Consider the following 72,089-nt stretch of genomic DNA (forward strand, 5'->3'; position numbering starts at 1 on the left):
TTGAATCAAATCCAATAAGTTCCTTAGGGAACAATTTGTTGGGTGGGATTCAAAATTCCACTCACCCCGCCAAAGAGAGGATGCATTTTAAGATTTTTGATCTGAGCTAAAAGAGCCCAACCTCTTGCTAGAGACGTTAAAGACTAGCGTGTTTCGTAAGGTTCACAACCATATTCCTCCCTCATTTCTGGTTTTTTACGTTTCTTGTGTCGTTTAGATATGAGTTGAATTGAAAATTCTAGTTTTTGGAAAATTTCCTGCATTTTGTGCACTTCCAGTGAGGTTTCGATCGACCGAACTCAAGTTCAATTGATCGAAATTCCACTTCGATCGATCGAACCCACTGAATTAATGACTCTTCCCATTCTAATTCGATCGATTGAAATCCATGTCAACCGATCGAAGTCCATTCCAATCAATCAAAATTCATTCTGGATCGATCGAAGTTAAGTATTCAATCGATCAAAGTCCTTCGAAAATGCTTCTTTTCAAATTCCGGAAAATGCTTTAGCCGTTCAACTTCACCCTAACCTTAATCTATATTATATTTTCTTTTTCTTTTTTTCTCTCTCCTCCCCTATTTTTCTTTTCTTTTTCTTTTTTCTTTCTCTCTCTTCCTCCCTCTCATTCTCTTCGTTCTCCCTTTTGGCCACCCCACCTCTCTCTCGTCTATCTCACTCACAAACCCTTTCAACTCTCCTTCCATCTCAATCTCCCTCACCCGAGTAAAACCACACCACCTCTCTTCTTCCATTACTGGCGGCGAACAAAAGCGACCGAAGCTTCACGCCGCCGTTTCCTCCATTGAAGCCGACAAGATTTTTGGCCCAAAGGCCAAATCCCATCTTCCACTCTTTAAATTCTCATTCGGATTCCATCAAAAACATCGTCTTTAGCCGATTTAGGCCAAGGAGACCTTGGATTCAAGTCCCGGCAACCTTTGAACTTTCAGGCAAAGTTCCAGTCGTCTTCTCCGGCCACGGTTGGCCGAAAGATTTCCAGAAAATTCCATTCTTCCTTGTTTTTGATCTTCTCTCTCTCGGGTATGAGTAAAGTCATTTTATTTTTTTTTTCATTTTTATTTCATTTTTGTTTACTTTATTTTTTTTTTGTTTGTTATTTTGTTTTCATTTTCATTTTATATTGTTGCATTTTATTTGTCATTTGTATATTTGCTTATCTTAAATAATAAAAATAATAATAAAAAAAAAAACAAGGAATTAGCAAAAAAATTGAAAACAAAGAAAAATTTAAAAACGCAAAACTTGTTTTAAAAGAAATTTTTAGAGCACTTACCTTTGGATTATGAATATTAATTTTGGTTGCAAGGTGATGGGATTGAATTGATAAATGGAGAATGCAATGTGGTTTGTTGGAGTAGTTTAGAAGGAAAATGGGCAAATTTTAATTGGGTTTGTGAATTGTTGTGGGCGGTGTCCCTATTTGATTGTTGAATACATTTGATTTAAATGCCATATATTCTTGATTGAAGATTGTGAATTATAAATGCATGATCTTTGTTGTGTTTTGAAATTTTGGGATGTCCGTTTTTAAAGGGGAAACCATGTCGGATTTTCAAAAAATTGGATTTATACTTTGAGTATTCCAAAAGGGATTTGTTTTTGATGAACTTTGAAAAGAGTTTTAAAGTTAAGTTATTGACTTTGGATTGAAAAGAAAGAAATTTCAAAATTGTTTTGAAAATCCAAGTTGTTTTGACATGCTTGTTTTAACTTTGGAAATTTATTGTTTGATCAAATTTTGTTTGTTGAGTTGAATTGCAAATTTGAATGTCAAAGTGAAATTCTTGTTTTGAGATTTCAATGAAAGGAAAATTTCTTTGGACTTTGAAATATTTTTGAACTTCAATGGCATTGAAAAGTTTGAATTGTTGTGATCATAATCCAACTTGTTTCATTTGTTTGTCTTGAATATGAAAGGCATGGATGTATTCTAAGTTGTCTAAATTGAGTGCAAGCATGACTTGACTTGAATTCGTACTTTCGAACTTGAAATTGCAAAGTCTTGTCTTAAATTTCTCAAGTGTTTCAAATGGACTTCTTTGAAAAGTTTTGATTGATTCAAGTGCTTTTTTTTGGTAAAACGAATCTTAAAGTGTTGAAATGATTTGTGATCACACTTGTTGGGTTCAAATGATTAAAAAGAAATTTTGAACTTTGTTTGAAAAATGAGAAGTCGAGTTGCATGATTCCTTCTTTTGTTATTCATTCATTGCATGATTCTTGCCATAAAGTTTTTCTACAATGTAATTGAATGTCTTAACCCCAAATTTTTCAAAAATCCAATTTTGCCCCAAAAGTGTAGAGTAATCCCAAAGTTGACAAAAATGCCCTTGTTTGAGTTGAAGCTTGTTCCATTTGATTCTTGTCCATCCATTTGCATCTTCTAAGTGCCTTTGAACTTGTTTGTGATGTAATTATTGATTCTTGCCATGCTAGGGCACAAGTTTTATATCTTTTACCCTTCCTTATCACGATTTTGATCTTCTCTTGCAAATTCAGTTGAATTACCATTCCAACCCAACTATTTGAAGTTAAATGATTCCATTGCTGCTTAATGACTTTGAAACTTGTCAAATGTGATCTTTTTAAATAATTGTGTGCACTTTGGAATATTTGCAACTTGTTGCTTGTATATACACCATTTTGCACATATTTATGTCGCATTGACAGTTTTTTTAAAGTTTCTGTGCATCCTTTGATCACATCTTTTTGGAATTGATTTCAGATTAAGTTTGGGGGTTTGTTATGGATTCTTGGAGTTTAAAATGCATGATTTAGATGATGTTTCTGTTCTTTGGCCTTAGTATTAGTTCTTGAGCTTCGCTTGAGATTTTGAAATGCAATTTAAACCAAGTTTGGGAATATGTTTGCTTGATCTTGATATTTGACTATTGAATGCCATTTATTTGACTTTATACACTTGTGATCCATTCTTGATGACCGAGGTTCTTTGTGGTCCAAATTTTGATTCCACTATGGTAAGCTTCTTATATTTTCAGTTTTTGACCATTCTCTGCTTCATTTAAGCTATGAGGGGGTCACGAGCCATGAGTGATCATATGATATTGATTTGGTTACATAACAGTACAGGATATTTCTTTATCTGGAGTTGTTGTTGATATACGTGCCTCATTCTGATATATGCCATCTAGTTGCATACCATGTTCATGATTCTTTCTTAAACTTGCCTGTCATAATATGCTTTGGATTGTAGTGTTTTGTAACTGTGCACTTTACTTAGTCTTTATTACATAACATGCCTGCTTCTTGAGTCCTAGGTAGACATTTGCCATGATGATATTTGCTCTATGTTATCCTGTTTGCTCCATTTAATCTTAACGGGTGCACCTGTAAACATTCTTGCTTAGGAATTGATACAATGTCATCCTAGGGTCTACTTGTCATGTCATTGCAGCATCTACTGGAGTTTTAGGTTTGTGAATGCACGTTGCATCATTTATGCACATCACAGCCTATGCTTGCCTTGTTAATCATATTTTTGCTCAAAATGTTCCACATGTGACTTTTCTGCCCTCTATGCCATCATTGCATATCTGATCTGTTCTGTTTAGTTGAGGTATGTAGAATGATGATCTTGAAGCTTTCTTAATCACTTCTTGCACAAACATGATCCTTCTTGTCTATTCTTTGTTTCTATCTGACTCAGGCATGCTTTGTGTTTTCTTATCAGTTGTTTACCTTATCCTATACCTGTGCATTAACTTATTCTTCTTGCTTTTGTAGATGCAACGTAGACGAAAGACTCTTGCTAGGAAAAGAGTACACAAAGTGCCACTGCTTCCTCCATCTCCAGTTGTAGAGTCTTCTTCATCATCTTTATCTTCTACATCAGTCTATTCTGAGACATCTTCTATGGATGTTATTATTCGAAAGGTTCCTGATGAGTCTTTCTCCCGTAAGAAGTAGAAGACTGAGTACAGATTTGACTGTGATCTTTTCTCCGAGTTGGACTAGACCAAGTGGTCCTATGATGAGCTATTATGACACCGGCAGACATAGTTGTCTATCCCCGATTGGTTGAACTATTCTACCAACACCTCCGGATGGATAAGGATGACAGACTTCTTCTACATACCACCATTGACGATCAGGAGATTGATATTTCTCTCCCGGCCGTAGCTGCTGCTAGTTGATGCCCCCACACATCCCTATTGTTGCTAATTCTCAAGATCCATTATACCCTACTGCTCCACCTTTTCCACCTGAGACGACCATGGTAGCTACAATATCTCCACATGTTGCATTTGAGGGCCACAGCTTTGCAAACCTGGTTGAGATTGACCCCCGGTATTGGTTCTTTTTTTAATGTTGTACCTCAATGCATTTCCATCAGGCCATGGTACTCAGAGGCGATAGGGGATTTTTCAGGTTCTTTACTATTTGAACCAGGGCTACTGGATTTCTATACCTGCACTTATTTGGGAGCTTATCCACAAGTTCTTGAAGAATTTGCATCATACACAGAATCTAGAGCTGCAACTTGGCCTTTACCTTTTGGCTATCTGATTACACAGCTGCTCCTGGATCAGGGTTACCAATTTAACTCGGATGAGATTCCTGAGACTGATGCAGAGAGAGAGATGAGAGCTTATGATCTGCCCAGGTGGACAAAGACTTACAATTCCTGTCTCAACAATAGAAAGAACAGAGATATAAAGAGACAGCTCAAGAGAGACAAAGCAGTAGTAGACGACGCTGCAGATGATACAGCTGATAGATCTCCCCCTAGGCAGAGGCGTCACATTACCATTTCAGACTCTACTTCACAACTGGATGTACCTACTGCATTTTAGCAGGCTGACCCTTCACATGCCCCTTTCGCCGACCCGATAGCACAGACTGACACTCGATCCCGCCATACCAGTACCGATTCTAGCTACAGATCTGAGGTTGCTCAGCTGCACACAGACTTCATTTCCTTTAGAGCTATTATGACCGGATGACATGAGGCGACATGATGACCTGGTAAGGCAACATAACGACTTGGTGGGGAAACACAATGATTTAGTCAGGCAATCTGATGAGCTGAGAGCTGAGGCAGCTGAGGTGAAGCGTGAGCTTGGAGCTTTGAGGACAAACCTTACCACTTCTCTCATTTGCCACAGCAACCAGATGTCCGATATGTTGCAGCATATTACTGACATGATGACTCCAGATTCCACTACCTGATTCTACCCTTCTCTATTCTACTTATTATCTGTCATTGATACTTACATTGTTATGGCTGACATATTTTTACACCATCTTGACACTTGCACCGGTTTTGGATGTTTTTGATATTTTGGATATTATTTCTTGCACTGCAATTGCTACACTTTGCTTTTGGATATTTAGTTTTGGATTTATTTCTTATCTATAGATTTTTGGGATTTTATTATCAGTCTTGGATATTCTGTACTTTACACTACTGTATGCCATGATTTTTGCCCAGTTCTTAGTTTTACCTCTTATTTATATCATTGATTCATATGCTTTGACAGTTGTTAGTGTGACCATTTTCAAAAAGGTTTTCAGAATCTAAGTTTGGGGGTGCGCCTTCCAATGCTAAGCTTATGTTGCCGGGTCCCTTTTGTTTCACCCATTTGGTATACTCTTTCCATTATCTGTTGATTCTTTGCACATTGAGGACAATGCACAGATTAAGTTTAGAGGTGTGTTAGCATATTTTACATGTCGCACTTACTTTCTATGCATGTGGTATAATTGGAGAGTCTTGGGCTATGATTTTGATCTTTTGAGGACCATAATACTTAGAATTTAAAAATTGCTTGACTTGAGAGTCCAATACTCTTGTATGCTTTGTGGATGCCATTTAGGAATAAATTTTTCGAAAGATTGATATCTTGCTTGCATTTGTGGTCTACATTATCCCGATCTTATGATTGTTTTGAGATTCACTCTAGGATTCTACACTAACACAGGCGCACACTAGCATTCATTTGTGGGGCACATGCTTTGTTGACTATTAATTTGGTTATATCCCAATTGAGCTAGTAGTGCATTGAAAACTTTTATTCTTGATAAAGGTTTCATTAAGTAGCTAGGATTCTAGCCTCATTAAGCACTGAATTTCTCACGCCGAAAGGTGGAGGGCCCAAACTCTAGGTTAATAATTGAAAAAAAATAAATAAATAAGGACTTCTCCCAAAAGGTAAGAAGTGGGAAATGATTAGATGAAGGTTGTTTTGATTTATAACCTAGTTGATTTGAGCTTGTAAGTCCTTAAGGGTGTTTAAACACCTAATGCCCTAAAGCCGTCCGGTTTGGGAGTCATAAACCTAACGCTCGACCTCATGGATCACTAGAAAGTTTAATAAATCAACACATTGCACTATGCTTCCATCTTTGATCCTTAGAATTAAAAAAAAAAAAAAAAAAAAAAAAAATCGAGTGGAAAAAATAAGTGCACCTAGATGAATAAAACTTTAATAAAAGGTCCACTCTTTGTCTTAATGATCGGTACTAGATTTATATGATATTTGAGGCCAGATGTGATTATTTCTTTGGTTGGCTTAGATAGCAACATATTTAATGCCGGTTCACTTAAAAAGGATTCTAGAGTTGTTTTAATTTGCATGATCATTATATTAATGTGTAAAGGACCATATTTGTTTGCTTGATATTGAGTTTTTGGGAGATTGCTTGGAAAGGGTTGGAAGATTGCATACTTGAGGTAGTTTTCTCCCAACGCCTGTTTTGTATATTGGTGCCTCTTTTGTGAGAAAGAGCTCAATATTTATGGCTATTATTTCTGGAAACCCTCACGAGACTTCACTCGTCCACTGAGGGTAACCTAGGGGTTCAAAAGGCATGTTGCATATGCTAAATGCAATCGTGTTCCCTACGATAGTGGCGTTATCCTTTTATTGCTTTCTAGTTCATAGTTGTATAGTTGTTTATTCCTTTATTTTCCTTGTAGTTCATTACTAGGGACTAGCAATATCTAAGTTTGAGGGTCTGATAAGTGCTTAAATGTAATGCATTTTAGCACCTAAGTTAGGGCATTTTAGTCCATTCATCTATCTTACTTTTATATCTTAGATACTTATTTGTGTTTTTTCCTATTTCAGGTCAATAAAGTTCAAAAAGGCTAACAAGAGCTATTTAGCTCAATTTTGGAGCTAAAGAACAAAGTTGGAAAGAAGCCAAGAAAATGCACCAGAGGAACTTCAATCAATCGAAGGGAATCCCGATCGATCGAAGATGTTTACAATCGATCGAAATAAGGCGGTGTAATACTCCTAGTTTCAAAAGGATATAATTGGAAATTAATTATTTTATTTTATTGTATTTTAGTTGTTTACGTGGCTTCATGTTAATTGTTTATTTGTTTATTTGCCAGTTTATTTTAATTAATTGATTTCTTGTTTTATTTATATGTTTGAATTGTTGTTTTGTTTAATTGTTTCTTTCGTTGTATTTTAATTCCTTTAATTGAATTTCTTGTTTTAATTGTTTTATATGGTTTATTAGTTCATTAAAATGGAATGAATTGGATTAAATTAGTATTTTTAATTGTAATGTTAAATTAGGGTTTTAGTTTTTATAGATCACGTTGTTGGCCGACTAGTGTTTAGTTGGGTTTCATCTCTAATTATAATTAGACTTAGGTTTTATATTTGCCTATATATATACTGTTATAAGTCTGCAAAGGGTTTTTAGAACCCTATTTGCGTACAGAGACATAGAGAGAAACAAAGAGGGAATTGTGAGAAAAACTGAGAGAACAGGGCTAGGGTTTTGGCAAAGGTCCAAGACCCGACCAAGGAGGAAGAAAGGGAGGTTATGTGTAAGTTGGAACAGTTCAGCAGAGGGCTTCGACAGCAATTAGAGTCACCGAAAAATATGGGAAAACGACGTTAAGGTTTCAAAACTGAAATTAGAGGCAAGTTCTTTTCTTTCTCTCTCCCATTAGCATATGTTCTGTGTATGCTTAGGTAGTCTCTAGGGTTTTAATCAACGTTAAAACTGATCTTATAAGTATGGTTGTAGTGAATTTAAATGCTTTGAATTAAAAGGTTTAATGGTTTATACATGTTCTCGTTTTAATCATGATTTAGCTGATTTTTAAACTAGTTTTAATTCATGTCGATGATGTATGAAATCTGCATATAATTAATTCTGGGACATAAATTGAACCTTAGATAGTTAAATAAAACAATACGGAGGCTCTAAACTTCGCCGAAGGCGAAGAAGATGAGAAGTTTTGGATAAGGCTCCCAAGTGTATGGAGAAGGCTCCTAAGTGAATGGAGAAGGCTCCCATGTTTTGATGCGTTCTGGGTTTATTCGGGTGCACTGTTTGGACGGTTTAAGTGTTTTGAATTGTTCTGGAAATAAAATGGGGGTATTTAACATTTAATTCAAGTGTTATTAAAAGCTCTCATTGCATAGTTTATACAGTTATGTGAATAGAATGATCGGTATGAAATTAAGTAACTATGCAGGCTATTTATGGATGGAACAGATTTAATCGCCTAATTTTAATTTAGCAATTTAATGGGTTATGGCATGATGTTAAATCTTGTTTTAGGTGCACAGTAGGGTCATCTATTTATCAAACTTGACCTATGCATATTCTGAAATTTTAATTGCCGAAAGATTTAAACTTGTTTCTGCGATTACATGGTTTAAGGCTAGGATTTTAATTTCGGATTATTATACACTAGTATGCAATTAACTAGGTCATGGTTTTGAATTTTAGTTGCTAATCTACTATTTATAATTCTGCAGTTTATTGGTTTTGGACTTAAATTGCTGAACTAATACTTAGGTTTTATAATTTACATGGAAGTTAACCTGGATTTTAATTGAGGAATTATTTACTTATATTCTGTCAATTATCTGGATTTGTGTGTTGGATTACAATTGTTGAATTATTTTATTAAATTCTTTCAATTGTCTGGATGTTGTGGATTGTATGCACCGGTATGGGATGGTGGCATACTAGGGATGGTTTAGCTCAAAACGCTAGAACCTACTCTATTGGAATAAGGAAATGGATTGTAAAATATTGAATCCTAATTATATTTAAGTCAGATCGACTAAGTAAGTTGAGTGACTATCTGGATTAATTGTTGTTTGTGGTTAAGTCAGATCGACTGAGTAAATTGAATGACTAACTGGATTTATTATTATTTGTGGTCAAGTCAGATCGACTGAGTAAGTTGAATGACTACCTGGATTTATTGTTATTCGCGGTTAAGTCATATTTACTGAGTAAGTTGAGTGGCTAACCGGATTATAAGTCATATGTCAGATCAACAAAGAATTGAATGACATACTTTGGTTTTGGACAGACTTTAAATATATGATTATGGTACCGCGATATGAGCTTGAGTCTCAGGATCGTTGGTTAGGGAGCGTATATGCGTTGGGATGTGTAACTGGTTATGATGGTTGAGGTATACCATGTTAGGTCTAAGTACTTATGTCCACCTATGGGTGCGTTTTTGCATGTTGCCTTCTATTCAGGTTGAGACCCCTATTGTAGTCCAGTGAGAGTCATGTAGTGTGGATATATATATATATATATATACACATATATATATTTACGGACTATATAGATATGGTTGAGATATCTAGGATGTATCTGCATATCGGGTCTCTATTTGGATTGTAGTTATAATAGAATTTGTTCGTGGGCCTGACCCACTATTATTTTTTCAGGTATCGAACGGTTCCAGTTTTAGAGTTTATTCATGCTGAGCAGAGACGGTTCCATAAGCACTACAATGAGTGGCTAAATCCTTCCCTTGGGGTTAGAGATAGCCCCTAAGCCTGCTTCCTAAACCTAGCTTTTGTGTATTTTGGGGATTTTAGTTGTAATAGATGTTTTAATCATGAATAAATATAGATCTTGCAATTTTTACTTGATTTGTATGGATTAATGCTTTCAATTGATCATTTAGTTCTATCCATATGTCTATGTATGCTAGAATTAATGTTCATGTTTTTGTCTCTAGATTAAATGAAATTGATGCATGTCTAAGTGTGTTGATGTTGTTAATCTAGTGATGGTCAAGGCATAGTGCTTAATTGAACACTCTTGTGATTTATTTGATGATTAATACTTGTTTCTTGATGGATTGTGCCACAACTTTAGTTTAATTAGTTTAAGTTTCATGTCTCTACCTTAGTTGTAGTGTAATTGCTTTAATTTCTTAAGTATGTGGACAACCCATTCTTGTTGTTTGATATTCCATACTTATGAATGCAAAGAGTACATGTCTCTAGATATTTGTGTGTGCACTAATTGTGATTTAATTAAATGGTTAATGGTCTCATTTGATAGTTTGTACTACTCACTAGATTGATTAGACAATCTATGCTTATTTACCATCCATGCTTAGTTTTCAATTAGTGGCACACACACACAAATTACAACTTAAATTTCCCCATTAATTTACAATTGCTAGTATTTGGTGAAATGAAGCTTAGTGGTGAACTCTAAGCCTTAAGACCTCTTTCTTATATTTTTCCCTAATTTCTAGATTGTTTCTTACTTGCATCATTTTAATTGAAGCTTAGTTTAATTAACCAATCAAACCATCTTTTGATCATTCGACCTACTAATCCAATATTGATTTCTAAGCAAAAATACACTAATTTCCCTTAGGACGATCCTTACTTACTCTAGCTACATTAATAGTTAGTAGTAGTAGTGACATTCTATAAATTCAAACTTGGCCACACTACACACTTTCTTGCAACTAGGTATTGACCACACCAGCGCCATAGTGGATTGGAAAGTCTCAAGAGGGGTCTTGAGCTGAGGAGTAGGAGTTTCCGAATCTCGCTAAAATCGTCGTGTGAATATTTGCAAATCTTTCTTCCCTTATCTCCTTTACATTAATGCTATTAATTGTTTATGCCTATATATTGATTATTGCATAATTGTTGGAAGGTTTTAGTAAAATTTGCAAAATTAAAAATTGACTATTGTTTGCTATAGACTCTATTCACCCCCCTCTAGAGTCAATACTAAGGCAACATGACCTATTTAGGTTTCTAGCTTAGCAATGGATTAAGAATGGGAATGCAACAATTGGGTATTAGCTTCTAAGCTTCTAAAAGCCGACAAAAATTTTTCTTCAAAAACAGAACTCCTAGAAGGACCTTGAGAAAAAGATTGAGGGTTAGAACTTTGAGGACAAAAGTATTGATTCACATTTTGAGATGGATAAAATGGACGATACCCTTAAGAATTTTGACTTTGCAAATGAGGGGGAACATACTTAGCTTGGAAACGACTTTGATTTTGAGGAGGGTTCGCACTAAAAAGTTCGGGTGATTTCTCCAACCCGGATTGTATTGATTTGAAAATGGATTATTCCCTTGATTTATGAAAGCGGCATTAAATTGTTCATATTGCTCACGTTAAACATGTCCATGGGGACAATTGGAAGTATTGTGAAGCACACTAGAACATGCCATGCATGTCTTATTGGAATGATGATGGGGAGAGGAAGATGTTTGATTGGCCGAGTTGTGATTCATTAAAAATTGATCAAACCTTTGAGTCAAGGTTTTAACTTCGGCAACAATGTCATTGGAACTCTTAACTTGATACAAGTTAGAGTTCTTCTTCCCTCCTAAATTAGAATTTCGACTATTGCAAAAGGATTGCGATCTATGTATAGAATTCTCACTCATACTTCCAAATAATTGCCATATGTCATCCTCATGCTCGTCTAAGTATGAACCTCCCATTGAAGCATCTACCGTTCCCTTATGGGTTTCCGATAGGCTTTTATAGAAGTATTACACTAATTGCCATTTTGGAATGTCATGGTGTAGACACTTCCTACGCAAATCATTCAATCTCTCCCAAGCTTCATATAGAAACTCCCCATCCCCTTGTGAGAATTCACAAATTAAGGTTCGCATGGCATTAGTTCTAGAGGCGGGGTAATACTTGTTTAGAAACTCTTGTTACATCTCCACCCAAGATGTTATGGTAAGAGGCCTCAAATTGGCGAACCAATACTTGGCTTTATCTTTAAGAATGAATGGGAAGAGTTTTAATCTTAGAAACTACTCCGGTATGTCCGTGTATTTCACGGTAGAGCACACTTCAAGAAACTCATCCAAGTGTTTGTAGGGTTCCTAATTGCTTAACCAATAGAAATTCAAACACATTTGGATGGTTTGAGGTTTGATCTCATAATAGTGCGCTTAGAAATTAGGTAGTCGGATGTATGTGGTTGCATTATATTCATTCAACACATAATGGTCTTTAGGAACCATGGGAGCATTTGGGGCTTGTTGCACTACTTGAGCTCCAAGATTAACTTGACCTATGGGAGGTGGTGGCACAAAGAGTGGCTTTGGCATTCCAAGTGGAACTTAGACAATTGGTGATTGAGGAACAAGTGGTTGTCTAGGCATTCTTAAAAGAACGTGCATATTATCATGTTGTTGCACATTGGGTTGCTTAATGTTAGGGTGGTAGATTCCTTATTGGTTTACATGACTGAGATCCTCAACATGATCCTCCATTGATGTAATGGGGTAATCAAGAGTTGGAAAGATTGAACTAGAACTACCTCTACCCCTTGGATTACGTATAATGGATTCAAGATTAAGATTCAATGGAAGAATAGGACGATTAAGGGACCATCTACTATGCATGCACAAATCAAGTCAACACACCAACAAATATCACAAATATTAACACTTCTCCTCCATAACTACAATCAATTAACAATCAACCTCCATATACATTGTTCCCGTGCTCCCATGCTTTCAACATTTAAAATAAGTGGCCTCAACAAGGACCGAAATACAATTAAGTAAAAAAGTTCAAGATACGCTCACAAAAGTCCCAAGCAATAGTAGCAATTTAAAGATTCAATGCTTGCTGGTGGGTCATCGCGTGCACCAACGTTTAAGAATGCATTAAGAATGTAAGTGTGCAATGTGGCCAAGTTTTAAATTTATAAAAGCAACTACTACCTCTAACTAAAAATATAGCTAGGGTGAGTAGGAATCGTCCCAAGGGATTGTGGGCATGTTTGCAATGGAAACAATGTATAGGGTCAGTAGGTCAAGTGATCAAAAGATGATTTGTTTGGTTGATTAAATTAAACTACAATGCAATTTGAAATTAAAGCAAGTAAAATGTAACAATTTACAAAGTAGGGAAAAAGATATAAAGGAGAGGACTTGGGGTACTAGAGCTCACCAATAAGCTTGACTTTACTAGACACTAGTAATTGTATATCAATGGGGAAATTGAATTGTAACTTGTGTGTGTATGTGACATTAATTAAAACTAGGCATAGATGGCAAATAAGTATAGATTGTCTAGCCAATTCAAATGGAAAACACAACCTATCAAATGAGACTAAAATCCATTCATTGAAACCACGATTTATGCACACACACTACAACATATTAGGCTTTTACCAACGCCCTTTAGAAGAATGCTGGTATAGGTGAACTAATACCAGTGCTCTTCTTAGGAGCGCTGGTATAGATATAATCATACCAGCGCTTTACCAAAAAGCGCTGGTAAAGGGGTAATCATACCAGCGCTCTTTTTAGGAGCACTGGTATAGGTGTAATCATACCAGTGCTTTGGTATAGGGGTAATCGTACCAGCGTTTTTCTCTAAAGCGGTAGTATAGGGGGTAGTAGTTATACCAACGCTTTAAAAAAAAGCATTGGTAATAGCCCTTCCATTCCCTACCTTTTTTCCCCTTCCCTCCAATTTTTTATCTTTTCCCTCCACTTTTTTCCCTTCCCACCACTTTTTCCCTCTGCTATAGAATATTTGGGGCCTTTTACTACGTCGTGTTTTTTGGGGCCATTAACACTGTGTTCACTTTCCCATTTCATTTTGCAAGCCCTAACGCTCTCTCCCCTTCCATCGCCGGTCTCGCCCGATCTTGTAATCCATTTTGTTTTCCATCACAGCTCTCTCTCCTTCCATCACCGGTCATTACAGCTCTCTCCCCTTCCATCAGTCAGTGTTCCAAAACCCGAATTTTAATCAGAGACCAACGCTCTAAAACTGGTGGCTTGGTTTAGAGAGACAAAGTCATTGCTACTGCACACATAGAGAGAGAAAGAGTCATTGTTGGGGGTTTCCAAAACCTTGTCTACACTTTTTTAGGTTAGTAACTGTTTGCCATCTGATTTTGATTACCTGTGTAGATCATTGTACCTAAGATTGTTGTTATTCTGGTGATAATATTGAGTAAATTTAGGGTTTTATGTGGATTTGTTATTTAAAGTGTTTTAGTTTTCAGATTGCATTGGTAAATTTTACGCTAGATTTAAGGGTTACATGTGTTTAGCGCACTTTCAATGGCGTAATTATCTCTCTATACACACACAGATCAGGTTTTTCCTTTTACTTTTCCCCTTATTTGTTACGAATTTCGTTTGAATCTGTTTGGCAAAAATTTAATCTATTTGCTTGAAATCTGTTGAACTTGTAAGGGGATATTAAATTTAATCTATTTTCATATATTATTTTGTGTCTGGCGTATAAATTCTTTTGGCAGTTGAAATTATTGTTTTAGTTTAAACTTTTAATTATTCTTATTTTTATTTTTGCGGTTTTAATTCATAATTGCTGTTTTACAGGAGTGGTTCAGTTTTTTGAATATCTTGCAACGGAGCATCTTCCTCGCTTTGCCTATTCTCTGTCTTTAATCTCTCAGCTTTCTTCAAGCAGACTCTTCCTTCGCATCTTCAAGAGCACAAGTCAGGTATGAAAGTCATTTTTCTGCATCTTGCCTTGGAAACTTTTGGTCATGAAGGCCCCTGCAACATCAATAAATGGAATTTTGGTATCCTACGACAACCGTTGAACATCAAATGTGTTCCCAAACTCCATAATGTCAGGCCTTAGAGTTGTCTAAATTGTTGTCTGATAAAATAGTGTTTGACTATATATAATATGCAAAACATTTTTTATAAAAAAATATTTTAAAAAACTATCTTCTTTTTTCTTTTGTGTTACAAACAAATCTAAAAGAAAATGTCACATTAAAATAACTTTTTGTGTAGAGCAATTTCAAACAAATAAATAGTCATTTGTACGCTGGTTTTAAAAAAAAAAAATTTGTATGTGAATTTCCTGTATCAACTTTTTTGTATGCTAGTTAAAAAAAAAAATATTCAGACCAACAGTTGGCTAACGCTCCTTCTGTTCATGAGTATTTGCTCCACTCATGAATCATGGCAAGGTTGTTGTACGACTGCAATTTACACCCTAACCTAGACTTGTGCTAATGAAAACTTAGAAACATAAATTAATCTTTCAACAGGATCATTGCCAATGTTAGAAGTAATATGGTAACAAACTGTTATGTCTCTTTCAAATTTACCTCTTGAGTTACATTTTATATAATCGACTTCTATTTTGTAGAAGTCTGTTTCAGATTGGTTTGCAATGGAGGCATTGTTATGCTTTCATGACGCCTAAAATACATCACTAATGTCTTGTAATGGCTTTTTGTTGTGGCAGGTATGATCGAGCGAGGGGAGTTGAAAAAGAAAATAAGGACGCAAAGCTTGAATACCTGGAAGAAGCATTCACAACATCCAATTGGATAGTTCAGATTTACAAAGTCAAACCACTAAATAATAGGTGGTGATTAACATAACCCCTCCTCCCTTTTATGTAGGACAGAAGGAACATGGTTGATGAATTTTGAGAGCTTCTTTAGTCTAAGAACTATTTAGAGATATACACATTTTGCCATTGAGTTTGTGTTTTTAACATTCGAGGCTTATATTTATTTGCTGGAATCTTTTATGTTGAAAATTTTATATTGCCTCCTTGCCTAATATTTATCAAGTCTTTTGATCAAGTAAATGCCCAGATCCTTGACTGCTTGGGACGATGTAAATGACTGGCTTAGTAGATCATAAAGTCAAGATTGGGCACTGGACCATTTCCTCTATGAAGGAGAGCTTCTTAAGATGAAACTAGATAACTATTCTCATAAACAAATGAATCTGTGTTAGGTCTTCATGATTTTCCTTGTTATGTATTGGGTGTCTCAATTTTAGTTTTCATTTACTTATTTTTCTGCTTAAGTTTTTATTTTTCTTTTTTGTTCTTGATGCTTTTGCTCTATTTTTTTTTTTTTTTTTAAATCTGATTTATATAACATATATGCAATTTCAGGGGCTGGATTTCAATTCAAAACAAGTATTTGTTTGGGAAAGTAAACATTCAGATCAAGTTTGTAGAGGGTGACTCTGCAGGGACTGTCACTGCTTTCTATGTGAGTTTCAATTTTCAACTAATATTTTTCTTGAATAATATTATATTTATACACACAAATACACGAACTAGGTTTAATGCAATTATAGTTTTGGTACATTATGTCATTCAATACATTTATTTAAGTGTTTAGTTGCAGAAAATAGAAAACTTGACATCGTTTAAATTCAAGAACTGGGGTAGTCTTAGCTAGTTGTTCCTTTCAGCTCGTGAATTGGATCAAATTCCATTTATTTTTCACATTTAATGCCTACCCACCTAGTATTTTGTCCATGAACCATTCATTTCCTCCAAAAAAAAAAAAAAAAAAAAAAAAAGATGGTGGCCAGTTTTGCTTTACTCTTTTATTTCATTGGGTCAAATCTATTTCTTATAAAATTAGAAGATTATCACTCTCTAATTTGCTTTATGTTGATTGGTAATTAACTGTGACATTGATGATGATGATGACCAATTTCGCTTTACTCTTTTTTGAGCTGTTGATGTTGATATTTTGTTTTTGGTTTTGATGTGTGCAGATGTCATCAGACGGCTCAAATCACAACGAGTTCGATTTTGGCTCCCTATTTTGTTTGTGGCTTCAATATTTTCGTTCAAGAATATTGCAATATCTCAATTAGTTGATAGAGCAATTTATAGTAGTGATAAAATAATTATGATGATTTCAGCAACTTTTTATTAAATGGCGTTTTTGATCTCTCTCTCTCTCTCCTCTTGTTTGAATTGGATTCTTTGTAGGGCTCTGCAAATCATCTAATGCCAAGGACTGACTCTTGATTACTTCAGGACAACTTCATTTACATCCCCATCTACCTGGACTTTAATGTGTTTTAAGGACATAATGTGTTTTAAGTACTATTTCTTTGATTCGTTGCATGTATTTTGTTTGTATTTTGTTCACAAATATTAGAAAAAAGAAAGTTTGAAGTTTGATGAGTTCTTTTGAAGAAACTTGTGGTTGTGTTCTTTAATTCATTGCATGTATTTTGTTTGTATTTTGGTTTCCACAGAACAAGGGTTATGACCATAAAAGAGATCCATGTGCAGTTTTCAATGTGTTGGATTCAATGCTGAAGGGTAGCTTGGAGCGATTGAAAACAATGAGGTTAGCTTTTGTCTATGTTGTTTTGGCTGGTTTGGATGGTAGATTAGTGCAGCTTTCTTGTAATTATTTATTGGAGTTGCCGAGTTGTTATGGAACCAACCAGATAGCTGTAACAATCCTTCTTGTTTTGAAAGTGAAGTTGAAAAAATGTTACTTAACTACTTTACATCTTCCCTGCTTATTATTTTAGTACTTCCTTTTTTAGTTTTTAGTTTCAAATTGCTGCTGAGTCTAAAAGCTCCAATTAATTCTTGTAATTTCTCAAATTGGTGAAAGTAGAAACTCTGTTTACAAGTAGTTGTGGAATCATAGCCATAGACTTCAATGACCTTTGAGAAATAGTGTTATCTCAAAATAACCTCAAATTCCTTATGAAGTAAGCTGTAAAAGTGCAAAACAAAAAATAACATTTATATGCTTTTTGTGGCATTATCTCATCCTCTATCTCCATATATATTTTCTCTTGATGACCGTTGTAAACATTTGCCAGACAAAGAGAGAACTGAAATCAAGGAGCAACTTGATCCGAGGGCCAGGTTTGTGCTGTGCTGCTTAAGTTTGATTATTTCATAAAATAATACGAGTTTTCAAGATGAGGTTGCTTTTGCCATTTGGGTGTGTCAATCAATTATTTAATATCCTGAAGATTTTTCTTTCTTAGTATCCTTGAGGTATGATTATTAGTTTTTTCTATTTTTATTTTTATGATTATCAAGATGGACTTACTTTTCCCATGGATAAAAAAATCCTTAAATTGTCTTTAGATTTCTTACCATTCTCGTCTAAAAATTAAAGCTGGTGTACTCCAATATTCCAATAGTTCATACATCAGAAGAAATATCCCGAATTTCTTGGGAAAAGTTCATATATTTAATTTCATAAAGTTCTCATTTTCTCAACAAAATTCAAAAGGATCGTGATTTTCCTTACACAGGTATTTTTATTTGCAAGATGATATTACTTCAAAATTAATTTTCACCCATTTTTTCTACCTTTAAAATGTTTTTTAATGCCAAAATCTGTCTGGTGGATATTTTTTACTTCATATTCTTCTCACTACATTCCTGAATCGTGCCCAACCACCATACTTTCATTCTATTAATATAAAATAATATACTAACCAGTAAGTACTAGATTATTCTTTAAGAATATCTAATCCTAATCCAATCTATACATACAACAACCATAAATGATATTTTAATCATCTAACAAATAACAATCTAATTACGCTTTGGCAAATCAACCATGCCATTATAAATACTTTCATTTATATATTGGCAACTCAACCATGCCTCCTTAAGTATTTTTATTTATACATTGGCAATTCAACCATGCCTCCACAGGTATATTTATTCATACATTTAATTAGCAACTCATCCATACTTTCCATATATGTATTTTATTCATACAAATATTCAGGTAATATATTTAATCCTTTGGCAAATCATCCATGCCTACACTTTAATCATGAATTAACTTTAAACTTAACAATACGCTAAATCACACATAGTCATCTCATGCATATTATACGCATATCATTAATTTAATAACCAGTCCATCTAGATATATTAAGTAAGAATAATAACACTAATGATCTGAATTGACATATATATACACATATATTATATAATATATATGTGTATAATCCTTCTTTAATAATCCTTAATTATTTAAAATCACATATACATATATATCAATAATTATATATATATATATATGTACCACTATCAATACAACTCATAAATTAAATAAACCATATATACACATATATAAATAAATAAATAAATATATATATATATATATATATATATATTATAAAACCAATTATTAATTTACTATATTACACAAATTAATGCTACTAAATATGTCAGAGATAGTTTCCCCTAAATACTCCATATCGGTTTAAATAGTTTTCCGACACTGTCTCACTAAAATGTAAATATCTTCTAGTAAGATGGGAATCTGATAATGAAATTGGTACTATTGGAAAGACGACGAAAAATTCTTGAATTTGAGCTCAAGAATGACCCAATTTCGATTTAAGATGACTAAGTTATGACCGTTTTAATTTTATGTTACAAACAGGAAAAATAATTAGCTGAGCTCAAACACTACTGTGAGCGCACCCACACTAGATTAGCTCACTTGAATGCACCCACACCAGATTAGCTCACTTGAGCTCACATGTATGCACCCACACCAAATTAATCTTCTGTTGACCAAACCTAATCCATGATCCAGATTCACATACACACTCTTTTGTGTACACCGCAATGCACATAATCATTCCACTTATGTCTAAACTATTCCAATGGCCCAGATTAGTGGTTTAACCTCTTACCATGCACCGTCCTACACCAGATTACTACCCTATTGTTGCGCCCACTTTACCGACGTCGCCTCCAGTGTTGTGTGTGTATATATATATATATATATATATAATATAAACTATCTATATAATTTTTCCAAATTAAGATAGAAAATAATTCTAGAATAATTCCAAAAAATATATAAAATACATTCTAAATTTAATCTAAAAATTCCAGAAAATTACAGAAAATTCCCATAAATTCTAGAAACACTAATTAACCCTCTTGGGTCTAGATTCAGCCTATCGATTAATGTAAACAAAATATGCAACATATATATAAAACAATAAAAATCTAAAATTCTAAAAATAAAATATAATAATTCATATTTTAAAGATTCCGTACTAACCATCATTTAATCAATAAATTTAATCTTAAATTTTGATACTTAAGGAGAAATCCTTATGAGTTCTAAGAGGAAATTTAGAGAAGAACTCGCCTGAAGGTTTCAAAACGAAACCGAAGGTTCAAGCCTTGATTGCATCTTCCAAATCCGATGTCCTCTTTCTCTAATCCGGCCTCCTCTTTATCAACCTTCTCCTTCTCTCCCTCTCTCTTATTTTTCTAACGTGTAAAACTTTTAACCCTAAAGTCTTATGCGTATATTTATACACATTAGAATCCAAATCCTATTCCAACTAGGACTTTCAAATAAAATAATAATTCTTAAATAATATATATCTATAAACATATATTATATTACAGATATATATATATACCTTTCATAATTAACCCATGGGTTAATTAAATCATATAGACCTATATATATCCATAAATAAATAAATAAATAAATATATATATATATATATATATATATATATATATCTTTCCATAACAATTATTAATTAATTATATTTATATATAATTATATATATTTATAATTAATACAAAAATAATCATTTAAATAATTAAATAACCATGGGCCTTTATTAATTAACCCAATAAGGCTTCATTCAAGCCCAAGACCATATCTTTTGGTTCAACTTTCCTTAAGCCCAAATCCAATTCATTTAAATAAACCAAATAATTAAATAAACACTTAAATTAAAAAACTAATTACACTAAACACATACACAAAACAATAAATTACAACCAAATCATATTATACCAATAAAATCAACACGTCAATAATTCAATCAATAATTAAGCACACACACAACAATTATCATATCAATAATTCATGAAATATAAATAAAATAAAATAATTAATCTAAGCACTCAATAAAACAAATCAATTAAAAATTAAAATAAACGCAATTAATTCAAATTGAATCAAATAAATTATTTAAAAATAAAATAAAAATAATTAATTTCAATTAATAAATCCTTTAAAATATTGGGGTATTACATTCTTCCCCCCTAACAAAAGGAATTCTGTCCTCGGAATTCACGAATCCATGAAATGAAAACTTTGATTATTTAATTTCAAATTTCATTATTCCTTTTATCTGTGTAGAAATTAACCCATCCTCACATACTCATAATTAGCAGACACATCTCGTAATTAGCTAATTCCATATTTATATAATTGATAAATATAAGTACACACTAGAGACTCTCACTGGACTAAAGCAGTCTTAACCGGATAGTGGGTATCTTATGTAAAATGCACACAAAGGTGGTCACGAGTCCTCCTTCTACCATGGCCCACACATCCTTAAATCCAGCTACCCATCTCAATCAGCAATATACGCCTCCATCCTAACCACTGATCCTGAGACTCAAGCTCATATCGTGACACACACACACACACACACACACACACACACACACATATATATATAATCCATTATATCCAAACATAAAAGTAAATTATCCAACCATATTATTTCAATGGCATGCCATCCAACTATTCCGTTGACCTGACACGAATAAGTAGGACTTAACTCTATGGTTAATCCGTTCCCTTATAAATATATAGGTAGGACTTAACTTCTTTGGTTAATCCGTCCCTGAAATGCCACCGTCCCATACCGGTGCATTAAACCATACAATCTATAAATAAATAGGTAGGACTTAACTATTCCGTTAATCCGTCCCTAAAATACCTCCATATTATTTTAATGGTGCATAAATCCATAAAACCCATACTTCATGAAATATATATAATTATACATCAAATAATCCAGAAGTAATTATAATAAAAATTCAATAAATACATAATTATATTATATGCCAATACATGATTAAAATCACATAAATAGACATTGAAATTGCTAGAATAATATTAAGCAAATAAATTATTTATTCACAACATGTAAGTTAATTAAAATTCCATATGGTTCAAGTCCTTAGCATATTAATGAATATTATCATTCTGAGATTTTAACCAATCTATTTCAATTATTTAAATCACCTAATTTGATCTAAATAATTTTGAAACACCCCAATCCTCAAAACAGAACTTAAAAACCAATTCTGCAACTACATTCATCCTCCCTGAACAATACTGAGTGTAGAAGTAATAACTTCCCACAATTCAGTTATCTACTCTATCTTGCACATGTGTTTACTATATGAACGTAAACTATCGACCTTCGTAGTCTATGTCATTAAATCAGTTTCCATGATAAAAGATCGTCTCCCTACATACTAATTTAGCATACAATCCTAGCACTTACGCTCTTGCCTTCTCAAATACCTTCCAAATCGATGTCCTACCATTTGTTGACAAGACTAAACGATTGAACTTTAGGACGCACTAATGAACTGAATATAGAATATAATGAATCCTAAACTTAAACTCTAAGTAAAAGAATACACAACGCGAAAGTCACACAACAAAAGACACCCAAGGGACACTTGTGATATAGATATGTTGTATATTTTAAGTAGTGTTTGAGCTCAGCCGTTGTATGGATAGTGGTACATATATCAATAATTATATATATATATATATATATATATATATATAATTATTGATATATATGTATATATGATTTTAAATAATTAAGGATTATTAAGGAAAGATTATACACATATATATTATATAATATATGTGTATATATATGTAAATTCAGATCATTAGTGTTATTATTTTTACTTAATATATTTGGATGGACTGGTTATGAAATTAATAATATGCGTATAATATGCATGAGATGGCTATGTATGATTTAGCGTATTGTTAAGTTTAAAGTTAATTCATGGTTAAAGTGTAGGCATGGATGATTTGCCAAAGGATTAAATATATTACCTGAATATTTGTATGAATAGAATACATATATGGAAAGCGTGGATGAGTTGCTAATTAAATGTATGAATAAATATACCTGTGGAGGCATGGTTGAATTGCCAATGTATAAATAAAAATACTTAAGGAGGCATGGTTGAGTTGCCAATATATAAATGAAAGTATTTATAATGGCATGGTTGATTTGCCAAAGTGTAATTAGATTGTTATGTGTTAGATGATTAAAATATCATTTATAGTTGTTGTATGTATAGATTGGATTAGGATTAGATATTCTTAAATTAGAATAATCTAGTACTTACTGGTTAGTATATTATTTTATATTAATAGAATAATATTGGTGATGACATTGATGATTTATCAAAGCTTAGAGTTTGAATATGTGATTTAAATAATTAAAATCATTATCGGGTTTTGGGATTAAATATAAGATTCCTTGTATTATAACTTATTGTTTAAATGATTAAGCTACTGACTAGGATGGGATTAAGGTTAAAGGAGTTTTTTTAAAAAAGAAATGGTGGATTAGTCTTGGTATAATTATTATTTTAATCATTGTTTAATAGGTTTGGAAATTTATTAAATCTATTAATGGATGTGATTAGTGTAGTATATATAATTATTTATATATATGTATATCATGCTGTATTAAAGTTAAAACTTTATTAGGTTTGGTTTTGATCAGAGATGATCTACTTATTGGTTTTCAGAGGCCTGGTAAAGTGAACTTCCTCGTAGGGTTTAACCCACGATTTATTTTTCAGGTTATTAGAAGTTCAAGTCTCAAAATTGAGGATCCGCAACTGGAGGACTTATCTATTCTTTCTATTTTATTTCAAAATATGATATTATTACTTCCGTAAGTATTAATAGATTAATAGATAGTGGATTTTGGTTAAGGGGTCCTTGAGTTACAAGATTCCCTAGTTATAAATTTTAGAAAATTATTAATGAAACTTTTATTTAATAGATTCCCTTCAGCGAGTTATTTATTCTTTTTATTTCTTTTTGTACTCTGTGTTTATTTGAAATACTTTAATTGTTTAGATATCCCCTGGTTTTGTGCTCGGACTTGATCAACCCGTGTTCCGAAATTAGGGGGTATCACAATCTTGATGAGGCCAGATTGATGCTGCTCTGATCGATCGAAGGAATGTTGAGATCGATCGAACTTGCTGTTTTTCCACACTTTGCTTCCACTTTGCTCCTTTTTTCCATTCAGCTTGAAATTGCTTCTTTTAAGCTCTTATTTGGCTGAATTAACTTATTTTTGGGATAAGTACCTAAAAAGGGCAATAACATGAAATTAATCTAAGACGGGAAAATAAGATAGATAAAGATTCTATAATACCTAAGTTTAAGGGGTTTAAATGCGCACTTTTCATTACTCATCACACCCCCAAACTTAAATATTGCTAGTCTCTAGCAATGAACTATAAAGTAAATGAATGAAATGAACGACTATACAACTATGAACTAGAAGGCAATAAATGGATAACGCCACTTTCGTTGGGAACATAATTGCATTTAGCATATGTAACAAGTCTTTTAAACCCCTAGGTTACCCCTAGTGGACGAGTGAAGTCTCGTGAGGGTTTCCAGAAATGATACCACAAACATTATGCTCATTATCACAAAAGAGACACCAATATTGCAAATAAGCATTGGGAGAAAACTACTTCAAGTATGTAATTTTTCAACCATTTCCAATCAATCTCCCAAAATTTCAACATCAAACAAGCAAGTATGGTCCTCCATACATCAAGAAAATGATTATGCAAATCAAAACAACTCTAGAATCCTTTTTGAGTGAACTGGCATCAAATATGTTGCTATCTTAGCCAACTAAAGAAATGATCACATCCTTATCCTTAAATTAGCACACAAATCTAGTACTGATCATCAAAATAAAGAGTGGACACTTTGCTTCCACTTTGCTCCTTTTTTCCATTCAGCTTGAAATTGCTTCTTTTAAGCTCTTATTTGGCTGAATTAACTTATTTTTGGGATAAGTACCTAAAAAGGGCAATAACATGAAATTAATCTAAGACGGGAAAATAAGATAGATAAAGATTCTATAATACCTAAGTTTAAGGGGTTTAAATGCGCACTTTTCATTACTCATCACACCCCCAAACTTAAATATTGCTAGTCTCTAGCAATGAACTATAAAGTAAATGAATGAAATGAACGACTATACAACTATGAACTAGAAGGCAATAAATGGATAACGCCACTTTCGTTGGGAACATAATTGCATTTAGCATATGTAACAAGTCTTTTAAACCCCTAGGTTACCCCTAGTGGACGAGTGAAGTCTCGTGAGGGTTTCCAGAAATGATACCACAAACATTATGCTCATTATCACAAAAGAGACACCAATATTGCAAATAAGCATTGGGAGAAAACTACTTCAAGTATGTAATTTTTCAACCATTTCCAATCAATCTCCCAAAATTTCAACATCAAACAAGCAAGTATGGTCCTCCATACATCAAGAAAATGATTATGCAAATCAAAACAACTCTAGAATCCTTTTTGAGTGAACTGGCATCAAATATGTTGCTATCTTAGCCAACTAAAGAAATGATCACATCCTTATCCTTAAATTAGCACACAAATCTAGTACTGATCATCAAAATAAAGAGTGGACCTTTTATTAAATCTTTATTGTTCTAGGTGTGCTTATTCTTTTTACTCAATTGTTTTTTTTTTTTTTTTTTTTTTTACACTATCCTAAAGATCAAAGATGGAAGCATAGTGCAATGTGTTGATTTATTAAGCTTTCTAGTGATCCATGAGGTTGAGCGTTAGGTCAATGACTCCTAAACCAGACGGCTTTAGGGCACTCGGTGTTTAAACACCCCTAAGAACTTACAAACTCAAATCAACTAGGCTACAAATCAAAATAATCTCCATCTAATCATTTCCCATTTCTCACCTTTTGGTATAAGTCCTCACTTTTTATTGCTTTTGCAACTTTTTTTTTTTTTTTTTTAAGTAACATTCAATTATTAACCTAGAGTTTGGGCCCTCCACCTTTCGGCGCGAGAAATTCAGTGCTTGATGAGACTAGAATCCCGGCTACTCAATGAAAAGGGTTTGTTATCCACCTTTATCAAAATGAAAACTTTCAATGCACTTCTATCCCAATTGGGATATAACCAATTCAATAATCAATAAAGCATGTACCCCACAAATGAATACTAGTGTGCGCCTGTGCTAGTGCAGAATCCTAGAGTGAATCTCAAAACAATCACAAAATTAGGATGATGTAGACCATAAGTGCAAGCAAGATATCAATCTTTCAAAAAATTTACTCCTAAATGGCATCCACAGGGCATACAAAGAGAATTGGACTCACAAGTTAAGTAATTTTTAAATTTTAAGCAATATAGTCCTCAAAAGATCACAATCACAACTATTTATTGACCAATCATAGAAAATCCCTCAAATACACAAGTCATGCTTAACACTGTAATTAACACCCATTACCCCCAAACTTAAATGGCACAGTGTCCTCAATGTGTAAAAAGAACAAAAGGAAAGAGTATACCAGTGTAACCAAGGTAAAGAATGGCCGGGACACAAATATCCAAAGTGGGTGGTACAACCCTCCAAACTTGAAATTGACTACGGTATTGAAAATATGGCACTTGGATAAAACTCATCAGATAATAAAGGGATAATAACTGTGCACAGTGGACATGTAAGTGTAAATGGGATAGGAAATGAAGTAAAGAGAGAGAGGAATAAGAGTGGTCATGAAAGAAAATTTTGGGCAGCATTCTCTCTTACTAAAGTCATTGGAATGCACCTAATAATCAAGTCAATCACAGACAGATATATCAATGTAAAGATATGACATCCAAAAGATAACATGTGTAGAAAGAAAGATAATAAACAGTATATGGTATATCATAGTGTCTGGGCCGATAGACTGGCCGCAAAAATATCATATCAGTATAAAAAGAATAGTCAGATATCACAGATATATATAATAGATAAAAGAGAGATAAAAAGATCAGGCAGAGAAGGTAGGGCGAGCGGGGCGTGATCCCCGGATATCTCTGGATGTGTCACGCAGCGCAGCTAAGACATCTGCATAGAGAGTAAAAATGTCTCTATGAGAGAGACTACTGCATCCTCCAATGACTGGACACGCTCTCCTAGGCCGGGTGTCGGAACTGGAGCCTCAGGCATGACTGGATCATGAAACTGTGGTACATCCTGACCCTGCTCCTGGAAATGAACTGGTGACCCAACTGAAGAGTGATGTTGTAACTCCTCTGGAGGCTGCTGCTCTAGTTCTATATCCATATATGTTGCAGCCGTCGGTATAGAATGCATAAAGAGCTGCCAGAAAGTCTGAACGTTTCTTGATCTTATGGCCCGCCATAAATACATTTTAGTATAATACCGAATTGAAAAACCATAAGTCATTGGGCAGATAAGTCCTGGTGGCGAAAGTCTCGCCATCTGCGTAATGGCCAGTCAAGGCAACGACCATGTCTGCATCAGAAGGCCTCCTCAGAATGGGATAGTGAATATCAGGATGGCAGACATGCGGGCATCGACAAAAATTGGCCAAAGTGTCTACTATGATGCTGATAGGGTGGCCATCAATAGTAGTCTGCACCTCTGATAGGTTACTCGGGACCGACCAGAGGTTCTGGAAGAATAACCAAACAAGCCACGGATAAACAGGATAAGTAACTGGCGCCAGAATGGCTAAAATGCCGCGCCGCTCAATATCATTAAAAGTTACCCGAGTCAAGACTGACCGGGAGAAGAAAGTTATGCCAAATACGGACTCATGGGACACCGAAAGGCGTCTGAACTTCCAGATAGGTCTATCTCAGATCTGGCCGGGCTGTGCCAGTGGTGGAGAAGGAGAAGATATATGTTCATCCTCATCAGAATGGGATGAAGATGCAGAGGTGGTAGAGGTAGAGCCGTCAGACTGAACCGGGGCTGGCTCCTTATACTCCTGCAACTGCTCAGGCTGCTTAGCCTGCTCTAGAGTTGGATCCGGAGTATAAGAAGGCTCTGTTGGATCCTCTACTCTCTGTCGTACTCTCCTCTCTTACTGTCTACGGGCAACTGTCTTAACCCATGCCATGGCCTGCAAAACAGAAAAGAAACACTTGCAATAGAAGTCAGTAACAGATAATAGAGAATTGAAGCACAGTATATAAAAACATGTATGGCAAATAAGATAGATAACTCAGAGTAATCGACATGAATCTATGCAAGTGATAATGCAGCCAGGTAAACAGTGACTAAGTGAAGCATGCTAAATAGTGTAAGTATGGAATGCATCCAATGTGGAAAACACAGGCATTGGGCATAAATAAGGTAGCATGGAACGCAAAAGATGGTGTGTGAAGTGTGCATATGCAAATCTGTGAAGTTCGATCAATCATGACTTGAGTGAGATCGATCTTCTCAGATCGACCAGGAATAAGTTCAATCGATCTTTCTCTGATCGATCAGAGAAAACTTCGATCGATCGAACTGTTGCGAGTGTAATGACCCGGTCATTTTCTTCCCTTTCCTTTTTCTCAAATTTTACGAATAAATTTTTTCCGTTTAAATTTCTTTTTCGAGTTCTGTTTCTCGTCATTGGGTGTCATCTCGAGTGCTTAGAAATTGTTTTCGAGGTTCTTTTGTTTGGATTGATAACTTCCTTTGAGGACCGAGTCATTTTCACATTTTCGTTTTTTCGACACTTTTTACTTTTCATCTTTTTCTCGGTTGTCACTTTATTGGCACAACCTCACTTTTCATGTTCGGATTTGATTCCGATTTTTCATGCATCCATGATATTTGATTTCCATGATATCTACATTTTCACTTTTGTAGAAAACCGTGTTAAATGTTTACTTTTCTTGTAAAGGGCATGAAAGCATGACTTTTTGGTAATTATCCTAAACTTGAGGGGTTCTTGTGTAATTACTTAAAGTAATTATTTTTCATCTTGGGGACCATTTTGTAATTTAATTTAAAAGATATTTTCAAAAAGGACCGTTTTGTAATTTTTGAAAAGTGTGACAAGTGTCGCACTCTCATTGGTCCACTTGTTGACATTTGTGTGGAAACACTTTGATGCCTTGGATGATGACACTTGGAGGGTGGAGATTCACCCATTTGTTGGCTTAGGATTGGTGCACTTGTTGGCTTGGATGGTTGACAAGTGTAGGCTTGAAATTAAGCCTAGGGATGAGCCATGGATTTGTGATAAATGTATGACTCATCTTTAGTCTTGCAAGTGTGTGTGTGAGAGGTAGTGTAAGGGCACCTAGTGAATGGAGAATCCCACCACATTTAGTTTAGGGTTTATGTTTTTATTTCATTCATCTCCTCCCTCTCTTGTAAAGAAAACCCTAGCCACTATTAGAGAAGCTTGATGCTTAAGCTTTGACCTTGATTTTTGAGGCCTTTTCACTCACCTTAGACCATGAACCTTGGAACACTTTTTGTTCCTCTCACTCTCCTCTTCATAACCCTAGAAGGGTTTACAATTTTGTGCTTTCTAGCCTTGGATTCAAGAGGAACAATCCTCTTGTGAGGTAGGGGGTGTTATAATTTATTTTTCTAAGTGTTTTAATTGCTTTGGTATGAAATACAAGTTGTAAGCATGTTTTATATTAATTTGAGAAATTAATGATCAATTGTAACTTGCATATAACTCACTTTGACTTGAAATATGGCATGGACTTCACTTGATCTTTGATATATATTTATTTGGAACCATTTGAATGAGTTTTTAAATCTAGAGATTAAATGAATTTAATTTGATTTAAATTCTAGTTAATTGTACCTTGCTTGTTTTTCAATTTTTACTTGATATATGGTGTGGCCATGACATATATTTATTTGAGATCATTTGAATAACCTTTGAAATCTAGAGATTTAATTAAATTTAAATTAATTAAATTATACATGTTTATATCTTGCTCATTTTGTGAAATTGATGTGATAATTGCAATCACCATGGAATGGACTTTCACATATATTTTTTTGAGGATTTTTGGACAACCTTGATTTCTAGAGAAATTAATTAATTAGGTTAATTAATTTCTACTTAGTGTCCTAATGAATTAGACAACTATTTCATAGGGCTTTTGTCTTTTTATCATGTATCATGACTTGGTCCAACTTAGCTCCATTAATGTAGTTAATGAACTTGCACCCTTACATTGGAATGATTTAATTGTTCAAGAGTTGTTAAACAAATAATTGAATCTTAATCTTATACTTGTGTATTTACGTCAATGGATTCTATGTACTATATATATTTTGGTTGTAGTCTAGGTTGATGCATACCATGATTTCTTGACATTTCGCATACCATCATAGTTAAGAATCTAGGGCATGACTTGTGTGTTTCCAAAATCTTGGTTGTGTATGAAACGTAGTTAATGCATTTCTTGCATCTTGATATTATCTTGACTTACACAACTTGTTGATTTTGGAACTTGGGATATCGAACAAGAAGTGACATGGCTAGGATTTGGTTCTAGTACGGGAGATAGAGAGCTCCTTACATTATCGTGCGCATTTGGGGAGGGTACCTTTGGGTTAATAGCCCTAAAGTGATCCCAAAAGAACTGTGTTCTATGGTGTGCACTAGGGGAATGGTACCCATGGGTTAGAAGCCCTAAAGTGATCTCAAGAGTACGGTTTGATCCGGGCGATATCCGAGTTCGCACATTAGTTGATTTCACTCTTTAAATTTCAAGTTGTTATTCTTTGAAGATTTAAACTTTTCATGTATGTGAAATGTTCCATTCTCGTCTATTTGCATAGATATTATGCCTTGTTCTTGATTTCGTGCATTAAACTTGTCGTGTTGTGTGGAATGTCCCATTCTTGTTTAATTGCATGGGTATTATGCATTATCCTTGATTTCACTCCTTGTCCTTGTCGTGTTAATTGAATTGTTTCAATCTTGTCAATTTTTCATAGTTAACTCGTTTCGTGTTACTTTATGCTATCGTGACTTAGGAATGACCTTATACATGTAACTTGACTTAGATTCTAGGTGGTATGGACCATATGTAATGATTTATATCAACATGCAAAATCTCTAAACTATTAGATCTCAAATGTTAGCTCTTAAATATCTAAGAACCTTGTCGTGTTATATGGAGTACTTCTCACCTTATTTAATTGCATAGGTATTATGCTTGCTTCGTGTGTTTATATTTCATCTAGCACACTTGAAATCGTGCACTTGCTTCTTGTATATATTGAATTCCATCCAGTACACTCGTGTCTTGTATACTTACCTTGTGTGTTTCCAATCTTGTTAGTATAACTGTGTTTTGTATACTTACCCCGCATGTTTTAATCTTCGTTAGTACACTTGTAACTGGTATGCATATATGTCATGTATCTTATTTCAATTACATGAGTAGCTTAGGATGATCCCTGAGTCTAATCTTTGACATAGACGTTAGGTGGCATGACCCTTTTGAATCGTTTCATGCTAGTCTAAAAATCTATAAGAATATCGAGTCTATGCATGCTCATTCTCGACGAGTAAACTTGTTTACTCACCTCGAAGTTACTGGGGGTTTTATTCAGGCACGAAGACTTGGTTCATGATATTCATCATTGCTTGGATGATTGTAGACTAGAAGGTTTTAATTCTTATAAAGGTTGGCTTGAAATGCCACTTATAGCCCTTTTATGTCAAAATGTGTATAATTGATTCTATTTATGTAATGTGTACTTAAGTACACCTTTTGTATTGTATTTTACATGTATGAGATGAGGCCGGAGGCCAATGACATGTATATTGTATTCTATGTAATTTTTGACTTCATAAAATATTATGAAAATATTGAAAAATCGTAAGTTATTGTTTCACCATGGGTGCATCGGGTGTAGGAATTTCATTTTCATTCTTCCATAGGGTCTCATTAGTCATGTATGAAGTGTGGCCAAGGGCCAAACGGTAATTTCCAATCATTTGCTAATTTTAGATTTTAAAATTTCCATTTCAAGTTCATTTTCGCCTTTTTAGCCGTCGGGGGGTCGGATTTTGTATCGGTCATTTCCAGGAGCCATGGGCCATTCCCGCGCGCTTAAAATCACTTATTATGTGTGTGTGCATACTTTTTTCAGCTTAGAGGTGCATTTGGGGTCAAATGCATGCTTGGTGCAAAGTTGTCTTTTCACTGTTTTTGAGCGTAATCTGGTCTAGGGGCATTCTAGACATTTTACAGTGTTTTTTTTTGTTTCCATCCATACGGTCGGGTAGAAAACATGATTTTGGGGGGGGGGGGGGGGGGGGGAGGGTGGTTTATTCTTTGTGTTTTTTTCAAAAAGGCCCAGAAAGTCCTCAAAATCACATTTCAAACTCAGAAATCTGCTAAGGCTTTAGCAGAACGAGCGCTTGTCCATGTTGCACGAGCGCTCATAAATGGGGCAGTGGGTTTTTGCCCTGGGGCATGCACCGCGCGAGCGCTCGCAGCCTTTCATGAGCGCTCATAGTACTGTTCATGTGTGTGTGTGTTTGTGTCTTGGTTCAGCACTGCACCTCCAACTTCAAATTATCATATCTTCTTTGTTTTAACTCCAAATTGGTCCGTTCTTGAGTCTAAATTGATCGCGTCGAAAAAAGCTTTCCAATGGTACCAATTTCAGCGTCAGATCCCACTTTTATCTTGAGATATTCAAGTTTTAGTGAAGTAGTGTCAGTTTTTGGTTCGAACCAGGATAGGGTTTCCCTTCTTTCAACTTCAGGACTTGATATCTTTACCATCCAGACTCTGAATTAAATGATACTTGAGTCTATCTTGGTTAATTTTTTGTTGTCTATCCAATGGTGTACACAGGGGTACCCATTTCAGTTCGAATTACCATTTTACCCTCTTAGCCTTAAGTGTTCTTCTTTCTTTGTCTTGCCATTTCTCTTTTGTCCAGACTCCGAATCATGCGATTCTTGAGTCCATCTTGATTAGTTTTTCATTATCTTTCCAGCGGTGTGCTTGGTGGCACCTAAATCCATATTTTTAGAAATAACTATTTTGCCCCGGGGGCTTAATTGTTATTTTTCCAATCTTTTGCTTCCGCGCCAGTTCTTATTGAGTTCCATGACCTCATGGAAAGTCATCTTAGGGTCTTAGAGGTGTGTTGTGCCTTTGGAGACCGTTGTCTTGTTTCTTGCTTCCGCATCTGGATCCTTTATCGGGTCAATTCTCGGTTCATCAAAGGACACGCTGGGTTGAAAAATCCAGGGTTGTTACAGCGAGAAATTCGAAAAGTCACAGATATGTGACGTGGACGACACGGGAGGTACTCGAGCAAGCTTGTGGGTCCCTCTACACCTCAACAACATAAGAATGGTCACTTGAACAGGCACATGACCCCCAAAATCTAAATCAGAATCAAATATATATACATATATATACATACTCAAAATCATCAAAAAAGGCAACAAATCTAACATAGAATCTCATATCTAGCATGGAAACATGGAAAATATCAAGATGAAGCTCAGGATCTAAAATAAAACTCAAACTTGCCAAATTAGGGAGAGAAGTGGATCGAGAAAGAGAGAGATGAGATCTGAGATGAGGAAGAGGGATTCAAGGCTTTGGAAGCTCGTCGGAGGTTCGCTGGAGGTTGGGAAGAAGGTAAGCAGCGACGAAAGGGAGCTAGGGTTGAGATCGATGTGTAAATCGATCAAAATGACCCTTGGCTTCTATTTTTAAAAACTGTTTTCGACATGTTTGATTGATCTGGAAAAATCTCAGATCGATCGAACATAGATCGATCTAAGCTTTAAAACGATACAGTATTTTTGAAATTTTTTTAAAAATATTTTTGAATTTTTTAAGATAAAAACAAAAATAAAAATAAAATGTTTTTGGATTTTTTTAGAAAAATAAAATCAAATAAAAATAAAAATGAAAATCAAATAAAAATCTTTTTGGAGTTTTTGAAAATATAAAAATAAAATAAAATAAAAATATTTTTGTATTTTTGAGGATAAAATAAAATGAAAATTGAAAATGTTTTTGTTTTTGTTTTTGTTTTATTATAAATAAATTCAAAATTCAAAAAGGGAAATTAAAGTCAAAGTCAAAGTCAACAAGGGGACACAGATCAATCTGGAAAAGACTTCAATCGATCCAACAAGTGAAAACCTACAGACAAGTTCGATCGATACACAGAGAGGCCTTTTTCATGGGTTCCAAAAAATTTCTAAGTGTAGAATGAAGATCAATCTGAGGACAATATCGATCTTGGAGCATTCAGATTGATCTAAACTGAAGTTCGCTCGATACACAGAGAGTTGATTTATGCAGGAAATTCTCGATCGATGGGACTGAAAGATGATTGGATGCAGAGATGAATGTTCGATCGATCAAACTTCTTTTGAGATCGATCGAACATGCACAAAATGCTTGGTTTGAACATGACAAGGCATGCATTCTCAATCACAGTTCCTAACAATGTGTATGAACCCAGAATATATCTAGACGACGCAAGAAATGAAAGGTAAAATAGAAATGAGGGAGGAATAGGGTTGTAAACCCTATGAAGCATTGCTAGTCTTTAACATCTCTAGCAAGATGTTGGGCTCTTTTAGCCCGGATCAAATATCTTGTTATGCATCCCCTCATTGATGGGGTGAATGGATTTTTGAATCCCACCCAACAAATGGTTCTCTAGAGAACTTGTTGGATTTGATTCAAAAGACATTGATGGTCCTTGGTCTATGCAACTCTTGGGCTTCCATGCCTTTAAGAACTTTGCTTTTGAAACAACATTCTTTGTTTTCAATTTTAAAAATTGATCTTTTGAAGTTTTATGTTCAAGCAAAGACTCGACTTTATCAAATTCATTGGCTATACATTTTTCTACAACACACACTTCTTCGTGTTTGTCCATTGAATTCGGGGTTGGATTAAAGATGTTTAACTTCACCTTCATGTGGCCAAATGAGATTTTCACTATCCTCGTCCTACAATTGATGTTAGCATTTGCGGTTGCCAAGAAGGGACGACCAAGGATAACGGGAATTTGGCTCTTGGGATTCGGAACCGGTTCCGTGTCTATGACAACAAAATCAACGAGGAAGAAGAACTTATCAATCTTAATCAAAACATCCTCTATAATACCCCGGGACTTTTTGATGGATCGATCGGCAAGTTGTAAAACCACCAACGTCGGTTTCAAGTCTCCTAAGCCTAATTTTACATACACTGAATATGGAAAAAGGTTAACACTTGCTCTTAAATCTAAGAGAGCCCGATTATGACATGGTCACCAATGATGCAAGATGTAGTAGGTGAACCGGGGTCCTTAAATTTTGGGAGAGTGTTATGTTGCAAAATAGAGCTCACTTGCTCGGTCAAGACCACTTTTGTTGGTGCTTGGCTCTTGTTCTTCCTCTTTTGGGTGCAAAGATCTTTTAAGAACTTAGTAAAGCCGGAATTTACTTAATTGCATCCAAAAGCGGAAGATTGATCTTCATTTGCCTAAACATTTCAATGATTTCATTGGTTTTTGTCTTTTGTTTGTCAAGAGAAATAGATCCTTTCAAGGCATCTGGAAATGGAGCTTTAGGCTCAAAAGTTTTTTCAAAATCTTTCTTTGAAGAATCTTCAACACAAGAATTCTTAGAATCATTTTTCAAATCATGCTTCAAATCATTTTTGATAACTTTCTTAACAAGATGATCATGTACATGTAATGAAGGAGGAATAAAATGTGAAATTATCAGGTGTCAACTCTTGGTTACACCAATTCACTCACTTCATTGGGAATACCTACTTGGTTATCAACAATTTTCCCACTTCTCAAGGTTGTCACCGCATTGACATGCTCAATTGTGTGACCTTCTGATGAGGAATGAGTCTCCACAACACATTATTGCTTTGGTGGGGCATTCAAAGGCATCCTCCCTTTCTCTCTAGCATTCAAAGTACCAGCTTTTTACCCAACTTGGGTTTCTAGCTTAGCAATGGATTGAGAATGAGAATGAAGCAATTGAGTGTTCACCTCTAGAGTGCCTAGAGTGGTCAACACTTTCTCCTCAAAAGCTGGACTCCTTAAGTTTCCTTAAGAATACGATGATTGGTTAGGAAAATGAGAATTTGAAAATTGATTTCCATTTGATGATTGAAAAAAAGATCTAAAACCCTGGGAACCTTGGCTTTGCATTGGAGGTGGAACATACTTGTTTTGAAAACCACCTTGGGGAGGGTTTGAGCCTTCCCCTTGGCTTTTCCAAGAGAAGTTTGGATGGTTCCTCCACCCTGGATTATAGTGTGAGCCATAGGGATTATTCCCTTGGTTAGCAAAGACAGCATTTGCTTGTTCATGGTTCTCGTTTTGCACATGTCCATAGGGACAATTGAAAGTAGAATGCAAGACACTTGAACAAGTCATACTTGATTCATTAGATGCATGATGATGAACATGATTAGGGGAGGAAGATACTTGATTCGCCAAATTTTGGATGATCAATAATAAATCAAACCTTTGAGATAAGGATTTCATTTTGGCGGCTATGTCATTGGAATTGTTAACTTGATATAAGCCAACATTCTTCCTTCCACCTAGATTTCTACCATTTTTTGAAGACAAAGATCTATGTATTGAATTCTCACCCATGCTTTCATACAATTGCCACACATTATTTTCATGCTTGTCAAGATAAGAACCACCCATATATGTATCAACCATACTCTTGTGATTATCCGGTAAACTTTCAAAGAAATATTGAACTAGTTGCCACTTAGGTATGTCATGATGTGGGCACTTCCTAAGCAAGTCATTAAACCTTTCCCATGTCTCATGAAACATTTCCCCATCACCTTGAGAAAATTCACAAATGGAAGTTCTCATGGCATTGGTCTTTGAAACCAGATAGTACTTCTTCAAGAACTCTTGTTGCATTTCTGCTCAAGAAGTTATCGAAAAAGGTCTAAGATTGTTGAACCAATATTTTGTCTTGTCCTTAAGGGTAAAAGGAAAAAGTTTGAGTCTTAAAACTTCTTCTGGCATGTCCGTGTATTTCACGGTGGAACACACTTCAAGAAACTCATCCAAATGCTTGTAAGGTTCTTCACTTGGAAGTCCATGATAGTTGAGAAGCATTTGAATAGTTTGTGGTTTAATCTCATAGTGATGTACTCTAAATGGGAGCAATTGAATACAAGTAGGTGCATTGTATTCATTAGGCACATAATGGTCTCTTAAAGCAATGGGAAGATTCACAACCGGTGGTGCTACTCGAACACCGTGGTTGCCTTGCATAATGAGAGGTTGTGGAGCAAAAATTGGCCGAGGCATTCCAAATGGAATTTGGCCTTGTTATTGTGGTGGGATGAATGGTCTTGGCATGTCCAATGGTATTTGAATATTTTCATGATGCACATTAGGGTGGAGGATGCCTTGTTGGTCTATGTGACCAAGGTCCTCCACATGGTCGTCATTCAATTCCTCCATTGGTGAAATGGAATGATGCGAACTACCTCTTCCCCTAGGATTACGAACAACTGATTCAAGATGCAAACTAGAAGGGACAAGAGTAAGATTCAATGACCTACGACCACACATGCACTAGCAAAATAAATAACAAGTAAATAATCAAATAACAATCACTTCGGCCCCATAACAAATCAATCAACAAACATTCTCCACATACATTGGTCCCATACTCCCATGTTTGAACAATATGCTTAGAAAAAGTAAATTGCCTCCACACGGGCTCACGATCTATCTATGAAATGAAAAACTTGCCATCACGCGGGCCGACGATTTAACTAGAGACTGAGTTAGAAAGATTCACAAAGGGTCCTTAAGCACTTCAATTTATTTTCAATTTCCAAGCCTTGTTATGCTTTGGAGATTTTAAATTTTAGTCATTTATGCTTTTGCTTAGCTTCACTTGGCTTCCTTGTTTTCTTTGCTCTTTAATTCCCTTTGCTTGACTCTCTTAGCTCAATGCACCTAGCCAATTAAGAACAAACACAATTAGTAACAAAAATAAAGTAAAACAAAGACACGATCAAAAGAGTACTAATTCCTATTTGTTTCCACACGGCGTTGCCAATTCAATCCCCAGTAACGGTGCAAAAAACTTGGTGGGTCGTTGCAGGCTCCAACATTTAAGAATGCATTAAGAATGTGAGTGTGGAATGTGGCCAAGTTTTAAATTTATAAAAGCCACTACTACCTCTAACTAAAAATATAGCTAGGGTGAGTAGGGATCGTCCTAAGGGATTGTGGGAATGTTTGCAATGGAAACAATGTATAAGGTTAGTAGGTCAAGTGATCAAAAAATGATTTGTTTGGTTGATTAAATTAAACTACAATGCAATTTGAAATTAAAGCAAGTAAAAGGTAATAATTTAGAAAGCAGGGAAAAAGATATAGAGGAGATGACTTGGCGTACTAGAGCTCACCACTAAGCTTGACTTCACTAGACACTAGCAATTGTATATCAATAGGGAAATTGAATTGTAACTTGTGTGTGTATGTGACATTAATTGAAACTAAGCATGGATAGTAAATAAGTATAGATTGTATAGCCAATTCAAATGGAAAGCACAACCTATCAAATGAGACCAAAATCCATTCAATGAAACCACAATTTATGCACACACAACTATTTAGAAACATACACCCTTTGCATTCATAAGTATGGAACACCAAGCAACAAGAATAGATTGTCCACCTATCTATGAATCTAAAGCAACTACACTACAACTACATTAAAGACATGGAAATTAAATTAAGTAAGCTAAAAGTGTGGCACAATCCATTAAGAAACAAGTGTGAATCATCAAATAAATTACAAGAGTGTTCAATTAAGTACTATGTTTTGATCATCACTAGATTAACTTCATCCATACACATAGACATGCATAAATTCCATAAAAAAGAGAAAAGCACATGAATAATCCATTCTAGCATGCATAGACATATGGTTAGAAATAGATAATCAATTGAAAGCATTAATCCATACATATTAAGTAGAAACCACAAGATATATATATATATAAATTCAAGATCAAAACATTTGTTACAAGTAAATCCCCAAAAATATACAAAGCACTAAGTCAAGGAAGCAAACTTAGGGGCTACTCTAGCCCCAAATAGATGTCTAGCCACTCATTGAAGTAGTCATCCAACCCTCAAAGGCTATCTCCATGGTAGGAATGACCTCCTTCTTGATAGAACCCTAGAATAATGGAAGAACTCCCAAAATGTGTAAAAGCTCTCTAGTCTCTAGCCTCCTCTTCAAGATATGAGATGTGTAAGTTATGATGAATATGAAGATATGTTCAATCTTGCTCTTAAAATGGCTCCAAATCCTTATATAGGAGGCTCAAGTGTCACACCCAATGGTCTGGATTCGTGCACTAGGGCCCTTGCAATGATTGCACCATGAGCCAACTTTTAATGAGCTGGAATTTGTTTTATTTCAGACTTGAGGAGGTTCGATTGATCGAACTATGTTAAGATCGATCGAACTGAGGTGAGATCCATCGAATGCTGCAGAGATCGATCATCCTTGGCAGTGCCTTTTTGAATAAAAACAAATCTCTAAGATATTTTGAGATATTTTGGGAAAGAGACAAAAGTGGTAGGTGGGGTGGTAAGTGTGGATAAGATCGAAATATTTCGATCGATCTGAGAAAGGTTGGATCAATCGAAGATGGTGAAATCTTTTGGATAAGGACAATTGCTTGAATCCATCTTGATAAGGCCAGATCGATGCTTCTCTGATCGATCGAAGGAATGTTGAGATCGATCGAACTTGTTGTTTTTCCACACTTTGCTTCCACTTTGCTCATTTCTTCCATTCAGCTTGAGATTGCTTCTTTTAAGCTCTTATTTGGCTGAATTAACTTATTTTTGGGATAACTACCTAAAAAGGGCAATAACATGAAATTTGCCTTTTTGAATAAAGACAAATCTCTGAGATATTTTGAAATATTTTGGGAAAGAGACAAAAGTGGTAGGTGGGGTTGTAAGTGTGGATAAGATCAAATAATTTCGATCGATCTGAGAAAGGTTGGATCGATCGAAGATGGTGAAATCTTTTGGATAAGGACAATTGCTTGGATCCATCTTGATGAGGCCAGATCGATGTTGCTCTGATTGATCGAAGGAATGTTGAGATCGATCGAACTTGCTGTTTTTCCACACTTTGCTTCCACTTTGCTCCTTTCTTCCATTCAGCTTGAGATTGCTTCTTTTAAGCTCTTATTTGGCTGAATTAACTTATTTTTGGGATAAGTACCTAAAAAGAGCAATAACATGAAATTAATCTAAGACAGGAAAATAAGAGAGATAAAGGTTCTAGAATACCTAAGCTTAAGGGGTTTGAATGTGCACTTTTCAGCGCTCATCACTTACTTAAAGGTCCAATGCGTGCTTTCCTTTGCTCCAAGTACCTAATTGACAAGTAACAAGTGAGAAAACAAAAATAAAACTAAAGAAAATGATTAAAAGAGTACTAATTCCTATTTAAATTCCAAATTCGACGTTGACAAATTCTCGGCAACGACGCCAAAAACGTAGTGCGGTCCGAGTCGAATGCTCAAAAAGTGATTAGTGAAGTGGCCACCATATTTAAAAATTTATAAAAACCACTTAACACTTATACTATGTAGTATGAAGTGAGAAAGGATCATCCCAAGAGACCGCAAGCGTATTTTGGAATTAAATTTGGATTAGTATGTCGAATGATCAAAAGAGTGGTTTGGTTTGAAATGGTTTTGGAAAAGGAAGTTTTATAAAAGAAAGGTTTTTTTATTAGAAAAGGGGAGTTTTTTTTTTAAATAAACTAAATTTTGCGAATCCGGGGCTAGCTTGACCTAGAGGGAACGCGGCCTGGTGTAGGGCGTGAAAAAGTTTATACTATGCCCGAAACGGTTGTCAAGCCCGAAACGGGGATAGCTATCAATCTCGCCTTGTTAAAGTTAGTTAGTGGTTTTCAAAATTTTGAAACTTGGGTCGGTAGAGACCAAGTACGGGAAGAGGTGAATTGCATTTCATATCATACATGGTATATTGTTGAAACGTATTATGTTGTTGGAATAAATGCTTGTTCGAAATGCAAATATTATTTTATAGACTCCCAATGCATGTTCCCAGTTTTTTTTTTTTCTCCATTTATGTGTTACGTGGCTCAAAGAAGTCTAAAGCTGACGTCTTAGGCGACTTCTACTGAGCCGTTGTGCTCACCCCTTATTTTAATATTTTTAGGTCTTGGGAAGGAAGTGGCTGATAACGTTCCATCATAGACATAGTATGACGGTAATGCCCCTTAGATGACCTCGTGTTCGGGTAAGGACCCGATTGACGATTTAGACTCCCGAGTTTGGGTCGTTACAAAAACTATTCGGTTCAAAAATTTTATCATCATTACAACTCTTTAGTTCCTTCAACACTTCCTCTTCAGTAAAAGGACTCTCCAACCCATCCCTATTCATTTTTGAAATCGAATCAGAATGAATACCACAAAGCTGATAGAGGTCTCAATTCATATACGACTAAAGCAAGGATGATGATATTTGTGATATGTAGTGTATATTTAAGGTTTATATATTCATGTGAAATGTTATTGAGCTGGTGGTCCCCATTCATGTATGGATCTAAATCTCCATAAAGATAGTCCCACTAGCTAACATGAAGTTAGGGATTTTGTATGTATCACATAAAATTAAGGATTTTTTTTTTCTTAGTTGGTACTCACACAGACATGTCGAGATTTGAACCCTTAACCGCCCTTTGGAAAGAAAGGGTCTTATACCGCTAGGCCACTGGCCCATTCATAAAAAAGAAAAAGAAAAAAATAAGGTTATATATTATGGTCACTAAGAAAGTTCTATAACTGAGAGTCACAAACTAAACATATATTTTGTAGATAATTTACTAAATTTTGATAAATGCACTAAATTAGGAAATTATATCATTGTGAGTTCTTCTTCTTTATCTTCTTCTTCTTCTTTTCCTCTTTGTGCCCTTCTAATTTTTAGAGATTTTGGTAATTTTGTACAAATTTGTGAAATCACGTATATTGAGAAAACTTAATGATTCAAAGAGTATATTCAACACAAGATGATAAGTCAAAGAGTATATTCAATAAATTCTTCAAGGCCAATCAGTACCAACCTGAACTCTTTTGGCCCTTAATGCTCATTTTGACTATAAGATATTATGGTAGATGGATGTCAAGCCGAATTCCTTGAATGATTGAGTCCATGTACTCTAGATTGAATATAACTTGATGCACCATCCTTGGATCAACTAATGTAGATTAAATATAAATCCTAAAATTCAGAATATTCAAGTAGGTTGGTACTCATAATCATCAAAATTATCCGATTTTCATCTAGTTTAAAACCTTGGGACTAACATAATCTATTCTAAAACTACTCCTAAGAAATGAAGTAAAGTACAAGGAAACATAAAGATTAAGTAATTAAGTTCAATTATTTGGTCGATGATCTTTATCTCACTCTTCTTTATGACTATTTATAAGTATCACCAACCAATTGAAGAAGGTTGTTCTAATGTTTAACTCGATTTAATCTTAACTTTCAATTCCATAACTTCCTTCAACCCTTATAAATTTAACACCTCTCCAACACATACAATTTCTGGAGCAATATCATGTTGGGGGAAATTGCACGTAAATAACAACACATTAAAAATATAATACATGTAATTTATTGATTCATGAATCAATAATATGAACAATACATTGATGTAGAAGATAACAATATGAAATGACAATATTTTTATTAAACTGAATAATACATCAATTTCAATAATATGAATGTAACAATGAAAAGAAATATCATGCAGTATAAGAATAATAGATCAATATTATTATCACAACAACAATAAGAAATTATTTAATCGAATAGTATATGAAAAAAGGAGGATAATAAAATAAGTTAGAAATAACCGGCCTGGATAATGAGAGGCATGCGAGTAGTGTCCTAAAGTTGTATGGCCTCCCTGTGTGCAGATGATAGCGGTCTAATACGGCTCCAAGATACAACCCATATTTACTGGTAGTCTTCTCTAGACACGTCCGAAGAGAAACAAAGTTGTACCAGTCTTGTCTTCAAAGTTGCCCCAAACACGATATAAAATACTCTATAAAATCTCCAAGGATCAAGAGAAATTAAAAGGGATAAGCTCATAGCCTTACACCATTATTCACTCAAGTATATCTCCCAAAAGTGTCATACACAAAATATGGAATAAGATCCATTTTATATAGTTTCCAACTTATAACTCTTTTGTATCATCAATACAAAATTTAAATAAAATAATAACGATAATAAATATAATAATAATAATAATAATCTAATAATATTTATAATTTATAATTTATAATAATTACACTTTAATAATTTTTATTAAATAGTACTAACAGTTCCACCTATTTGATAAAAATCAAATCATAGAAAATATATATACATTTAATTGGGCAACCTTTAATACTATGTAATGGATGCAAGGAGACTCTCAGACTTGAACTTGCACTTAGCGTTGATAGCTTCCATTTGGGGAATCTGAGAGACAATGTCTTGAACTTGACCCCTTGAACCAAACTTCAACATGTAACACACATAGTATTGACTTTAGACTTGGTACGTCGGTTAGCGTTATTGATGGCCATGCGTTAGTATCTTGTTTCTCATGAGAGCTCTCGGGAACAGCCCAATTCCTAAAGTTGCGGCCCCATAGCGCTCTCACTTAGGTGAATCCTCCAAAGGTATATGTGACCTATACCCTGCGAGAGTCTGCCTGCCTCGAATTTATTTAGGTTAAAACCTTCCTAACGTCACATTAAACAACATTGTGCCTTAAGGATGGGTGGGAGTGAATCTTCATGAGAAACCTCAAAAATAGAGTGTTATATATGAGTTCACACAGTGCGGATTATTTCTACCCATTGAAACTTCTTCATGGAACTCCAATCACGAAGGACGAGTTACATCCGTATAGCTGACTCCCTTTTGGGCTTAGCCCATCCCCTACGACATTACTTTCTAGAACTCAGCCCCCAGAAGTTAAAGACTTTTGGTCTTTTTTCATACAAAACCCAACACTTGGTTTTTTTTTTTTTTAATTATTTATTCTTCTTTTTTCTTCACACCCCAACTCTTGGGTGTTGTCTTTCTTTTCTTTTTCTTTTTTATTCTCAGTGCATTTTTTTGTTCCTCACCCCACCACTTCATCTCTCACACACACACACACACACACACACACATATATATATATATTCCCTTTCTATCTCCTCCATTTTTTTTTCTCCACAAAATAATACGACATTGAATAATACCTCGTTTGAAAAAATTGGAGATAGATTGTTTTGCTTGCTTCGTTATTCTATCTGGATAGAGAATTGTTAGTATATGCTTTTGTTGAAACATTGCAATGTATGAAGTGGAATGAGAGAGAATTAAAGTATGTGACATGCACGCACACACTTATTGACACACGCACCATTTTAGATGAGAGAATCCGGGAAAAAACCTGTGTGCTTTATCTCCGTTAAACATAAGATAAATTTTATTAAGTTAACCTACCATGCAAGCGCTCTTGTCATGGTAAAGGTTCAATTACAGAATATTAACACCTTCATTTTTTAATTATTTTCATAATCAGATCTCCATTTCATGTTTCTTTTTCTCTCTCTTTCCATGTGGCTCCGTACGCCTCCAATTCAGTAGCTTCTCTTCAAATCAAGTTTGAACATTTTCTCTTCAAAGATTGAAGCATTCATTATGTAGTGATTTAATAATTTCCTCGAACCCCACCATTAAAGGATGGCAACTATTGATTAAAGCATAGAATTCCATTGACACACCAAATTGTATTAATCTCAAGACTTTCTTCTATGACCAAAAATCCCTGAAGGCGCCATTAAATCATGCCTGGCTCTAGTTCCACCATCAGACATATCCCCTCAGTAAAACCGACACCATAGGGCGTGGGCTGCTATATAATTAGCAATGCGCCAATCTTGAAAACCACCACGCAAAGACCACCTATGTCATTTGTATCAGCTACACAGCTAGCTTTTACATCTCTTCAATAGCAAACATTTCCTTGTGTGTGAGGTGGCCCCACTTTATTGAACCATTTTCCTGTGTTCTTCTTCAATAGAATAACGAATTTTTTCTCGAGGTGCTTGTAATGACCCGGTCATTTTTCTTCTTTCATTTCTTCTGGCATTTCTTTTTTTTTTTTTTTCTTGTAACCTTAAGGTTTTGGAGATCCGATGTAGGGTTTTGAGTTTAGTTTTGTGCTTGGATTTGACTCCGAATTTGCATGCATCCATTTTATGCCATTTTAATGAAACATGTAGTCTTACTTTTGCAAAAAAACATACTACTTGCTTACTTTTCCTCCCGTAGGGGTATGGATGCATAGTTTCTTTAGAAATATTTTCTTTTCTTGAGGTGTTTTGTGTAATTATCTTTTTAGATATTTTTGGTCTTAAGGACCTTTTTGTAATTTATTTTGTGAGATATTTTGGGGAGGGACTATTTTTCAATTTTCGAAAAGTGTGACAAGTGTTACACTCTCATTAGTCCACTTGTAGGCATTCTAGTGGTGACACTTAGAAGCCTTGGATGATGACATGAGGAGGGTGATGTTTCACCCACTTGGTGGCCTAGGATTGGTATACTTGTTGGCTTGTGATGTTGGCAAGTGTAGGGCTTAGATTAAGCCTTGAGATGAGGCTTAGGATGGTGACAAGTATAGGCCTAAGATGTGATCTTGTGAGGGGGCCTAACTTGGTGACAAGTGGAGGGCCTAGATTTAGTCTTACATATGTGTGTGAGAGAGGTAATATAGGTGTGTGTGTATGTGGCTATCAAAGCCCTTAGTTAATGGATAAATACACATTTCTCCACTAACTTTCCTTCTTCCTCACAAACCCTCTCTAGCCACCATTGATACCCTTTTAACCTAGCCTCCATTGCTGGATTCTGGACCACTTCCTCTCACCTTAGAGCTTAAACCTTGGGAGACAAAACCTTCCCCTTATCCTTCTCTAGAACACCCTTGTTCGTTTTTCCGATGTGCCTTTATTTGCCTTGGATTCTAAAGCTTGTTACTCTAGTGAGGTAGGGGTTATTGTATGTTTATATTCATTTGTGTTTTAGTGTTTATGTAGTTCATTATATATTGTATACATGCTTGTTTAGTTTTAGGATGCATATAGATGATATCAATCTCTATATACTTGATTAAGTGTTATATCAGATCAAAGCATGTGTATTGTATGTATGTCTTGTGTAAAGTGATTGTTTCACTTAGTAGCATACTAAATTTTAGGGATTTATCATGTTGTGATAATGGACTCTTGTAGAATATTACTTGTATTACCTTACAAGCTTATTATTATGTTGTTGTGAATGTAGTATTTGTGACTTGCTTGATAGTGAAGTAATTCAGCATGATATAGGATATCATTGTATTATGTAGCGAATTGCACATTGAAGATTTGACATTGTTTTTGCCTTGTTGTGTGTAACGAATCGCACATTGAAGACTCAACATTTTATATGCCATTGTAGATGTGAAACCCTAGGACATGTGGTGTGTGGCTTCAACTCTATTTATGCATGGAAGGTGGATTTCATGCATTGTTTATTTGGATATAAGTTTGGTGCTTATTATTGATTTTGGAAAGACTTAGGGCATTGTTCATTTGACAGCTAAAGTAAGGCTTTAGTGCGTGAGATATGAGTTCTCCCCATATAGTGCGCACTAGGTTGTTCCTTGTGGGCTAGTAACCCAAAATCACTAACGTCTTGGTTAAATTCCGGGATTCCATGTCCAAGATATTATACTACTTGATTTTGCATTCGATTCCAAGTTGTTAATTGTTAATTACTTGTAGCTTATGATTTGGTGTATGAGGTTTCAATTTTGTATAGTATACTTGTGCATTGTGTACTTGTATATTGTGGTTTTCATTTCAATCGCTTGATGTAGCTTGAGATGATTCCTTAATTCACCTTGTAACTTGGACGTTAGGTGGAATGATCCCTTGTATTGATCTATTTTGGACTTATATGGCACTTGAAACTATATGGTATACGCATGCACTTCTTCCTGCGAGTAACTTGTTTACTCACCCTAGTTGTTTGGGATATTTTTCAAGTAAAACCACCTTATTTTGGGATACACAACATCCCTAGGTTTGCTTGGTAGCTTGGAGTACTTTTGACGTATTTTGTATACGTGCACGTGTTAGCATGTTTAGCTTTCTTTTGGTTTGAAATGCCAAAACTTATATTTTTCATTTGGGATATGTAAATTGTACTTAAATACACTATTTGAGACTTATTTGATATGTATGTACTGAGGTCAAGGGCCAAACACCTTTTTATTTATGCAATTCATGTTTTGCGTTTCATGTATTTTAACATTTTTGCAAAGTTTGTGCATAAGGGCATTTTGGGCATTTTTTTTAAAAAATAAGATTTGGTTTCAACATGGTTGTATAGAAAATCACATTTTAAGGGGGGTTGCTTCACAACTTTTTTACAAAAAAACCCATTTTGGCATCGAAAAACAAGGTTTTTCATGGATTTTTTGATGTAGCTTTTCAGTTTCTGCAGATGGCGATCGATCGTCGGTTATGGCGATGGATCATCAATGTTGGCGATCGATCACCCTCGGAGCATTTTATTTCAGTTTTATTTTAAAATTTCGAGGTTCCATATCTCTTTCATTCGGATTCTGAATCAGGCGATTCTTGAGTCTAACTTAATTAATTTTTTGTTGTCTTTCCAATGGTGTGAACGGTGACACCCATTTCTGTTTTGAAAATATCATGTTACCCATAGGGTTGTGCTTACCCGTTTTCAAAACTTCGCTTCCGCATTTGATTCATTTGAGTTCCATGGCTTTATGGGACGTCACTTTGGCGTCTTAGAGATGATGTACATCTCTAGAGACTTTGTCTTTCTCTTTAGCTTCCCCATTTGGATCCGTTTCCGGGTCAACTTTTGGGTCATCATAGACGCACCAAGTTTGTAAAACTAAGGCCGTCACAGCGCTTCAAAATTGTACCTCACAAAAATAAAAACTTATTATGTCATCTATATGGTATTAAACAGCACGCCCAATTGTAGAAAACCTTACTATACAAATCTGACTCAATAAATCTCATAGATAATCAAAAAAAAAAAAAAAAAGAATTAATGATATGTAATGTATGTACTAATTTCATTGTTTAAAGATGCAATTAGTTTCTCTTTATAACATCATTAAATTTCCATTTAATACTACAATATAACTTATGGGCTGATATTAAAATAGAGACAATTTAATTGAAAAAACCAACCTTTTCCCATTTAATTGCATTAATGGATAAATAATATTTTAAAAGCAAAAGTAACTTATGAAAAATAGCTAGCATAACATCCAAAGTTAAAACTCTTTCTTTGCTTTTCCTCTTGAATGGCCAATAAAATGGTATATAAACATTTGTTTAATAATAGAATTGGGCATTTAACTACTTCCCATTTTATCATGATAAAACCATGGTAAAGGTAATCAAATATACAAGGAAACGACTATTATAAAAATAGACATTAAGTGAGGTACAAATGAATATTATTATCACCATGCAAAAATAGTTATACCTTATTTGATAAGTACAACAGTTAGTGAAAACATTATAGCGAGTAAAGGGCATAATGCAGTAAAGTATCACATTTATCTTAATGCATTATAATTCTAATTTTATATAGTTGATCACAATAAAAGAAAACTTTAAGGAATTGTATAACTCCTATTAATTTATTATCAATGTACTGCCATTCCCAAGGCCTATAGGAATTGAATAAAGTAATACATATTTTCTCACCAAGTAAAATAAGTGATTTACAATCAAGCCTTGGAAGACTACAAGTAGTAGGGAAAACTAAAAACAAAGAGTTACAAATGCAATGAGTATACGATAGACTATATTCATATAATAACAAATAACATGGCATATAAATTTATAAGAATCAATAATATAAAAACTTTCTTTTCAGAGTATATGCCATAAAAAGTTATATCCAAAAAAGAAATATAAAAATTTTAGGAAGTTACGAATTTAGATTGTTGGGAAAATTGTACGTAAAATAACAACACATTAAAATTATTATATATATAATTTATTGATACATGAATCAACAATATGAATAATAGTATAAGATAACAATATGAAATGACAATATTTTCATTAAACTGAATGATACATCAATTCCAATAGTATAAATGTAACAATGAAAAGAAATATCGTGAAGTATAAGAATAATGGAATAGATCAATATTATTATCACAACAACAATAAGAAATTATTTAATCGAATAGTATAAGGAAAAACTTGAATAATAAAATAAGTTAGAAAGAACGAATAATGAGAGGCATGCGAGTACTTTCCTAAAGTCATATGGTCTCCTTACGTGCAGTTGATAGCAGTCAAATACGGCTCTAAGATACAACCCATATCCGCCGGTAGTCTTCTCTAAGCATGTCCGAAGAGTAACAAAGTTGTACCATTCTTGTCTTCAAAGTTCCCCCAAACACGATATAAAATACTTTATAAAATCTCCAAGTATCAAGAGAAAAAGGGATAAGCTCACAACCTTACACCATTATACACACAAAATATGGAATAAGACCCATTTTATATAGTTTTCAACCTGTAACTCTTTCGTATCATCAATACAAAATTTAAATAAAATAATAATGGTAATAAATATAATAATAATAATTTTATAATTTTTATAATTTATAATAATAACACTTTAATAATATTTATATTTTTTATTAAATAGTACTAACACATCATACCATGTGTCAAATATAAATATTTTAGATTTTGGTGTAACAATTATTAATATTTTTTTAATAATTTTTGGAAACTAACCTTATAACATGAATAGTTTGAGTTAAAATTAAAACGAGTTCCATTAAGCATTTTTGGTGGATCCATAGTAGAACTCGTTCCTCTTTAAAAGTAGACGAGTGTGTTATATTTATTTTCTCAAATTTGTTTCGCAATGAATGATAAATTATCTCCAAAGTGAGGTGTTTAATAAGCTTAAAAAGAAGCTAAATAGGTGTGTGAGAAACTTATCCCATATCAGAATCTTAAGGAACACTTTGTTGTGTATATATGTAAGAAGGTGGAAATGAAAGGTCACAACCAAGTGGTGTGATTGGTATGGACTAAGTCCATTTTGGGCTTGATTATTACAAAACACATGGGTGCGCGCTACCACCCACCGGTCGACTGGTCCCTTCCTAAGTGTGGGTTCGAGCTCAAAAAAGAATTAAACTCCCATTCTGTACAAACCTAATCCAATTCAATTGGTCAGGTGCTCCCTAACCCTTTGTGTCAAGTGAGTCTAGCCATTGCAGTCAAGTTAGCCTATTGTGTTTAGGTCGTGAGCCTAAGAATTGTAACGGCTAGTTAATTATAGTCAAAAGAGGCGGGTTTTCATAGAGTGGTTTATTGTTCCATTGGTGTGTAATGCTCTCCTAAATTGAAAGGAGTTCGTTATATTATGGGAGACAAACGCCAGAAAAGACAGTTGAACACCTAATATTCGATACTAGCCTCGATCTATTAACAAGTTCTTTTAATAATAGTTAGTGTGCTATAGTTGTTTAATAAATACTAGCATAGTGAATTAATCATTATTTAAATTATACTGTGTGCTATACTTCTTAAATAAGCGACATATATGCCATTAATTTTCTAACAATAATTAGACTTGAATAATATTTGTATTGAAACTAATAGATAGAGTAGACCGATTTAAAAACAATTTTTTTAATCAGTCTCATTCCTTCGGTCTCAACATTAAAAAAAAAAATTACAATATCAGACATTCAAAATTTCATATAGCCAATTGTTCACACCAAAATCTATAAATTTCTAGATTCAATCATGTGGCAATGCCTTTGAATAAAACTTGAGTGAAAATATCCAAGTGTTGATGAGATGCGGAATTTTTGAGTAGTCGAAGGAAGCTATAGAATTGAAAGAATGATTTCAATTGAGTTATGTACGTGCCAAAATTTTGGTTGGAGTTTGACAATTAAATTTAGATGTGTTTGAGTGACAAAAGGTGCTGAAAATTGGAAGGGTTATTATCATATGTAGTTAACTATTTTTAGTAGAATTTATTACTTGCAACTACTTTTAACTACTCGAAGGATGGCTATAATTAGGCATAGAGAAGACTTGAATAAAGCTTCTCGGCCATATAAATTGTTTTTACTTTATTACTTTTCCTGTACTTTTCTGCCCTCCTTAGGAGGAGTTGTTTGGATTATGAGTATATGTAGTTAACTATTTAATGTTGAGGAGTTTGCACGTAAATTGTAAAACATTAAGAATAATACATCAAATTTATTTATACATGAGTCATAACAATATGAACAATACATCAATCAATATAAGATAACAATATGAAATCACAACACTTTCATTAAAATAAATAATATATCAATTTCAACAACATAGATATAGCGATTGTGGAAATTCCACACACTTTATAGGAAAATATAAAATACAATACATGGATACAACAAATTTATTGATACATTAGTCATAACAACAAGAACACATCAATAATGAATAATACTGAATTCACAATTCTTTTACTAAACTCAATAATACATTGATTTTAATTTGCAATTCTTATAATATAATGAATGATACGTGAATGTGAACAGAAGTAGATAGTTATATAACATAGAATAATCTCAATAATAGAAAAATTAACATAATAATAGAAATTAAGAAATAAAAACAACAATAGTAAAATAGGTAAGAAAGTGATGGCCTTATATGAAGAGGCATGTGTAAAAACATTGACTTAAACTTAATAGTCCTCCTTCGTGCGAGTGCAACTCAATCAGCTCCCAGTGACATCTCATTTATGTGCATGACCATAGGTAGACTAGGTCCAAGGCTATATATGTTTTGTTGCCCATAAACTCAATAAGTAAAAATTACTCTCAAAGAAGAAAAAAGATAGAAAGATGTATTTTTCTAAGAAGAATAGACTCACAACCTTATAAATGTCACTCTAAAATTACAATATCCTAAATGAGAGATAGTGGATGATTTATATATAATAATATGAATACGTAACGACTAATGTATAATAATAATTAAATTTATAATTGAAATAATATCCACCATAAATATAATTTAACTCATATAATAATATTCATCATTATAAATATAATAAATAATTATATTAAATATATTAATTACATCATCTATATACATATGTGTATAACAGTATGGCACCAAACAAACCACTCAGACTCAACAGAGGCTAGGGCACAACGGCAGGATATATCAAACTTGGCATGTGACAAGCCATGATCAGAAGAGGAGGAATCAATCTGGTGGTCTAGGTGGAGGCCAACGTTTCTCTACCATTACCCAATCAATTAGGGCGATTTCAGCTTCTATTCGAGTTCTTGATCCTCTGGATTGGAGAGGTTCTTTGATGTATCTATGTACTCAAGCTTCGCCAAGCCTGCAACAATCATTCTTCTTCTTCTTCCTCTCTCCAGATGCAAAAAACTTTGTCTACTTCTCCATGTGCGAACTTGAAATTTGAATTTGCAAATTGTAAAACTTGAATTCGCGAATTACAGCCGCATTCGCTCCCAAAGCATTGATTCACGTTCAGAGCTACGGAGAGGCACCATATACACACAAATCGTGTGACTTAACCAATCATTGGTCAGAGAATATTCTAACATCCTCTGTGTGAATAGACCACAATGCCCTTGCCAACTCAAGCTACTAAGAAAGTTATCTGGATGTTACACCACAGGCTAGTATGCCACTTGTTGTTTATTGTGATAACAGTGGGGCAATAACATAGCCTAAAGATCTAGTGCAACATGAGCGTGGTAGGCACATACAGAGGAAGTATCATCTTGTAAGAGATATAGTACATCGAGGTGATGTGATAGTAGCCAAGATAGTAGCGGAGAACTTACGGATCCTTTTACTAAGGCTTTACTAGCGAAGAAATTTGATCTTTATATGGGGAGAATGGGTGTTAGATACGGGATTGAATGGCTTTGAGTGCAAGTAGGAGATTGTTAGGATTTGTGTATGCCCCTACAAAGCCATTAAATGTAATATGACAATTAATTAATGAAATCTGTTTTGTTTATCTTCATATAGTATTGATGAAATTGTATTGAGAGGATCAAGTGTGTTGATCGAAATTGTGCATTAATTATGATAGGGAAAATTCATGTGCACAGGCAATAAAGGTATGTGTACAGGGGATATGAATTTATCAGTATTCATAATTATAAATATTCTTCTTCTATCGAATATAACTGGACATTTTAGTTCATGAGTCTAACCACTGGTTTCCAACTCGATAGAAATACTAAATGGAGTGACTTATTTCAGTCATTTAGATGGGGTGATCCAAAACCAATCGAGTTGGCGTGTATAGATCATTGAATGGGTCAGCGATAAGTAGAAGACTACTTGAGCCATCATAAATAATTTTCCTTATCAATTACTAATGTAAGTTGATTCTTAATCCTGAGATCTATACTGACTCGAGTTGTATTAATTATTTACATTGATATATTTGGAGTGATTTATGGATTGGACAACTTAAGTACTTTGGATAAATATTTAATATATTTACTGCAGAACTTATTTTATCAATATGGAATCTACGTAGGAAAGTATTTGGGTAGACCAATTTGATCACAGGAACCTGATCAATTATATTTAATAAATAGTATTTGTTTATTAAATATATGTAATTGAACGTGGGAGTTTTAGGTTACCAAATATTTATTAGTTCTCTTTGAGAAATAGAGATTTGGTACCATTAGGTCAATAGAATGTTGGTCTCTTTCTTTAATACATTAAGTTCAATTTTATTAGTAAGTTACCAAATGGGCAAAAAATTTCAGATGAGTACAAGATTCCTCATAATTGAAAAATGCTTTGGCACTTTTTTTTTTATTTTTTTTATTTTTTGAGATTTTATTATGTGAAAACAAGAGAATTGCGAAGCAAATAAAATTCTCTGCAGAAGAGTTCATGAGAATAAGTGGTAAATAAAAAAATAAATATTCAGATGAGTATGGCCAAGGAAGTCAATCTGATAAGATGTTTCTTTTCTTATCTTGCCTTCTTGTTCATTCACTTCTCTTACATGATGCCACGTCATCGATAACGATAAACTATTCTAGAAAAGTATACCCTATTTGATGGCTGGGCGGAGAGAGAGAGAAAAAAATAAAAATGGCGCCAATTTGTATGCCTTTGATGAAGAGCAGCTTCAAAACTCTGACAAGGGCCTGTACTACTCCAACTCCTACTACTTCTACTAAAGAGCGTGAACATAACAAATCAATGGTTTCAGAGAAGACTCAGAAAAATTCTAGGGTTTTGATATTGGGTGGAACTGGCAGAGTTGGAGGCTCCACTGCCATTGCCCTCTCCAACCTCTGTCCCCATCTCCGCATCGTGGTCGCTGGCCGAAACAGGTATTTTTTATTTTTTGTTTTCCTTCAATCTGTTTGCTTGCCAAGAAAATGTGGAAAAATAGAAACTAATTACGAGTGCAATTTATTTATTTTTGTAACTGTGTAATTTTGTATTAGATATTTTGTATGTTCCAGATTATGGAAATTTTGGAATAAATTTTTTCTCTATTTTCCTAAGTTTTCCTGACAGTCAATTGGAGAATCTAGTTTCCACAACAATTCCCAATTGCTTGGGAAAGGAGGATTTAGATTTGTTCTGATTCCTAATAACACTTCTTTTCCCTCCATTTATCGCTGAGAAAATTTGGAAGAAGAAAGCAAAATAATATAAATCCCAATTAGAAGCGCTATTGGGCAGCAGGTCCTTGTCAAGATTTGAATTGTAGAAAGAACTTACGGACGGCGGTAGACTGGCTGTGTAAAGAACTCAGGATGTGTCATGAGGTGGGGGCTATGGAAGAATAATTAGGAAAGGCTGGGAGGAGTTTTCTAAGTATGTTATGATGCAGGTTTTGAAAATATCATGACTGTTGATAATTTAGGGAGAAGGGGAAGAACTTCCACTAATTGGTTGAGATGTTGAGAAGCTGGAGGGGGGTTTGTGAGTAAACACATTATTTAAGATTCAAGGTGTCAGTTGAAATACAATATTGATTGTGTTTTTAAGTTTTGGATGATTAGGCTGATTGGCCATTGAAGAAGAGAAATAATGAGTATAAAGAAATAAAGAAGGGTTAGAGAATGCTTCTGACTTCTGTACACCGCACAATTATATTAACAAGAAGTAAGAATTACATTAATACCCCATGTGGTAATTTTTCGCTAAGTATGCTCACTACGACAATATTCGCACATATTCCAACACCCCCCTCAAGTTTGTGCATAGATATCTCTCTTAGCCAACTTGCATACAATATAATGGATTATAAACTAGTTGTTCCTCTGACTTTACGAAAGGAATGCAAATCACTCCATTATTTAACTTTTCCTCAACAAAATGTTTGTCAATCTCAATATGCTTCGTTCTATCATGTTGGACTGGATTATGTGCAATGGTTATGGCTGCTTTGTTATCACAAAATAGTCTAATAGGTCCATCATCCATAATACCTATATTACTCATCAAGATCTGAATTCACATGATTTCACATACCCCATGGCCCATAGCCCTGTATTCTGCTTCGACACTAGACCTAGCCATTGCCGATTGTTTCTTACTCCTCCAAGTTACCGACTTTCCTCCTATAAAGGTGCAATAACTTGAGGTAGACAATCTATTATCAACTGGGACTTACCAATCTGCATCTATCTATGCCTCTAGTTTCAAATATCCATGATTAGAGAGTAAGATCCCTTCACCGGGAGCAAATGTCAAATATCTGAAAGTTCGATAATCAGTCTCTAAATGAGTGGTGCGAGAATCATTCAAATATTGGCTAGTAAGACCCGCTGCATATGTTATATCTGGAAGAGCATGAGATAGATATATAAGTCCTCCAACCAATCTTTGATATCTCATCTTGTCTCCTTTACCCTCACCATTACGAAGATGATGATTAACCTCAATAAGTGATATTGCCAGTTTATAGCCTAACATGCCTGTCTCTTCTAGACGGTCAAGGATGTACTTCCTTTGAGAATAAAAAATGCTCTTATATGATCTTGCAATCTCTATTGCAAAAGAAATACCATAAAATCCCCCGAGTCTTTAATTTCAAACTCCTAGGCTAAGTGAGCTTTCAACTTTGCCCTTAGTTTGCTTAATGAACATGGTATGAGCAACATTACTTTACTTGTACCCAAACTAGATCATGGACTTGCGAAATTGGTCAAACCAATCCCTTGGAGACTTCGTCAAGCCATAAAGCACCTCCTTTAGGGCCTGCTTGGTAACTGTTTTTGCTTCGTGTTTTGGTTGCCAAATCAGTGAAAAAAAATAAACAAGTGGCGAAATCATGTTTGATAACATTTGTTATGTCTTGCACAGTGTCGCATCTGCTTCAAGAAAAAGGCCCAAATCTGGAAGCAAGAAAAATATGTTTTCACTTGTTTCCACTATTGTAGTTTAACCAAAATAGGAAAAAATTTCTTTAATACACTAATGGAAGGATGGACCAACGCCTAAGTGATGGAGAATCATCAACATGAAGAACATAATGAGAAGATGAACTTTTGGAGGAAGAAGAGGTCTATAGTAGATATAGATCATCATGTGCCTTACCAGTGCCAATCATTCTCCCCGTCCCCAGTTCCTGAAACACACAATGAGTAGGAAAAAATGTTACAGAACATTTTAAAGACTTGCTGATACAATTAGCAGAAATAAAATTAGTAGAGAAATTGGGAACATGTAATACGGAAGAAAGTAACATGGATGATTATCATTGCACAAGTCCTTTTCCATAGATAGATGACAAGTAGCCATTTGCAACTTTAACCTTATCCCTACCATAACATGTTGAATAAGAAGAGAAAATATTAGAAGTACCTGTCATATGATCAGTGGCCTGTGGATGAGAGGGTGGAAACACACTAAAAGCACTTGCGTATCTATTACCCATGTAAGCAAAGTTAGAAGAAGATGAGCCAGTTGTGGAAGTTGAGGTCGATGAGGTATTAAGTCGAGCCATCAAGTGTCTGCAACTCTTGTTGAGTAAGAGTGGTAGTATTCCCAGTAGTAGGTTGAGGCACAACCTCGGAAACCTCCGATGTATGAGCATGTGTTCTCGACCCTCGCTGTGCCAAATCATTCACCACCTCTTCCTCTAGTGGGATGACCATGGAGTTTCCAACAATGATCCCTAGTGTGCCTTGGCTGCCTGCAAAGTTCATACTTCAGATGCTTCTTCTCAGAGGCCCCACTATTGCTATCAACACGCTTCTTCTCAGAGCCCCCACTCTTGCTATCAACACAAGGCTGTCCTGACTAGTGATCTTTCTGAGGAATAGTGGCTAGGGCAGAGCGATCCCTAGACATAGAGTGAATCATAGTACTCCTATAACTCTCCTCTGGTTGGACATATGCATAAGCCTGCCTCAAAGATGGGAAGGGATCCCTCTGATCATACTATTTCAAGTCTAGCTATGAAATTATACACGCTCCTTGTCCAATAGTTTTTGAAATTTGGTACTATCATTGGCACAATTTCCTGAAAATCCTGATAATAGTCCCACTCTTGCCACAGGCTATTGAGCTCATTGTAATATCGAGAATAGACATAGCTCATTGTATGCATCTAATTTTTTATACTTGGTGCTGTAGCTGAAGTGAACGGACATTCAATGATCCCGAATTCCCAATAACCCCTCCGTGGGCTCCCCCTCACTTATAAAGCAATATTTAAATGATGCTGTGGACTCAGATTCCAATCTACATTCAATAGGCCCAATCAATCTCTGGCCTGGTTATTTGCCTGCATGGGCTAGCTCAACTGGTAAGGCTTTGGGGGTACTCCCTTTAGGTCTCTGGTTTGAGAATCACCAAAGGTGAGGTCTGGATTTGATCACCGTCATCGGCTTTGCCACCGGAATTGCATTAGAAATCCACCAATAACAGCATCAAGACTTTTATTTTTGGCTCTTTGTTTGAATTAGGGGCTGGGCCTTGGGCCAATGCATGTTGTCATTTGTTTGTTTGGGCTTCTATCTGTTTTCCCAAGTATGTTTGGGTTGGTTTGGGCCAAAGGCCTTTCACTGTACATTTTACTCTTTTATATATATTTAGCTTCACCTTTCGAAAAAAAAAAAAAAAAAAAATTGTCTGATGTTTCTTTTTTCTTTTTATTTTATTTCTGTGAACCATACACAAAAGAACTATGCCCTATCTTTGTGCATTGTTTGTGACATTTCATCAGCTAACTGAAATTATAAAATTTGCCAAATTAAGCTGCTGAACTGTTTAACATTTGTTGAATGACAGGGAAAAAGGTGCCTCTATGGTTGCTAGGCTTGGGGAGAACTCCGAGTTTGCTAAAATAGACGTAGAGGACATAAAGTCGTTAGAAGCAGCGTTAAATGGTGCGAGGATTAATCTTACACTTTTGAATTGGTAACAAGGATCATTTTAAGTGAATTGTAGATCCTTGGAGTTCAGTTGTCTGCATATAATATTAAAATATATTCTCTTCATGATGTTGTCATTTTTTTCTTTTCCCTCGTACTTTTTCTTATTTTATAGAGGTTGATTGTCTTTTACAGTTAATAGCATAACGCCATAACCAAATCAGCAATTATGATAATGCTCATCTGCTACAACTGATCCCATATTTTTCCCGACTCTGTGGTGTCATTCTTTCTGGTCCCTTTTATTTTCTTTTCTAGGTTGAGTTGATTTTGAAAAATCTTCTCTTCCTTTTTGTCTTCTTGTTTTAGTGCTCTTATTATCTAATGGTTCTCCCATTCCAGTCAAATTCAGCTATCTAATAGGGGATGTTCCTGTTTTGTCTTGTGTTTTCTTTTTCCTTTTTTGGTTATTACTCTCAAGGAGTGAGAAGAGATATTGGCAAGTTTAAAGAACTGTCAATCGTCCCATGGTTTGAATACTTCTACTGAATTTTGTTTCACCAATGCCCCCATGTTTTGGAAACTGCTAAATCCTTTGCATTGTGCATGCTCACCCTAATGATTATAATTGTGCATGAACAAAGGTAGTTATGATTATTTATTAATTTATTTTTTTGGGCTGGGAAATAGAACACAAATTCCTTCTTCACATTTTTTACCAGGAGCACAGTTCTTGGTACAGGTTCAGTTTCTGTTGTTACTTTTAGCCTAGCATTAGCACTTATTTTTGGTTTTACAAACTGGTAGCATAGGAAATCCTTGCCATACCCATTCCTTCCATGAGTGTCAGTTGGAAAATAGGAGAAAATAAAAGCCTTTATGTACTCTGAAGTGTTGTTCTCCATCTCCAATTTTGTACGCATTACATTTGACTATTTAGATTTAGCCTCACTCTAAGGGTTACCCTAGACTAGATGCTATCGCTCTTTGTTTTTCCTTTTTCTTGTCTTGGTAAAAAAAATATCTAACCACCATAACAACCTTTTTATTGATACCTCAGGTTATTTGTTATACCAACTATGACTTGATAACACTCCTGAAACAAAACATGAACATTTTGGAACGGTAATCCTAGTAAAATAGAAAAAATGGTGAATATAGAATGATATATTCTAGGGAAATTCCAATGTTAAGAACATCCTTCAAGTTTCTTTTACTTTATATTCACTGTAGAAGCCCCATTGCAGATGTGGATCTTGTTGTACATACCGCAGGGCCATTCCAACAGGCAGAAAAGTGTACTGTACTGGAAGCAGCCATACAGACCAAGGTGAGAAAAAGGTAATTATTAAGCTTTGCTCTTTTTTCCCTAAATTTTGTGGAATTACTGTAAATTTTAATTACTAGGCATCCGCACAACCTACTTGTTGACATATATAGATAATAAGCTGTATTGTTGACTATATAACTGTTAACATATATAGATAATTAGCTGTAAATGTGCTGATTAGGTGCTGATTAGCATAGTTATAGGAGCTGATTTTTAGTCTTTAATTTCTTTCCTTCTTTGTAATTATTATTTAAATCCTCCACAAGGAGAGGAATAAACACGGAGAATTATTCCTATTCCTTTATCTCTAGAAATATCTTCATGGTATCAGAGCCATCTAGAAAGGAATTTTAAAATCCTATTTTTCTTTTAGGGTTTTCTGCAAATACATCTTATTACCCAAACACCAGTTTTTTTTTCTATCACCCCAGAACCTACCGAAAACCTTGCCCACCACCACAGACTAGGTATCCTTATTTGACTTCATGGCAGACAAGATTGAAACCCCAACCTGCGATCAATGATCCAACTTTCACGACTCTAATGATTCCTCCAACTGCATCTAACCCGCATCAAGATCTGATAAATGTCCAGTTGATGCCTCATAAACTTGATGGCAACAATTATCTGGCTTGGTCACACTTTGTGAAGTTGTATATTACCGGCAAAGGCCGGTTGGGATATTTGGCTGGGGAAAAACCCCAACCCGCGATCAATGACCTAACTTTCACGACTTGGGTTGCAGAAGATGCAATGCTCTGCTCTTGGCTCCTCCAAACTATGACCTCTGATCTTAGTCTTAGGTATATGCTGCTCAAGTCTGCTAAAGATATTTGGGATGCAGTATCTCAGACTTATTCTGTGGGAGGAAATGAGGCACAAATTTATGAGTTGAAGCGTAGTATTTAGGCTACTACTCAGCAGGGAAGGACATTGGAGGCATATTACAATGCCCTCCAAGCTTTGTGGCAAAAACTCTACTATTATAAACCCTGTGAAATGGAATGTGTTGTTGATACCGCTCTGTTGAATAAGCAGATTGAAAAAGAATGCATTTTTGAGTTTCTTGCTGGTCTTAACCTAGATCTAGACCAAATAAGGACTCAGGTACTTGGAAAAGATCCGTTTCCTTCTTTGCGTGAGGCCTCTGCTTATGTGCGTACCCAGGCCCTCCGACGATCTGCTATGCTCATGCCACCTTCTCCAGAAGGATATGCTTTGATTTCTACCACAAGTCAATTACCTTGGGTATCATTAGCACATCAGCCCGATCCTCCACCAACTGCAGCATCTGGTAATGTCGCTAAAACTACTAAATCTGATGACAAAGATTGTTTGGTTTGTGATTATTGTAACCAGACTAGACATGTGAGAGAACAATGCTTTAAACTCAATGGTTTTCCACCTTGGTGGTCAGGAAAAAAGGGTGACAAAGGTGAAGGCAGTAAGGGCGGAAAAGGGAGTCGTTCCAGCTCCAAGGCTCATTATACCTCTTCCAGTAATCAGAACGGTGACCAATCTGCTGCTAAGTTCTCTTCTGGTCAGATGGAACAAATGATTCAGGAGTGTGCTCGTTTGCTCTCTACTAAAGGGTCCAGTTCTTTATCCACGTCCTCAGGTAACCTTGGTCATTGTTTTAGTGTATCTGGTAAGTCTTCCTCAGAATCTTGGGTTATAGATACAGGGGCAAATGATCACATGACCTCTACATCTCATTTTTTCTCATGTTATTCCTCACCTACTAAAAATTGTGTCACAACTGCTGATGGTTCACCAACCCCTGTGACTGGTGAAGGTTCAGTCACTCTTTCTGATTCTTTGTCCCTTTCCAATGTTCTTCGTGTCCCTAGATTTTCAATAATCTTCTGTCTATCAGTCAACTTACTAAAACCTTAAACTGTTCTGCCACCTTTTTTGACACTCATTGTATATTTCAGGATCTTCGGACGGGGGCGAGGATTGGTCATGGTAGTGAACGAGGTGGCCTCTATCTCTTGGATGTACCAGTTGCTTCAACCTCAGTTCATGCTCTGCAGTTCACTACTGGTTCATCCCGTGACATTTGGTTATGGCACAAGCATTTAGGACATCCATCATTTTATTATTTAAAAAAATTGTTTCCTTCTTTATTTTTTGCTGTTGATGTTTCTCAATTTCAATGTGAAACTTGTGAACTTGCTAAACATCATCAGATACCTTTTCCATTAAGTATTAATAAAAGTGCATTTCCTTTTGCTCTTGTTCATAGTGATGTTTGGGGCCTTCTCATGTGACTAATCTGTGAGGTGCTAAATGGTTTGTCACATTCATTGATGACTACTCCTGAGTTACTTGGGTTTATCTGATGAAGGAAAAAAGTGAAGTTTTCTTTATTTTTAAGTCCTTTCATCAAATGATCCATACACAATACAATTCAAAGATAAAAGTCTTCCGCTCTGATAATGGGGGTGAGTACATTTATTCGGGTCTCCAATCTTACTTTTCTGACCATGGCTTTATTCATCAAACTTCTTGCACCGATACCCATCAACAGAATGGAGTAGCCGAACGGAAAAATCGCCATCTTCTCGAAGTATCCTGTTCTCTGCTTCTATCCATGACAGTACCAAAGTCATATTGGGGGGAGGTTGTCCTCACAACAGCCTATTTGATCAATCAGATGCCTTCCAGAGTTCTTCAATACCAAACTCCACTTCAGGTCTTCACTACTTCTTGCTCGCCATCTACTGTTAATCATCTTCCTCCTCGAGTCTTTGGTTGTAGAAGCTTTGTCCATGTACACCACAGTGGTAAGCTTAACGCTCGTTCCCTCAAATGCATTTTTCTCTATTATTCTGCTACTCAGAAGGGTTACAAGTGTTATCACCCTCCGTCAAAAAATTTGTCTCTATGGATATTACTTTTCACGAGGAACAAGCCTATTTTTCTAGTCTTGCTTCTACGGCTTCTCTTCAGGGAGAGACCTTGAGTAGTGAAGAAAAGTCTTATATTGTGCCTATGTTTGAATTAGAGAGTGGAAATGAAAAAATGAAAAAAAAAATGGAAAAATGAAAAAGCAGAAGGTGGTTCTTTGACTTTCCCTCCAAAAGGTCATCATATGTCTCCATTTGAGCTGGTATATCTAAGAAGAGAAAAGGTACCTCTCGAGCAAAATGATCAGTCTGCCCTGACAACAGGTAATCCTAAGGTAGAGTCTGTTGAATCTCCATTCTCTTTTGTTGATAATAGTTATGTAGATCCTAATACTTTAGATGATTCTAATGTTTTTAATGACTTAGAATTGCCTATTGCCTTGAGAAAATCACATCGTACTTGTTAGTCAAAATATAAATATCCTATTTCAAGTTTTATGTCTTCTCATCGTCTTTCACCATCCTTCAAGGCTTTTGCCCATCAGTTGTCTTTTGTTGTATCCAAGGCGATGGTTGAAGAATTGAGAGCTTTCCGAAAAAACTCTATGTGGGAGTTAGTGGAGTTGCCGAAAGGAAAGAAAACTGTTGTCTGCAAATGGGTGTTTACCATAAAGCATAAGGCAGATGGGTCAATTGACCGATACAAGGCAAGATTGGTGACAATACTCAAACATATGGCATTGACTATCAGGAGACGTTTGCTCCAGTTGCGAAAATGAATACTATTCAGGTTTTGTTATCTTTAGCAGCTAACCTAGAGTGGCCTCTACAACACTTTGATGTTAAGAATGCTTTCCTCCATGGCAATCTAGAGGAGGAAGCGTACATGGACCTTCCTCTAGGTATTGATGAAAGTACCAATAAGGGGAAAGTATGCAGACTAAGAAAATCATTATATGGCCTGAAAAAGTCTCCTAGAGCATGGTTTGGTAGATTTGCATAAGCTATGCAGAAGTATGGATATCATCCTAGTCAAGTAGATCATATGTTATTCCTTTGAAACTCTCTGCGCGGGCGGGCGGGGGGGGGGGGGGGGGGGGGGCGGGGGAATTACAGTTGTTATTGTCTATGTGGATGATATCATCATCGCCGGGGATGATACCGAGGAGATTAGGAGACTTAAGGTACATTTGGCCAAGGAATTTGAAATTAAAGACTTGGGTGTCTTGCGGTATTTTGTAGGTATTGAAGTGGCTCGTTCAAAGCAAGGAATCTTTGTTTCATAGAGAAAGTATGTAATTGATCTTTTAACTGAGACAGGGATGTTAGCCTGCAAGCCTGTGGATACTCCTATCGAACAAAATCATAGATTGGGTGAATAGACTGATGATACACGAGTTGATAGAGAGAGATATCAGAGGTTGGTTGGAAAACTAATATATTTGTCTCATACACGACCTGATATAGCCTATGCAGTGAGTGTTGTCAATTCGTTCATGCACGAGCCACATGAAGCTCATATGCAGGCAGTAGAGAGGATACTTAAATACTTGAAATCAGCACCTGGTAAAGGTCTTTTGGTTTTAAAACATGTTCACTCTGCAGTTGAGGCCTATACAAATGCTGATTGGGCAGGTTCTATTTCGGATCAAAGATCAGCTACGGGATATTGCACATTTGTGGGTGGCAATCTAGTTACTTGGTGGAGTAAGAAGCAATTGGTTGTGGCCAGGTCTAGTGCTGAGGCTGAATTCAGAGCTATGCCCCACAGTGTGTGTGAATTATTATGGTTGAAGATCCTATTGGGAGAATTGAGGATTGCTTGTCAAAGTCCCATGAAGCTATATTGTGATAATAAGGCAGCCATCAGCATTGCTCATAATCCTGTGCAACATGATCGGACTAAACATGTTGAGATTGACAGGCACTTTATCAAAGAGAAGGTAACAGAAGGTGTGTTATGCACTCCCTATGTGAGGACCGAGGATCAGCTTGCTGATATTTTGACTAAGGGAATCTCTAGCAAAGTGTTCAATTCTGCTCTTGCCAAGCTGAGAATCGAGGACATCTATTCTCCAGCTTGAGGGGGAGTGTTGACATATATAGATAATTAGTTGTATTGTTGACCATATAACTGTTAACATATATAGATAATTAGCTGTACATGTGCTGATTAGGTGCTGATTAGCATAGTTATAGGAGCTGATTTTTAGTCTTTAATTTCTTTCCTTCTTTGTAATTATTTGTGTACTAGTTAAATCCTCCACGAGGAGAAGAACAAACACGGAGAATTATTCCTATTCCTTTATCTCTAGAAATATCTTCACTACTTTCTCATCAAAATACATATTACAAATGTTTCTTGTCTCCTAACAGACGGCATATCTTGATGTGTGTGATGATACAAGCTATGCATGGCGTGCAAAATCTTATAAGGATAAAGCACAGGATGCAAATATTCCAGCATTAACAACTGGTGGAATCTATCCAGGAGTGAGCAATGGTGCTATTATACACATCCTTGTTACTTGTTTTACACTTTTAACACACTTACTAGTACATAAATAAAAGACAAAAACTGTATTAGAGCTAAAGAAAATATAATGAAAATAAAAACCTAATAACCGCATTGCTGAAACCATCTGCTTGACAATACAATATATTTCCATACCATAGACTGTACATGACAGGTGACTTCACAAACCTGGCTTCTGAGCCATGTATCTCACATATGATCGCGAGGAATTGGCTTATATGATTGTCTCTTAGATACATCACCTACTATTTCAAACAATGTGCTGCATTTCTGAAATTCACTATTCCTTACGAAAAAGTTTGTCTGTAATATGTCTAGCAATATTGTTAGGTAATAGGACTTCATTTGGCAAATTCCGTGTCTAAAACTAGAGTCCATATGTATTTTTTTTTTATGGTTTTAGTTAGAATTGTGAAAGTTAGTGTCAAGTTAGTTACCTCTTGTCCAAGGGAAGAATTGTTAATAAAGCTACATTCAGGGCTAAAAGGTAATCTTTAATGCCAAGGGTGTAATGCTAAATTAATACTCATGATAATTTTTTTAAAATTAGGATTTTCATAATCTGATAATTTTTAAAAAATTAGTTGAAGTTTGTTATACAAGCTTTCGCAACCTATTTACCTTTACCCCCCTTAGCTTTAGTTCACGGATCTTTGGCCAACTCTACATCAGAGCCTTGGGTTACGGTTCTAGACTTCTCAAATATATACACACAATTGTATTATTTCTTAATTTTCTGGTTTCACCTATGTCATTTTCAGCATATTTTGAGGATTTTTTGTTTTTTATGGGTTGCCTAAAACCTACCACGGTACGGGGTTGCCCAAAGGTTTATGGCATTGCCTATCTGACACAAACCTTCGTACGTTTTATAAAAACTGACCAGAAATGTAATGTCATTATGAAGTCACATGTCAAGGATGTACAATCTTGAATTCCAATTTAATTCAGAAGTGCAGCAGTTATATTATCTTGGAAAGTGAATGCATTCTCAAATCTGCTACACTGATTTCTTTAGATCTCAAATTTTAATCATTGCTACCATCGTCATGACAGTGATGGCAGCAGAGCTTGTTCGCACTGCAAGAAGTGAAAGCAAGGGCGAGCCAGAGAGGCTAAGGTAATCATCTTTCCCTACTCCATGATGCTACAAAAAATGTTTATTTGCTGAGATTTCTTTTATTTGTTATTATTATTTTATTATATTTTTTGAGGGGACAAGAAATTTTCCACCAGCTATGCATTAGCTGGTACATCACATATCTTTTTCCTCATTGCCCCGTTCAATTATTCTTAGCACACCTTACTTGTGAAGAATTTGATGGTGATGAGCCTCTTGTGTATAGGGGGTATTGGCTGAGCTAGAAAATTTTAAATTATATGAAGTTACTTTGTCCTTATTTCATAAGAATTTACAATAGTACTATAGGCATGGTATAGTGTACACCAGAAAAAAAGGGTTCTTTTTTATAATAGTTGTTGATGCGAAAATCTGCATGATCCAGAATTGGACGCCTTCCCTGCGAAAGAGAAGAAGTGAACAAGGCAGGCACTGGCGTGGTGCCGGCTTGGCACTCTCTGACGGTCAAGTTAGTACTTGAGCCATTATAAGTCAAAGGAAGACTTTGTATTGAATTTTTGGCATACCTTTTCAGGTTGACCACGCCGGTGCCTGCCTTGGTCATTGCTCTTGTATCATCAAATTCTGTACCCCCACTGGAATGGAGAAAAATGCAGCCCAATAATAATAGAATGAGGAGATGACTGATTTAATGAGTTCAACTCTACCTGCCAAAGATAGATTCAAGGCATTCCAAGCTTGCAGTTTGGAGGAGACTTTATCAATTAAAGGCTGGCAATGACAACTTCTTATAGCTTTGTCAAACATAGGAAGTCCAAGGTAGGTGACAGGCAAATTACCCAATCTGAATTTCAGAACTCTCAAGATAATTCTTTTTCTTCTAGCAGAGATAGAGAAGAAGACTGTGCTTTTGTCAACATTCACTTGAAGACCAGATAAGGAAGCAAAATGATTCAGAATATCCATGACACCCTTTGCATTCTTCACACTGGCTTTAAGGATAATAAATAGATCATTAGCAAAAAAGAAGTGGGATAAGTTAGAACCTCTCTTACTGATTGCAGTGCATAAATCTAATTGACCCTCTTCAACCTTCTTTTGCATCAATTGAGATAAAATTTGTTGCAAGACAGAAAAATAGGGGGGGATAATGGACACCCCTGTCTCAGCCCTCTACCAGAGCTAAAATAGCCAGATGGGACTCCATTTACTAAGACTGAATGTGGACTGAAGTAATGCAGGTCATCACCCAGTTGGTCCAAACCTCTCCAAAACCATACCATCTCAAGATGTACTGCAGGGAACCCCAGGACAGAGTCAAAATCCTTTTGGAGATCAATCTTGAGGGCCATAGTTGGTTTCACATATTTGGCACCAAAACCCTTCAAGAGATCATGAGCTAAAACTATATTGTTCTGAATTTTCCTGCCTTTAATAAAGGCAGCCTGCTCACACGAATAACTTCAGCCAAAACACCACTCAGTCGATTAGAGATAATTTTTGTAATAAACTTGTATAATGAGTTGCTTAGAGAGATAGGCCTGTAGTCAGCCACCTTCAAACTGTCACTCTTCTTAGGGATCAAAAAGATGGAAGTGCTGTTGACTCCCATAGAAAGAAAACCACAATTGAAGAAAAACTGGACAGCTTCAACCAATTCCTTCTTCACTATATGCCAGAATCTTTAGAAGAACCGATTAGGATAGCCATCAGGCCCTGGGGTTTTATCAGGGTGAATGCCATGACCACATTCTTCACTTCCTCTTCTGAAACAGGAGCAACAAGAAGATTCCTGTCTTCATCACTCACCATTATTCTAGGATATCCCACAGAAGGAACAGAAGTTGGAACTGCAGCATATTAAACCTTCATAATATTCTACAATCCATTGCCCAGTAATGGATCGATCTGTACAACAAACACCATCATTATTCTGCAAACACGTAATAGAATTAAGAGCTGCTCTTTGCTTGACTTTATTATGGAAAAATTTGTTGCATCTATCTCCCTCAGTGATCCACTTCAATCTGGATTTTTGAGCCCAAAGAATCTCCTCCTGCCACAAAGAAACCTCTAATTCTTCCTGAGCTAAAGATTCTGCCTCCAGCAAATGAGAATTAAATGGCTGTGCCTGCAATTTGAATTGAATATCAATAAGATTAGACCTGCACTCTACAACTCTAGATTGAACAGATACTCTGTCATTGTTCCATTTCCTCACTTCCACCTTCAGGAGCTTTAATTTCTTCATCAATTGATGCATAGGATTTCCTTGAAGTGGTTCCTTGTACACCTTACCACCAAAGGCTCAATGTCATCCATATGACACCAAACCTTTAAGAAATTAAAAGGCTTAGGGCCACTAGCACAGTCAGAGGAATAAGTAACCACCATACCAAAATGATTGAAATTGAAGCTGCAGATAACATCAATTTGGAGTTAGGGAAACTATGTTACCATTCTGCATTGATGAGAACTCTGACCAATCTGGCACATATCCTCTTTGAAGTGTATTGATTATTGGACAATTTCAGTTACCATTAGTTACATCCAACACCAATAAACCAGAAAGATCCAGCATAGAATTGAATTCATCATGAATAGATTGAGGCAACAACAAACCTCCCTTCTTCTCTTCATTAGCTTTAACAGTATTCCAATCACCTAATGTGATCCAAGGGCCCTGTAACAGATTTAGATTGCTGGATTAAAGACTCCCACATAGACCTATCTCGGACAGTATTGACAGCCCATAAATTGCAGAAACAAAAAAGAAGTCGGGAAGACAAATTAGAAACTTTCAGGAAAACACACTGGCTATGCTCCATCAAAACTTGTACATCAAAGACAGTTGGGTCCCAGCCCACCCAAGTCCTACCATTGACAGCATTAGAATAATTGGCAATCCAGTTCCAATGATGTTCAAGACCAACTGAAATCTTCTGAAAATTATCTTGTTTAACTCTAGTTTCAACCAAATAAACCACAGAAAAATTAAAAGTTTGAATCCAAACCTTAACTTCCCTCTGCATTTTTGACCTGTTGAGGCCTCTCATGTTCCAACACCTTAACATTAAGAAGGGTTAGGGGTGGCACTTAAGGAAATGATCAAATAGAAATCTAATACATATTTTATGGTTTGCTCAATTTTCTTGATCTGGGCCCAAGAGGCTGTAATAATTTTTTTTGATTCTTTCATCGAGTGATCTAAAGCAACTTATGTGCTAATATGTTCATTTCAGATTCTATTACTACACCGCAGGCACTGGTGGAGCTGGCCCAACAATTTTAGCCACCAGTTTCTTACTTCTAGGAGAGGAAGTTGTTGCTTATAGTAAAGGTTAGTTTCTTACTTCATGGAGTAGGGATTGTTGGTTATAATAAAGGTTAGTTTCAAAGGCAACAATAGAAGATTGTTTTTTTATCTTTCTTTCTTTATTTATTTTTATTTTTTTATTTTTAAATTGCTCGCCAATAATGTATTATGGAGATAACCATGATAATGGACTATTATATCAGGAGAAAAGATCAAACTAAAGCCTTATAGTGGAATGCTCAACATTGACTTTGGAAAAGGGATTGGAAAGAGAGACGTTTATCTCTTGTAAGTTCTACAAGAATGAAATTAATGTCAAAAGCTGCAAAACATTTTGTGCATAGACCTATAATATAGATATTACAATGAAAGATTGTCTTGTGTTCATCTAATGTATCATGCACAATGCTTTAGGTCATCTTCTGTAATAATTTTAATATGTCATATATATGTATATATATATTTCAATTTCCATCTTTATGATTCTCCACTGTGGCTACTTCTTGCTGATTTATCATGAAAAATATTGGATTGCTATATTGTTACTCACTTCCACTTTTTGGGTTAAATGGAAAATGTTAGATTATATTGTATATAATCCTAGGGTTAGGGTGATGGGGAACGAGCTATAATGATTTTCATGGATGATGAGTCGCACGTGTTCAAGCTCTACTTTTGGAAAAGGGGAAAAGAAAGATAGAATTCGTGATTTTAGTAAATTAGTGTTTTATTTATGCTTATGGTTATTTTTAGTAATGTTTTAATTTTAAGGATATTTTAGGATTTTATTATCTAGGGTTTTGTTATTATTTTGCCTATATAAAGGCTCCTTTGTAATATGATAATTCAGTTTTTGAGAATTATTGAATTATTACGTGAGTTTGCGAAGTCTCTCTCTTTGTATCTCTTCCCACTCGTGTTTTTGCTGTTCTTAATCCCTCAGTCTCACTAGCCTACCTCCTTCAGTCTGATTTCTCATCTCCTTCATCTATTTTCTCACCTCCTTCGTCAGTCTCATCTCATCTTCTCATTCTCATCCCCTTCTTTCTTTCTAGTTACTATAAGTTACTTGTCCTGCGTCATAGGGTTTACCGGAGCCACCTTCACCTACCCACTTTCCTTACATAGATAAGTTTCCCATCACTCACCTACCCTAGCTTGTACAGCCCTCACCTACCCCCATTCCTCACTATGTATATAGGTGCTTTGTACATTGTAATTCATGCAATACAATATATATTTTCCATATTATTCTAACAGAAAAGGTAATTGCTATGGTTTGGTATAGTTCCAAAGAAAGAATCTCAAATTTTTGCTAGGTTCTGGTGTCTAATCTAAATGTTAGTTTGATTACATTTTAATTAGAAACCACCCTGCAAGCACACTGAAAGACTAAAAACATATTTTTTGTTGTTGTTTGTAACTTCTGATTTAATGTACTGTATAAATAGACTTTGTAAGAACAATGTGCAATAGTACTAAAATTTGCTCTCTGATCCCTTATTACTGGTTCATTCTCAACATTATTGTTTCGCATGTTTACTTTATATCCTGAAGCTGTTGTAACATTTCCAATCATCAAAATTTACTTGTTTCTTTAAGTTCAACACTGAAAATTTAGATGGCTGTAAGATGTGTTCCTTTGGTCATGAGATTGGCAATCAACAATCTCTTCATTACCAAAATTAGAAGGGCAGTTACTGAATAAGTACCATTTCATCTACTAGATTGTTATCTTTTCTTTATGACTATAATTTATAATTTTCTGGCCTCTTACAATATTTGAATGTAACTTTTCAAAGTCCTCAGAGCAGCACATTGGTAGGACCAATACCATGCAATGACATGGTGGAGGTCCTGTGGCTGAATCCAAATTAGACTCTCCTTACGTAGTTCCATGCCAATTTGAAGTCTAATATTGGTAATCAATATTACCTATGACTAAAGTTTATTTAAAATTTTTATATTTTTTTAAATCATGACCCATGAAATGCGAGGGTGATAAAAATAGCAAAGTTTCATAGGAATTAATTCCAAAATTGGCATATGGTTACCTCCTTGGATCAACTTCAATGATTAGAGTTTTAATTCATTTAAATGAGCCTACTCATAGCAGATGTCATTTTAGATAGTCCCACTTAACTTTTGATTAGCTGCTCACGTAGAACACTGAAGCTACTTTTTGCTCCAAGAATACTCCTACAATCAGAACCTCAATTTCAGGAATTTGCCAGAAGTAAGAAGTGCTCATGAGGTTCTACGAGTACCAACGGTCAGTGCTCGATTTGGAACTGCACCATTTTTCTGGAATTGGGGAATGGTAGCTATGAGGAGTCTTCTTCCTGCGGTATGCTCTTGCATTCGAGAAGTTGCTTATCTTTTGTAAAGATACTTCAATTGTTGATGTTAGCCTTGCTGCCTTGATCTAGTATCTT

At 35.1% G+C, this 72,089-nt stretch overlaps 1 protein-coding gene and 1 long non-coding RNA gene across 6 annotated transcripts in view; both read left to right on the forward strand.

Moving 5' to 3' along the window:
* Positions 1 to 13,801: 13,801 nt before the first annotated feature.
* Positions 13,802 to 31,821, forward strand: LOC132268235 (uncharacterized). Of its 3 annotated transcripts, XR_009469261.1 has the most exons (8): positions 13,807 to 14,162; positions 14,639 to 14,763; positions 15,525 to 15,647; positions 16,191 to 16,290; positions 16,808 to 17,141; positions 17,300 to 17,394; positions 17,885 to 17,930; positions 23,721 to 23,925. It is a non-coding gene; the product is annotated as an uncharacterized LOC132268235 (long non-coding RNA). The 3 variants fall into 3 exon arrangements; XR_009469260.1 differs by lacking the exon at positions 23,721 to 23,925 and adding an exon at positions 31,549 to 31,821 and having other exon boundaries at positions 13,802 to 14,162; positions 16,808 to 17,394; XR_009469259.1 differs by having other exon boundaries at positions 13,803 to 14,162; positions 16,808 to 17,394.
* A 22,407-nt stretch (positions 31,822 to 54,228) lies between these two features.
* Positions 54,229 to 72,089, forward strand: part of LOC132268237 (uncharacterized) — a 19,419-nt gene continuing 1,558 nt past the window's right edge. For 2 of the 3 annotated variants that reach the window (XR_009469262.1, XM_059769052.1), the window contains exons 1-8: positions 54,230 to 54,537; positions 58,457 to 58,554; positions 59,787 to 59,869; positions 65,098 to 65,224; positions 66,314 to 66,377; positions 69,581 to 69,678; positions 69,858 to 69,942; positions 71,878 to 72,001. Coding sequence is in view for 2 of the 3 variants with exons in the window: in XM_059769052.1 (XP_059625035.1) it covers positions 54,293 to 54,537; positions 58,457 to 58,554; positions 59,787 to 59,869; positions 65,098 to 65,224; positions 66,314 to 66,377; positions 69,581 to 69,678; positions 69,858 to 69,942; positions 71,878 to 72,001 (924 nt within the window). In the remaining variant the exon portion in view is untranslated. Of the gene's footprint in view, positions 54,538 to 58,456; positions 58,555 to 59,786; positions 59,881 to 65,097; positions 65,225 to 66,313; positions 66,378 to 69,580; positions 69,679 to 69,857; positions 69,943 to 71,877; positions 72,002 to 72,089 lie in introns of all 3 variants that reach the window. The other variant, XM_059769053.1, reaches the window with a different exon arrangement.

Source organism: Cornus florida, unplaced genomic scaffold (assembly GCF_030987335.1).
Source record: "Cornus florida cultivar Cherokee Brave unplaced genomic scaffold, ASM3098733v1 CherokeeBrave_3.0.0_Hap2_Chr08, whole genome shotgun sequence".
Lineage (NCBI taxonomy): Eukaryota > Viridiplantae > Streptophyta > Magnoliopsida > Cornales > Cornaceae > Cornus > Cornus florida.